This window comes from Hypanus sabinus, chromosome 1 (genome assembly GCF_030144855.1).
Source record: "Hypanus sabinus isolate sHypSab1 chromosome 1, sHypSab1.hap1, whole genome shotgun sequence".
In the NCBI taxonomy this organism is placed as follows: Eukaryota; Metazoa; Chordata; class Chondrichthyes; order Myliobatiformes; family Dasyatidae; genus Hypanus; species Hypanus sabinus.
Window position 1 is genome coordinate 139,920,800 of NC_082706.1, and position 67,990 is coordinate 139,988,789.

Here is a 67,990-nt window from a genome sequence, read left to right on the forward strand (position 1 = left end):
GTCCTGTGAGCAAGAAGAGTCACTGCTCTGTGCCCAGTGTCAATGAAGAGACCCCGGTGTGTGACTTAAATTCGAGTGGAGACCCGGCTGTGTGTCCTGTATCGAAGAAGAGACCCCGCGCTGTGTCCCGCATCCAATGAAGAGTCCAGGCTCTGTCTCCTGTTCCGAAGAATAGTCCTTGTTCGGTGTCCTGTGTCTAGGAAGATTCTTGTTTCTGTTCCCAGTGTCCAAAGAACAGACCCAGCTCAGTCTGCTGTCCCAAGAAGAATCCTGTCTCTGTGCCCTCTGTTCAGGAAGATTCTCGTTTCTGTGTCCAGTGTCCAACGAAGAAACCCGGCTCAGTCTTCTGTCCAACGAAGAGTCCCGGTGTAGTCTGGTGTCCCAAGAAGACTCCTGTCTCAGTGTTCTGTGTCCTGGAAGATTCCCGGCTCTATCTCCTGTTCCCATGAAGAGTCCTGGCTCTGACAGCTGTCACAAGAAGAGTCCCAGCTCTGTGTCCTGTGCCCAAGAAGAATCCGGGCTCTGTGTCCTGTGAACAAAAAGAGACACTGCTCTATTCGTAGTGTTAAGGAAGAGAACTGGGTCTGTGACTTACCTTCAAGTGGATTCCCAGTTGTGTGTCCTGTATCAAAGAACTGTCCAAGCTCTGTGTCCTGAGTCAAACCAAGAGCCCTGGGACTGACTGCGGTCCCAAGGAGAATCCTGTCTCTGTGGGCTATGTCCAGGAAGATTCCCGATTCTGTGTCCAGTGTCCAACGACGAGTCCCGGCTCAGTCTGCAGTCCCAAGAAGAGCCCTGTCTCTGTGTCCTGTGAGCAAGGAGAGTCCCTGCACAGTATGCAGTTTCAAAGAAGAGACGCGGGTCTGTGACTTACCTTCAAGTGCAGTCCCGGGTATGTGTCCTGTACCGAAGTAGAGTCCCAGCGCTGTGTCCCGTATCCAATGACGAGTCCAGGCTCTGTCTCCTGTTCCCAAGAACAGTCCTACTTCGGTGTCCTGGATCTAGCAAGATTCTTGTTTCTGTATGCAGTGACCAACGAAGAGACCCAGCGCAGTCTGCTGTCCGAAGAAGAGTCCAGTCTCTGTGCCCCCTGTTCAGGAAGACTCTCGTTTCTCTGTCCCATGTCCAATGAAGAGTCCCGGCTCTCTCTGCTGTCCAAAGAAGAGCCGTGTCTCTGTGTCCTCTGTTGGGGAAGATTCCCGGTTCTGTGTCCAGTTTCCAACGACGTGTCCCAGCTCAGTCTGCAGTCCCAAGAAGAACCCTGTCTCTGTGTCCTGTGAGCAAGAAGAGTCCCTGCTCAGTGCCCAGTGTCAATGAAGAGACCCCGGTGTGTGTCTTAAATTCGAGTGGAGACCCGGCTGTGTGTCCTGTATCCAAGAAGAGACCCAGCGCTGTGTCCCACATCCAATGAAGAGTCCAGGCTCTGTCTCCTGTTCCGAAGAATAGTCCTAGTTCGGTGTCCTGTGTCTAGGAAGATTCTTGTTTCTATTCCCAGTGTCCAAAGAACAGATCCAGCTCAGTCTGCTGTCCCAAGAAGAGTCCTGTCTATGTGCCCTCTGTTCAGGAAGATTCTCGTTTCTGTGTCCAGTGTCCAACGAAGAATCCTGGCTCAGTCTTCTGTCCAACGAAGAGTCCCGGTGCAGTCTGCTGTCCCAAGAAGACTCCTGTGTCAGTGTTCTGTGTCCTGGAAGATTCCCGGCTCTGTTTCCTGTTCCCATGAAAATTCCTGGTTCGGCGTCCTGTGTCCATCGAAGAGTCCTGGCTCTGACTGCTGTCACAAGAAGAGTCCTATCTCTGTGTCCTCTGTTCAGGAAGATTCCTGTTTCTTTGTCTGAAAAAGAGTCCCAGCTCTGTGTCCTGTGCCCAAGAAGAGTCCTGTCTCTGTGTCCTCTGTTCAGGAAGATTCTCGTTTCTGTGTCCAGAGTCCAACGAAGAATCCTGGCTCAGTCTTCTGTCCAACGAAGAGTCCCGGTGCAGTCTGCTGTCCCAAGAAGACTGTGTCGCAGTGTTCTGTGTCCGGGAAGATTCCCGGCTCTGTCTCCTGTTCCCATGAAGAGTCCTGGTTCGGTGTCCTGTGTCCATCGAAGAGTCCTGGCTCTGACTAACGTCCCAATAAGAGTCCTATCTCTGTGTCCTCTCTTCAGGAAGATTCTCGTTTCTCTGTCCCATGTCCAACGAAGAGTCCCGGCTCTCTAGCTGTCCAAAGAAGAGCCGTGTCTCTGTGTCCTCTGTTGGGGAAGATTTCCGGTTCTGTGTCCAGTTTCCAACGACGTGTCCCGGCTCAGTCTGCAGTCCGAAGAAGAGCCCTGTCTCTGTGTCCTGTGAGCAAGAAGAGTCCCTGCTCTGTGCCCACTGTCAAAGAAGAGACCCCGGTGTGTGACTTAAATTCGAGTGGAGACCCGGCTGTGTGTCCTGTATCGAAGAAGAGACCCCGCGCTGTGTCCCGCATCCAATGAAGAGTCCAGGCTCTGTCTCCTGTTCCCAAGAATAGTCCCAGCTCCGTGTCCTGTGTCTAGGAAGTTTCTTGTTTCTGTTCCCAGTGTCTAAAGAACAGATCCAGCTCAGTCTGCTGTCCCAAGAAGAGTCCTGTCTATGTGCCCTCTGTTCAGGAAGATTCTCGTTTATGTGTCCAGTGTCCGACGAAGAATCCCGGCTCAGTCTTCTGTCCAACGAAGAGTCCCGGTGCAGTCTGCTGTCCCAAGAAGACTCCTGTCTCAGTGTTCTGTGTCCTGGAAGATTCCCGGCTCTGTCTCCTGTTCCCATGAAGAGTCCTGGTTCGGTGTCCTGTGTCCATCGAAGAGTCCTGGCTCTGACTGCTGTCACAAGAAGAGTCCTATCTCTGTGTCCTCTGTTCAGGAAGATTCTCGTTTCTTTATCCAGTGTCCGACAAAGAGTCCCAGCTCTGTGTGCTGTGCCCAAGAAGAATCCAGGCTCTGTGTTCTGTGAACAAGAAGAGACCCTGCTCTGTTTGTAGTGTTAAGGAAGAGAACTGGGTCTGTGACTTACCTTCAAGTGGATTCCCAGTTGTGTGTCCTGTATCAAAGAACTGTCCAAGCTCTGTGTCCTGAGTCAAACCAAGAGCCCTGGGACTGACTGCAGTCCCAAGAAGAATCCTGTCTCTGTGGGCTGTGTACAAGAACAGTTTCGGCTCTGTGTCCTTGCCCAAGAAGAATCCAGGCTCTGGGTCCTGTGAACAAGAATAGTCACTGCTCTGTGCCCAGTTTCAAAGAAGAGACCCGGGTCTGTGAATTACCTTGAAATAGAGTCCGGGCTATGTTTCCTGTATCGAAGAAGATTCCAAGCTCAGTGTCCTGGGTCCAAGGAAGAGTCCAGGCTCCGACTCCTGTTCCCATGAAGAGTCCTGGTTCGGGATCCTGCGTCCAGGAAGATTCTCATATCTGTGTCCAGTGTCCAACGAAGAGACCCGGCTCAGGCTGCTGTCCCAAGTAGAGTCCTGTCTCTCTGTCCTGTGTCCAGGATGAGTCCCGGTTCTGTGTCCAGTGTCAAACGAAGATTACCGCATCTGTAAACTGTGTACAAGAACAGTCTCGGTTCCGTGACCAGTATGCGACGAAGAGTCGCAGCTCTGTGTCCTTGCCCAAGAAGATTCCAGGCTCTGTGCCCTGTGAACAAGAAGAGACCGTGCTCTGTGCCTAGTGTCAAGGAAGAGAACTGGGTCTGTGACCTCTGTCGAGTCCCAGCTGTGTGTCCTGCATCGAAAAACTGTCCAAGCTCTGTGTACTCAGTCAAACCAAGAGTCCTGGCACTGACTGCTGTCCCAAGAAGAGCCCTGTCTCTGTGTCCTGTGAACAAGAAGAGTCCCTGCTCTGTGCCCAGTGTCAAAGAAGAGAACCCGGTGTGTGACTTAAATTCGAGTGGAGACCCGGCTGTGTGTCCTGTATCGAAGAAGAGACACAGCGCTGTATCCCGCATCCAATGAAGAGTCCAGGTTCTGTCTCCTGTTCCCAAGAACAGTCCTAGTTTGGTGTCCTGTGTCTAGGAAGATTCTTGTTTCTGTACCCAGTGTCCAAAGAACAGACCCAGCTCAGTCTGCTGTCCCAAGATGAGTCCTGTCTCTGTGCCCTCTGTTCAGGAAGATTCTTGTTTCTGGGTCCAGTGTCCAACGAAGAATCCCGGCTCAGTCCTCTGTCCAACGAAGAGTCCCGGTGCAGTCTGCTGTCCCAAGAAGACTCCTGTCTCAGTGTTCTGTGTCCTGGAAGATTCCCGGCTCTGTCTCCTGTTCCCATGAAGAGTCCTGGTTCGGTGTCCTGTGTCCATCAAAGAGTCCTGGCTCTGACTGCTGTCACAAGAAGAGTCCTATCTCTGTGTCCTCTGTTCAGGAAGATTCTCGTTTCTTTATCCAGTGTCCGACAAAGAGTCCCAGCTCTGTGTCCTGTGCCCAAGAAGAATCCAGGCTCTGTGTCCTGTGAACAAGAAGAGACCCTGCTCTGTTCGTAGTGTTAAGGAAGAGAACTGGGTCTGTGACTTACCTTCAAGTGGATTCCCAGTTGTGTGTCCTGTATCAAAGAACTGTCCAAGCTCTGTGTCCTGAGTCAAACCAAGAGCCCTGGGACTGACTGCAGTCCCAAGAAGAATCCTGTCTCTGTGGGCTGTGTACAAGAACAGTTTCGGCTCTGTGTCCTTGCCCAAGAAGAATCCAGGCTCTGGGTCCTGTGAACAAGAATAGTCACTGCTCTGTGCCCAGTTTCAAAGAAGAGACCCGGGTCTGTGAATTACCTTGAAATAGAGTCCGGGCTATGTTTCCTGTATCGAAGAAGATTCCAAGCTCAGTGTCCTGGGTCCAAGGAAGAGTCCAGGCTCCGACTCCTGTTCCCATGAAGAGTCCTGGTTCGGGATCCTGCGTCCAGGAAGATTCTCATATCTGTGTCCAGTGTCCAACGAAGAGACCCGGCTCAGGCTGCTGTCCCAAGTAGAGTCCTGTCTCTCTGTCCTGTGTCCAGGATGAGTCCCGGTTCTGTGTCCAGTGTCAAACGAAGATTACCGCATCTGTAAACTGTGTACAAGAACAGTCTCGGTTCCGTGACCAGTATGCGACGAAGAGTCGCAGCTCTGTGTCCTTGCCCAAGAAGATTCCAGGCTCTGTGCCCTGTGAACAAGAAGAGACCGTGCTCTGTGCCTAGTGTCAAGGAAGAGAACTGGGTCTGTGACCTCTGTCGAGTCCCAGCTGTGTGTCCTGCATCGAAAAACTGTCCAAGCTCTGTGTACTCAGTCAAACCAAGAGTCCTGGCACTGACTGCTGTCCCAAGAAGAGCCCTGTCTCTGTGTCCTGTGAACAAGAAGAGTCCCTGCTCTGTGCCCAGTGTCAAAGAAGAGAACCCGGTGTGTGACTTAAATTCGAGTGGAGACCCGGCTGTGTGTCCTGTATCGAAGAAGAGACACAGCGCTGTATCCCGCATCCAATGAAGAGTCCAGGTTCTGTCTCCTGTTCCCAAGAACAGTCCTAGTTTGGTGTCCTGTGTCTAGGAAGATTCTTGTTTCTGTACCCAGTGTCCAAAGAACAGACCCAGCTCAGTCTGCTGTCCCAAGATGAGTCCTGTCTCTGTGCCCTCTGTTCAGGAAGATTCTTGTTTCTGGGTCCAGTGTCCAACGAAGAATCCCGGCTCAGTCCTCTGTCCAACGAAGAGTCCCGGTGCAGTCTGCTGTCCCAAGAAGACTCCTGTCTCAGTGTTCTGTGTCCTGGAAGATTCCCGGCTCTGTTTCCTGTTCCCATGAAGAGTCCTGGTTCGGTGTCCTGTGTCCATCAAAGAGTCCTGGCTCTGACTGCTGTCACAAGAAGAGTCCTATCTCTGTGTCCTCTGTTCAGGAAGATTCTCATTTCTTTATCAAGTGTCCGACAAAGAGTCCCAGCTCTGTGTCCTGTGCCCAAGAAGAATCCAGGCTCTGTGTCCTGTGAACAAAAAGAGACCCTGCTCTGTTCGTAGTGTTAAGGAAGAGAACTGGGTCTGTGACTTACCTTCAAGTGGATTCCCAGTTGTGTGTCCTGTATCAAAGAACTGTCCAAGCTCTGTGTCCTGAGTCAAACCAAGAGCCCTGGGACTGACTGCAGTCCCAAGAAGAATCCTGTCTCTGTGGGCTGTGTACAAGAACAGTTTCGGCTCTGTGTCCATGCCCAAGAAGATTCCAGGCTCTGTGCCCTGTGAACAAGAAGAGACCCTGCTCTGTGCCTAGTGTCAAGGAAGAGAACTGGGTCTGTGACCTCTGTCGAGTCCCAGCTGTGTGTCCTGCATCGAAAAACTGTCCAAGCTCTGTGTACTGAGTCAAACCAAGAGTCCTGGCACTGACTGCTGTCCCAAGAAGAGCCCTGTCTCTGTGTCCTGTGAACAAGAAGAGTCCCTGCTCTGTGCCCAGTGTCAAAGAAGTGACCCCGGTGTGTGACTTAAATTCGAGTGGAGACCCGGCTGTGTGTCCTGTATCGAAGAAGAGCCCCAACGCTTTGTCCCGCATACAATGAAGAGTCCAGGTTCTGTCTCCTGTTCCCAAGAACAGTCCTAGTTCGCTGTCCTGTGTCTAGGAAGATTCTTGTTTCTGTACCCAGTCTCCAAAGAACAGACCCAGCTCAGTCTGCTGCCCCAAGAAGAGTCCAGTCTCTGTGCCCTCTGTTCAGGAAGATTCTCGTTTCTCTGTCCCGTGTCCAACGAAGAGTCCCGGTCTCTCTGCTGTCCGAAGAGGAGCCCTGTCTCTGTGTCCTCTGTTGAGGAAGATTCCCGGTTCTGTGTCCTGTGTCCAACGACGAGTCCCGGCTCAGTCTGCTGTCCCAAGAAGAGCCCTGTCTCTGTGTCCTGTGAGCAAGAAGAGTCCCTGCTCTGTGCCCAGTGTCAATGAAGAGACCCCGGTGTGTGACTTAAATTCGAGTGGAGACCCAGCTGTGTGTCCTGTATCGAAGAAGAGACCCAGCGCTGTGTCCCGCATCCAATGAAGAGTCCAGGCTCTGTCTCATGTTCCGAAGAATAGTCCTAGTTAGGTGTCCTGTGTCTAGGAAGACTCTTGTTTCTGTGTCCAGTGTCCAACGAAGAAACCCGGCTCAGTCTTCTGTCCAACGAAGAGTCCCGGTGTAGTCTGGTGTCCCAAGAAGACTCCTGTCTCAGTGTTCTGTGTCCTGGAAGATTCCCGGCTCTATCTCCTGTTCCCATGAAGAGTCCTGGCTCTGACTGCTGTCACAAGAAGAGTCCTATCTCTGTGTCCTCTGTTCAGGAAGATTCTCGTTTCTTTATCCAGTGTCCGACAAAGAGTCCCAGCTCTGTGTCCTGTGCCCAAGAAGAATCCAGGCTCTGTGTCCTGTGAACAAGAAGAGACCCTGCTCTGTTCGTAGTGTTAAGGAAGAGAACTGGGTCTGTGACTTACCTTCAAGTGGATTCCCAGTTGTGTGTCCTGTATCAAAGAACTGTCCAAGCTCTGTGTCCTGAGTCAAACCAAGAGCCCTGGGACTGACTGCAGTCCCAAGAAGAATCCTGTCTCTGTGGGCTGTGTACAAGAACAGTTTCGGCTCTGTGTCCTTGCCCAAGAAGAATCCAGGCTCTGGGTCCTGTGAACAAGAATAGTCACTGCTCTGTGCCCAGTTTCAAAGAAGAGACCCGGGTCTGTGAATTATCTTGAAATAGAGTCCGGGCTATGTTTCCTGTATCGAAGAAGATTCCAAGCTCAGTGTCCTGGGTCCAAGGAAGAGTCCAGGCTCCGACTCCTGTTCCCATGAAGAGTCCTGGTTCGGGATCCTGCGTACGGGAAGATTCTCATATCAGTGTCCAGTGTCCAACGAAGAGACCCGGCTGAGGCTGCTGTCCCAAGTAGAGTCCTGTCTCTCTGTCCTGTGTCCAGGATGAGTCCCGGTTCTGTGTCCAGTGTCAAACGAAGATTACCGCATCTGTAAACTGTGTACAAGAACAGTCTCGGTTCTGTGACCAGTATGCGACGAAGAGTCGCAGCTCTGTGTCCTTGCCCAAGAAGATTCCAGGCTCTGTGCCCTCTGAACAAGAAGAGACCGTGCTCTGTGCCTAGTGTCAAGGAAGAGAACTGAGTCTGTGACCTCTGTCGAGTCCCAGCTGTGTGTCCTGCATCGAAAAACTGTCCAAGCTCTGTGTACTGAGTCAAACCAAGAGTCCTGGCACTGACTGCTGTCCCAAGAAGAGCCCTGTCTCTGTGTCCTGTGAACAAGAAGAGTCCCTGCTCTGTGCCCAGTGTCAAAGAAGTGACCCCGGTGTGTGACTTAAATTCGAGTGGAGACCCGGCTGTGTGTCCTGTATCGAAGAAGAGCCCCAGCGCTTTGTCCCGCATACAATGAAGAGTCCAGGTTCTGTCTCCTGTTCCCAAGAACAGTCCTAGTTCGCTGTCCTGTGTCTAGGAAGATTCTTGTTTCTGTACCCAGTCTCCAAAGAACAGACCCAGCTCAGTCTGCTGCCCCAAGAAGAGTCCAGTCTCTGTGCCCTCTGTTCAGGAAGATTCTCGTTTCTCTGTCCCGTGTCCAACGAAGAGTCCCGGTCTCTCTGCTGTCCGAAGAGGAGCCCTGTCTCTGTGTCCTCTGTTGAGGAAGATTCCTGGTTCTGTGTCCTGTGTCCAACGACGAGTCCCGGCTCAGTCTGCTGTCCCAAGAAGAGCCCTGTCTCTGTGTCCTGTGAGCAAGAAGAGTCCCTGCTCTGTGCCCAGTGTCAATGAAGAGACCCCGGTGTGTGACTTAAATTCGAGTGGAGACCAGGCTGTGTGTCTTGTATCGAAGAAGAGACCCAGCGCTGTGTCCCGCATCCAATGAAGAGTCCAGGCTCTGTCTCATGTTCCGAAGAATAGTCCTAGTTAGGTGTCCTGTGTCTAGGAAGACTCTTGTTTCTGTGTCCAGTGTCCAACGAAGAAACCCGGCTCAGTCTTCTGTCCAACGAACAGTCCCGGTGTAGTCTGGTGTCCCAAGAAGACTCCTGTCTCAGTGTTCTGTGTCCTGGAAGATTCCCGGCTCTATCTCCTGTTCCCATGAAGAGTCCTGGCTCTGACTGCTGTCACAAGAAGAGTCCTATCTCTGTGTCCTCTGTTCAGGAAGATTCTCGTTTCTTTATCCAGTGTCCGACAAAGAGTCCCAGCTCTGTGTCCTTGCCCAAGAAGAATCCAGGCTCTGGGTCCTGTGAACAAGAATAGTCACTGCTCTGTGCCCAGTTTCAAAGAAGAGACCCGGGTCTGTGAATTATCTTGAAATAGAGTCCGGGCTATGTTTCCTGTATCGAAGAAGATTCCAAGCTCAGTGTCCTGGGTCCAAGGAAGAGTCCAGGCTCCGACTCCTGTTCCCATGAAGAGTCCTGGTTCGGGATCCTGCGTACGGGAAGATTCTCATATCAGTGTCCAGTGTCCAACGAAGAGACCCGGCTCAGGCTGCTGTCCCAAGTAGAGTCCTGTCTCTCTGTCCTGTGTCCAGGATGAGTCCCGGTTCTGTGTCCAGTGTCAAACGAAGATTACCGCATCTGTAAACTGTGTACAAGAACAGTCTCGGTTCTGTGACCAGTATGCGACGAAGAGTCGCAGCTCTGTGTCCTTGCCCAAGAAGATTCCAGGCTCTGTGCCCTCTGAACAAGAAGAGACCGTGCTCTGTGCCTAGTGTCAAGGAAGAGAACTGAGTCTGTGACCTCTGTCGAGTCCCAGCTGTGTGTCCTGCATCGAAAAACTGTCCAAGCTCTGTGTACTGAGTCAAACCAAGAGTCCTGGCACTGACTGCTGTCCCAAGAAGAGCCCTGTCTCTGTGTCCTGTGAACAAGAAGAGTCCCTGCTCTGTGCCCAGTGTCAAAGAAGTGACCCCGGTGTGTGACTTAGATTCGAGTGGAGACCCGGCTGTGTGTCCTGTATCGAAGAAGAGACACAGCGCTGTGTCCCGCGTCCAATGAGGAGTCCAGGCTCTGTCTCCTGTTCCCAAGAATAGTCCTACTTCGGTGTCCTGGGTCTAGGAAGATTCTTGTTTCTGTATCCAGTGACCAACGAAGAGACCCAGCTCAATCTGCTGTCCCAAGAAGAGTCCAGTCTCTGTGCCCTCCGTTCAGGAAGATTCTCGTTTCTGTGTCCAGTGTCCAACGAAGAATCCCGGCTCAGTCCTCTGTCCAACGAAGAGTCCCGGTGCAGTATGCTGTCCCAAGAAAACTCCTGTCTCAGTGTTCTGTGTCCTGGAAGATTCCCGGCTCTGTTTCCTGTTCCCATGAAGAGTCCTGTCTCGGTGTCCTGTGTCCATCGAAGAGTCCTGGCTCTGACTGCTGTCACAAGAAGTGTCCTATCTCTGTGTCCTCTGTTCAGGAAGATTCTCGTTTCTTTATCCAGTGTCCGACAAAGAGTCCCAGCTCTGTGTCCTGTGCCCAAGAAGAATCCAGGCTCTGTGTCCTGTGAACAAGAAGAGACCCTGCTCTGTTCGTAGTGTTAAGGAAGAGAACTGGGTCTGTGACTTACCTTCAAGTGGATTCCCAGTTGTGTGTCCTGTATCAAAGAACTGTCCAAGCTCTGTGTCCTGAGTCAAACCAAGAGCCCTGGGACTGACTGCAGTCCCAAGAAGAATCCTGTCTCTGTGGGCTGTGTACAAGAACAGTTTCGGCTCTGTGTCCTTGCCCAAGAAGAATCCAGGCTCTGGGTCCTGTGAACAAGAATAGTCACTGCTCTGTGCCCAGTTTCAAAGAAGAGACCCGGGTCTGTGAATTACCTTGAAATAGAGTCCGGGCTATGTTTCCTGTATCGAAGAAGATTCCAAGCTCAGTGTCCTGGGTCCAAGGAAGAGTCCAGGCTCCGATTCCTGTTCCGATGAAGAGCCCTGGTTCGGGATCCTGCGTACAGGAAGATTCTCATATCTGTGTCCAGTGTCCAACGAAGAGACCCGGCTCAGGCTGCTGTCCCAAGTAGAGTCCTGTCTCTCTGTCCTGTGTCCAGGATGAGTCCCGGTTCTGTGTCCAGTGTCAAACGAAGATTACCGCATCTGTAAACTGTGTACAAGAACAGTCTCGGTTCTGTGACCAGTATGCGACGAAGAGTCGCAGCTCTGTGTCCTTGCCCAAGAAGATTCCAGGCTCTGTGCCCTGTGAACAAGAAGAGACCGTGCTCTGTGCCTAGTGTCAAGGAAGAGAACTGAGTCTGTGACCTCTGTCGAGTCCCAGCTGTGTGTCCTGCATCGAAAAACTGCCCAAGCTCTGTGTACTGAGTCAAACCAAGAGTCCTGGCACTGACTGCTGTCCCAAGAAGAGTCCTATCTCTGTGTCCTCTGTTCAGGAAGATTCTCGTTTCTTTATCCAGTGTCCGACAAAGTGTCCCAGCTCTGTGTCCTTGCCCAAGAAGAATCCAGGCTCTGGGTCCTGTGAACAAGAATAGTCACTGCTCTGTGCCCAGTTTCAAAGAAGAGACCCGGGTCTGTGAATTATCTTGAAATAGAGTCCGGGCTATGTTTCCTGTATCGAAGAAGATTCCAAGCTCAGTGTCCTGGGTCCAAGGAAGAGTCCAGGCTCCGACTCCTGTTCCCATGAAGAGTCCTGGTTCGGGATCCTGCGTACGGGAAGATTCTCATATCAGTGTCCAGTGTCCAACGAAGAGACCCGGCTCAGGCTGCTGTCCCAAGTAGAGTCCTGTCTCTCTGTCCTGTGTCCAGGATGAGTCCCGGTTCTGTGTCCAGTGTCAAACGAAGATTACCGCATCTGTAAACTGTGTACAAGAACAGTCTCGGTTCTGTGACCAGTATGCGACGAAGAGTCGCAGCTCTGTGTCCTTGCCCAAGAAGATTCCAGGCTCTGTGCCCTCTGAACAAGAAGAGACCGTGCTCTGTGCCTAGTGTCAAGGAAGAGAACTGAGTCTGTGACCTCTGTCGAGTCCCAGCTGTGTGTCCTGCATCGAAAAACTGTCCAAGCTCTGTGTACTGAGTCAAACCAAGAGTCCTGGCACTGACTGCTGTCCCAAGAAGAGCCCTGTCTCTGTGTCCTGTGAACAAGAAGAGTCCCTGCTCTGTGCCCAGTGTCAAAGAAGTGACCCCGGTGTGTGACTTAGATTCGAGTGGAGACCCGGCTGTGTGTCCTGTATCGAAGAAGAGACACAGCGCTGTGTCCCGCGTCCAATGAGGAGTCCAGGCTCTGTCTCCTGTTCCCAAGAATAGTCCTACTTCGGTGTCCTGGGTCTAGGAAGATTCTTGTTTCTGTATCCAGTGACCAACGAAGAGACCCAGCTCAATCTGCTGTCCCAAGAAGAGTCCAGTCTCTGTGCCCTCCGTTCAGGAAGATTCTCGTTTCTGTGTCCAGTGTCCACCGAAGAATCCCGGCTCAGTCCTCTGTCCAACGAAGAGTCCCGGTGCAGTATGCTGTCCCAAGAAAACTCCTGTCTCAGTGTTCTGTGTCCTGGAAGATTCCCGGCTCTGTTTCCTGTACCCATGAAGAGTCCTGTCTCGGTGTCCTGTGTCCATCGAAGAGTCCTGGCTCTGACTGCTGTCACAAGAAGTGTCCTATCTCTGTGTCCTCTGTTCAGGAAGATTCTCGTTTCTTTATCCAGTGTCCGACAAAGAGTCCCAGCTCTGTGTCCTGTGCCCAAGAAGAATCCAGGCTCTGTGTCCTGTGAACAAGAAGAGACCCTGCTCTGTTCGTAGTGTTAAGGAAGAGAACTGGGTCTGTGACTTACCTTCAAGTGGATTCCCAGTTGTGTGTCCTGTATCAAAGAACTGTCCAAGCTCTGTGTCCTGAGTCAAACCAAGAGCCCTGGGACTGACTGCAGTCCCAAGAAGAATCCTGTCTCTGTGGGCTGTGTACAAGAACAGTTTCGGCTCTGTGTCCTTGCCCAAGAAGAATCCAGGCTCTGGGTCCTGTGAACAAGAATAGTCACTGCTCTGTGCCCAGTTTCAAAGAAGAGACCCGGGTCTGTGAATTACCTTGAAATAGAGTCCGGGCTATGTTTCCTGTATCGAAGAAGATTCCAAGCTCAGTGTCCTGGGTCCAAGGAAGAGTCCAGGCTCCGATTCCTGTTCCGATGAAGAGCCCTGGTTCGGGATCCTGCGTACAGGAAGATTCTCATATCTGTGTCCAGTGTCCAACGAAGAGACCCGGCTCAGGCTGCTGTCCAACGAAGAGTCCCGGTGCAGTCTGCTGTCCCAAGAAGACTCCTGTCTCAGAGTTCTGTGTCCGGAAAGATTCCCGGCTCTGTCTACTGTTCCCATGAAGTGTCCTGGTTCGGTGTCCTGTGTCCATCGAAGAGTCCTGGCTCTGACTGCCGTCCCAATAAGAGTGCCGTCTCGGTGTCCTGTGTCCATCGAAGAGTCCTGGCTCTGACTGCTGTCACAAGAAGAGTCCTATATCTGTGTCCTCTGTTCAGGAAGATTCTCGATTCTTTGTCCAGAGTCCGACAAAGAGTCCCAGCTCTGTGTCCTGTGCCCAAGAAGAATCCAGGCTCTGTGTCCTGTGAACAAGAAGAGACCCTGCTCTGTTCCTAGTGTTAAGGAAGAGAACTGGGTCTGTCACTTACCTTCAAGTGGATTCCCAGTTGTGTGTCCTGTATCAAAGAACTGTTCAAGCTCTGTGTCCTGAGTCAAACCAAGAGCCCTGGGACAGATTGCGGTCCCAAAGAGAATCCTGTCTCTGTGGGCTATGTCCAGGAAGATTCCCGATTGTGTGTCCAGTGTCCAATGACGAGTCCCGGCTCAGTCTGCAGTCCCAAGAAGAGCCCTGTCTCTGTGTCCTGTGAGCAAGTAGAGTCCCTGCACAGAACGCAGTTTCAAAGAAGAGACGCGGGTCTGTGACTTACCTTCAAGTGCAGTCCGGGCTATGTGTCCTGTACCGAAGTAGAGTCCCAGCACTGTGTCCCGTATCCATTGAGGAGTCCAGGCTCTGTCTCCTGTTCCCAAGAACTGTCCAATTTCGGTGTCCCGGGTCTAGGAAGATTCTTCTTTCTTTATCCAGTGACCAACGAAGAGACCCAGTTCAGTCTGCTGTCCCAAGAAGAGTCCAGTCTCTGTGCCCTCTGTTCAGGAAGATTCTCGTTTCTCTGTCCAGTGTCCAACGAAGAGTCCTGGCTCTCTCTGCTGTCCCAAGAAGAGTCCTGTCTCTGTGCCCTCTGTTCAGGAAGATTCTTGTTTCTGTGTCCAGTGTCCAACGAAGAATCCCGGCTCAGTCTTCTGTCCAACGAAGAGTCCCGGTGCATTCTGCTGTCCCAAGAAGACTCCTGTCTCAGTGCTCTGTGTCCGGGAAGATTCCCGGCTCTGTCTCCTGTTCCCATGAAGAGTCCTGGTTCGGTGTCCTGTGTCCATCGAAGAGTCCTGGCACTGACTGCCGTCCCAATAAGAGTCCTGTCTCGGTGTCCTGTGTCCATCGAAGAGTCCTGGCTCTGACTGCTGTCACAAGAAGAGTCCTATCTCTGTGTCCTCTGTTCAGGAAGATTCTCATTTCTTTATCCAGTGTCTGACAAAGAGTCCCAGCTCTGTGTCCTGTGCCCAAGCAGAATCCAGGCTCTGTGTCCTGTGAACAAGAAGAGACCCTGCTCTGTTCGTAGTGTTAAGGAAGAGAACTGGGTCTGTGACTTACCTTCAAGTGGATTCCCAGTTGTGTGTCCTGTATCAACGAACTGTCCAAGCTCTGTGTCCTGAGTCAAACCAAGAGCCCTGGGACTGACTGCGGTCCCAAGGAGAATCCTGTCACTGTGGGCTATGTCCATGAAGATTCCGGATTCTGTGTACAGTGTCCAACGACGAGTCCCGGCTCAGTCTGCAGTCCCAAGAAGAGCCCTGTCTCTGTGTCCTGTGAGCAAGAGGAGTCCCTGCTCAGTACGCAGTTTCAAAGAAGTGACGCGGGTCTGTGACTTACCTTCAAGTGCAGTCCCGGCTCTGTGTCCTGTGAACAAGAAGAGACCCTGCTCTGTTCGTAGTGTTAAGGAAGAGAACTGGGTCTGTGACTTACCTTCAAGTGGATTCCCAGTTGTGTGTCCTGTATCAACGAACTGTCCAAGCTCTGTGTCCTGAGTCAAACCAAGAGCCCTGGGACTGACTGCGGTCCCAAGGAGAATCCTGTCTCTGTGGGCTATGGCCAGGAAGATTCCCGATTCTGTGTCCAGTGTCCAATGACGAGTCCCGGCTCAGTCTGCAGTCCCAAGAAGAGCCCTGTTTCTGTGTCCTGTGAGCAAGAAGAGTCCCTGCTCAGTACGCAGTTTCAAAGAAGAGACACGGGTCTGTGACTTGCCTTCAAGTGTAGTCCCGGCTATGTGTCCTGTACCGAAGTGGAGTCCCAGCGCTGTGTCCCGTATCCAATGAGGAGTCAAGGCTCTGTCTCCTGTTCCCAAGAACAGTCCTACTTCGGTGTCCTGGGTCTAGGAAGATTCTTGTTTCTGTATACAGTGACCAACGAAGAGACCCAGCTCAGTCTGCTGTCCCAAGAAGAGTCCAGTCTCTGTGCCCTCTGTTCAGGAATATTCTCGTTTCTCTGTCCAGTGTCCAACGAAGAGTCCCGGCTCTCTCTGCTGTCCAAAGAAGAGAACTGTCTCTGTGTCCTGTGAGCAAGAACAGTCCCTGCTCTGTGCCCAGTGTCAAAGAAGAGACCCCCGTGTGTGACTTAAATTCGAGTGGAGACCCGGCTGTGTGTCCTGTATCGAAGAAGAGACCCAGCGCTGTGTCCCGCATCGAATGAAGAGTCCAGGCTTTATCTCCTGTTCCGAAGAATAGTCCTAGTTCGGTGTCCTGTGTCCAGGAATATTCTTGTTTCCGTTCCCAGTGTCCAAAGAATAGACGCAGCTCAGTCTGCTGTCCCAAGAAGACTTTTGTCTTTGTGCCCTCTGATCAGGAAGATTCTCGTTTCTGTGTCCAGTGTCCAACGAAGAATCCGGACTCAGTCTTCTGTGCAACGAAGAGACCCGGTGCAGTCTGCTGTCCCAAGAAGACTCCTGTCTCAGTGTTCTGTGTCTTGGAATATTCCCGGCTCTGTCTCCTGTTCCCATGAAGAGTCCTGGTTCGGTGTCCTGTGTCCATCGAAGAGTCCTGGCTCTGACTGCCGTCCCAATAAGAGTCCTGTCTCGGTGTCCTGTGTCCATCGAAGAGTCCTGGCTCTGACTGCTGTCAAAAGAAGAGTCCTAACTCTGTGTCCTCTGTTCAGGAAGATTCTCGTTTTTTTGTCCAATGTCCGACAAAGGGTCCAAGCTCCGTGTCCTGTGCCCAAGAAGAATCCAGGCTCTGAGTCCTGTGAACAAGAAGAGACCCTGCTCTGTTCCTAGTGTTAAGGAAGAGAACTGTGTCTGCGACTTACCTTCAAGTGGATTCCCAGTTGTGTGTCCTGTATCAAAGAACTGTCCAAGCTCTGTGTCCTGAGTCGAACCAAGAGCCCTGGGATTGACTGCAGTCCCAAGGAGAATCCTGTCTCTGTGGGCTATGTCCAGGAAGATTCCCGATTCTGTGACCAGTGTCCAACGACGAGTCCCGGCTCAGTCTGCAGTCCCAAGAAGAGCCGTGTCTCTGTGTCCTGTGAGCAAGAAGAGTCCCTGCTCAGTACGCAGTTTCAAAGAAGAGACGCGGGTCTGTGACTTACCTTCAAGTGCAGTCCCGGCTATGTGTCCTGTACCGAAGTAGAGTCCCAGCGCTTCGTACCGTATCCAATGAGGAGTCCAGGCTCTGTCTCCTGTTCCAAAGAACAGTCCTACTTCGGTGTCCTGGGTCTAGGAAGGTTCTTGTTTCTGTATCGAGTGACCAACGAAGAGACCCAGCTCAGTCTGCTGTCCAAAGAAGAGTCCAGTCTCTGTGCCCTCTGTTCAGGAAGATTCTCGTTTCTCTGTCCAGTGTCCAACGAAGAGTCCCGGCTCTCTCTGCTGTCCAAAGAAGAGCCCTGTCTCTGAGGCCTCTGTTGAGGAAGATTCCCGATTCTGTGTCCAGTGTCCAACGACGAGTCCCGGCTCAGTCTGCTGTCCCAAGAAGAGCCCTGTCTCTGTGTCCTGTGAGCAAGAAGAGTCCCTGCGCTGTGCCCAGTGTCAAAGAAGAGACCCCGGTGTGTGACTTAAATTCGAGTGGAGATCCGGCTGTGTGTCCTGTATCAAAGAAGAGACGCAGCGTTGTGTCCCGCATCCAATGAAGAGTCCAGGCTCCGTCGCCTGTTCCGAAGAATAGTCCTAGTTCGGTGTCCTGTGTCTAGGAAGATTCTTGTTTCCGTTCCCAGTGTCCAAAGAACAGACCCAGCTCAGTCTGCTGTCCCAAGAAGAGTCCTGTCTCTGTGCCCTCTGTTCAGGAAGATTTTCGTTTCTGTGTCCAGTGTCCAACGAAGAATCCCGGCTCAGTCTTCTGTCCAACGAAGAGTCCCGGTGCAGTCTGCTGTCCGAAGAAGACTCCTGTCTCAGCGTTCTGTGGCCTGGAAGATTCCCGGCTCTGTCTCCTGTTCCCATGAAGAGTCCTGGTTCGTTGTCCTGTGTCCATTGAAGAGTCCTGGCTCTGACTGCCGTCCCAATAAGAGTCCTGTCTCGGTATCCTGTGTCCATCGAAGAGTCCTGGCTCTGACTGCTGCACAAAGAAGAGCCCTGTCTCTGAGTCCTCTGTTGAGGAAGATTCCCGATTCTGTGTCCAGTGTCCAACGACGAGTACCGGCTCAGTCTGCTGTCCCAAGAAGAGCCCTGTCGCTGTGTCCTGTGAGCAAGAAGAGTCCCTGCGCTGTGCCCAGTGTCAAAGAAGAGACCCCGGTGTGTGACTTAACTTCGAGTGGAGACCCGGCTGTGTGTCCTGTGTCGAAGAAGAGACCAAGCGCTGTGTCCCGCATCCAATGAAGAGACAAGGCTTTGTCTCCTGTTCCCAAGAATAGTCCTAGTTCGGTGTCCTGTGTCTAGGAAGATTCTTGTTTCCCAGTGTTCCCAGTGTCCAAAGAACAGACCCAGCTCAGTCTGCTGTCCCAAGAAGAGTCCTGTCTCTGTGCCCTCTGTTCAGGAAGATTCTCGTTTCTCTGTCCAGTGTCCAACGAAGAGTCCCGGCTCTCTCTGCTGTCCAAAAAAGAGCCCTGTCTCTGAGTCCTCTGTTGAGGAAGATTCCCGATTCTGTGTCCAGTGTCCAACGACGAGTCCCAGCTCAGTCTGCTGTCCCAAGAAGAGCCCTGTATCTGTGTCCTGTGAGCAAGAAGAGTCCCTGCGCTGTGCCCAGTGTCAAAGAAATAACCCCGGTGTGTGACTTAAATTCGAGTGGAGACCCGGCTGTGTGTCCTGTATCGAAGAAGAGACCCAGCGCTGTGTCCCGCATCCAATGAAGAGTCCAGGCTCAGTCGCCTGTTCCGAAGAATAGTCCTAGTTCTGTGTCCTGTGTCTAGGAAGATTCTTGTTTCCGTTCCCAGTGTCCAAAAAACAGACCCAGCTCAGTCTGCTGTCCCAAGAAGAGTCCTGTCTCTGTGTCCTCTGTTCAGGAAGATTCCTGTTTCTTTGTCCGAAAAAGAGTCCCAGCTCTGTGTCCTGTGCCCAAGAAGAATCCAGGCTCTGTGTCCTGTGAACAAGAAGAGATCCTGCTCTGATCCTAGTGTTAAGGAAGAGAACTGGGTCTGTGACTTACCTTCAAGTGGATTCCCAGTTGTGTGTCCTGTATCAAAGAACTGTCCAAGCTCTGTGTCCTGAGTCAAACCAAGAGCCCTGGGACTGACTGTGGTCCCAAGGAGAATCCTGTCTCTGTGGGCTATGTCCAGGAAGATTCCCGATTCTGTGTCCAGTGTCCAACGACGAGTCCCGGCTCAGTCTGCAGTCCCAAGAAGAGCCCTGTCTCTGTGTCCTGTGAGCAAGAAGAGTCCCTGCTCAGTACGCAGTTTCAAAGAAGAGACGCGGGTCTGTGACTTACCTTCAAGTGCAGTCCCGGCTATGTGTCCTGTACCGAAGTAGAGTCCCAGCGCTGTGTCCCGTATCCAATGACGAGTCCAGGCTCTGTCTCCTGTTCACAAGAACAGTCCTACGTCGGTGTCCTGGATCTAGCAAGATTCTTGTTTCTGTATCCAGTGACCAACGAAGAGACCCAGCTCAGTCTGCTGTCCAACGAAGAGTCCCGGTGCAGTCTGCTGTCCCAAGAAGACTCCTGTGTCAGTGTTCTGTGTCCTGGAAGATTCCCGGCTCTGTCTCCTGTTCCCATGAAGATTCCTGGTTCGGCGTCCTGTGTCCATCGAAGTGTCCTGGCTCTGACTGCTGTCACAAGAGGAGTCCTATCTCTGTGTCCTCTGTTCAGGAAGATTCTCGTTTCTTTGTCCAGTGTCCAACGACGAGTCCCGGCTCAGTCTTCTGTCCAACGAAGAGTCCCGGTGCAGTCTGCTGTCCCAAGAAGACTCCTGTGTCAGTGTTCTGTGTCCTGGAAGATTCCCGGCTCTGTCTCCTGTTCCCATGAAGATTCCTGGTTCGGCGTCCTGTGTCCATCGAAGTGTCCTGGCTCTGACTGCTGTCACAAGAGGAGTCCTATCTCTGTGTCCTCTGTTCAGGAAGATTCTCGTTTCTTTGTCCAGTGTCCAACGACGAGTCCCGGCTCAGTCTGCTGTTACAAGAAGAGCCCTGTCTCTGTGCCCTGTGAACAAGAAGAGTCCCTGCTCTGTGCCCAGTGTCAAAGAAGAGACCCCGGTGTGTGACTTAAATTCGAGTGGAGACGCCGTTGTGTCTCCTGTATCGAAGAAGAGACACAGCACTGTGTCCCGCATGCAATGAAGAGTCCAGGTTCTGTATGCTGTTCCGAAGAATAGTCCTAGTTCGGTGTCCTGTGTCTAGGAAGATTCTTGTTTCTGTTCCCCATGTCCAAAGAACAGACCCAGCTCAGTCTGCTGTCCCAGGAAGAGTCCTGTCTCTGTGTCCTCTGTTCAGGAAGATTCTCGTTTCTGTGTCCAGTGTCCAACGAAGAATCCCGGGTCTGTCTTCTGTCCAACGAAGAGTCCCGGTGCAGCCTGCTGTCCCAAGAAGACTCCTGTCTCAGTGTTCTGTGTCCTGGAAGATTCCCGGCTCTATCTCCTGTTCCCATGAAGAGTCCTGGTTCGGTGTCCTGTGTCCATCGAAGAGTCCTCGCTCTGACTGCCGTCCCATTAAGAGTCCTGTCTCGGTGTCCTGTGTCCATCGAAGAGTCCTGGCTCTGACTGCTGTCACAAGAAGAGTCCTATCTCTGTGTCCTCTGTTCAGGAAGATTCCTGTTTCTTTGTCCGAAAAAGAGTCCCAGCTCTGTGTCCTGTGCCCAAGAAGAATCCAGGCTCTGTGTCTTGTGAACAAGAAGAGATCCTGCTCTGATCCTAGTGTTAAGGAAGAGAACTGGCTCTGTGACTTACCTTCAAGTGGATTCCCAGTTGTGTGTCCTGTATCAAAGAACTGTCCACGCTCTGTGTCCTGAGTCAAACCAAGAGCCCTGGGACTGACTGCGGTCCCAAGGAGAATCCTGTCTCTGTGGGCTATGTCCAGGAAGATTCCCGATTCTGTGTCCAGTGTCCAACGACGAGTCCCGGCTCAGTCTGCAGTCCCAAAAGAGCCCTGTCTCTGTGTCCTGTGAACAAGAAGAGTCCCTGCTCAGTACGCAGTTTCAAAGAAGAGACGCGGGTCTGTGACTTACCTTCAAGTGCAGTCCCGGCTATGTGTCCTGTACCGAAATATAGTCCCAGCGCTGTGTCCCGTATCCAATGAGGAGTGCAGGCTCTGTCTCCTGTTCCAAAGAACAGTCCTACTTTGGTGTCCTGGGTCTAGGAAGATTCTTGTTTCTGTATCGAGTGACCAACGAAGAGACCCAGCTCAGTCTGCTGTCCCAAGAAGAGTCCAGTCTCTGTGCCCTCTGTTCAGGAAGATTCTCGTTTCTCTGTCCAGTGTCCAACGAAGAGTCCCGGCTCTCTCTGCTGTCCAAAAAAGAGCCCTGTCTCTGAGTCCTCTGTTGAGGAAGATTCCCGATACTGTGTCCAGTGTCCAACGACGAGTCCCGGCTCAGTCTGCTGTCCCAAGAAGAGCCCTGTATCTGTGTCCTGTGAGCAAGAAGAGTCCCTGCGCTGTGCCCAGTGTCAAAGAAATAACCCCGGTGTGTGACTTAAATTCGAGTGGAGACCCGGCTGTGTGTCCTGTATCGAAGAAGAGACCCAGCGTTGTGTCCCGCATCCAATGAAGAGTCCAGGATCTGTCGCCTGTTCCGAAGAATAGTCCTAGTTCGGTGTCCTGTGTCTAGGAAGATTCTTGTTTCCGTTCCCAGTGTCCAAAGAACAGACCCAGCTCAGTCTGCTGTCCCAAGAAGAGTCCTGTCTCTGTGCCCTCTGTTCAGGAAGATTCTCGTTTCTGTGTCCAGTGTCCAATGAAGAATCCCGGCTCAGTCTTCTGTCCAACGTAGAGTCCCGGTGCAGTCTATTGTCCCAAGAAGACTCTTGTCTCAGTGTTCTGCGTTCTGGAAGATTCCCGGCTCTGTCTCCTGTTCCCATGAAGATTCCTGGTTCGGCGTCCTGTGTCCATCGAAGAGTCCTGGCTCTGACTGCTGTCACAAGAAGAGTCCTATCTCTGTGTCCTCTGTTCAGGAAGATTCCTGTTTCTTTGTCCGAAAAAGAGTCCCAGCTCTGTGTCCTGTGCCCAAGAAGAATCCAGGCTCTGTGTCCTGTGAACAAGAAGAGATCCTGCTCTGATCCTAGTGTTAAGGAAGAGAACTGGGTCTGTGACTTACCTTCAAGTGGATTCCCAGTTGTGTGTCCTGTATCAAAGAACTGTCCAAGCTCTGTGTCCTGAGTCAAACCAAGAGCCCTGGGACTGACTGCGGTCCCAAGGAGAATCCTGTCTCTGTGGGCTATGTCCAGGAAGATTCCCGATTCTGTGTCCAGTGTCCAACGACGAGTCCTGGCTCAGTCTGCAGTCCCAAGAAGAGCCCTGTCTCTGTGTCCTGTGAGCAAGGAGAGTCCCTGCTCAGTACGCAGTTTCAAAGAAGAGACGCGGGTCTGTGACTTACCTTCAAGTGCAGTCCCGGCTATGTGTCCTGTACCGAAGTAGAGTCCCAGCGCTGTGGCCCGTATCCAATGACGAGTCCAGGCTCTGTCTCCTGTTCCCAAGAACAGTCCTACTTCGGTGTCCTGGGTCTAGGAAGATTCTTGTTTCTGTATCGAGTGACCAACGAAGAGACCCAGCTCAGTCTGCTGTCCCAAGAAGAGTCCAGTCTCTGTGCCCTCTGTTCAGGAAGATTCTCGTTTCTCTGTCCAGTGTCCAACGAAGAGTCCCGGCTCTCTCTGCTGTCCAAAAAAGAGCCCTGTTTCTGAGTCCTCTGTTGAGGAAGATTCCCGATTCTGTGTCCAGTGTCCAACGACGAGTCCCAGCTCAGTCTGCTGTCCCAAGAAGAGCCCTGTCTCTGTGTCCTGTGAGCAAGAAGAGTCCCTGCGCTGTGCCCAGTGTCAAAGAAATAACCCCGGTGTGTGACTTAAATTCGAGTGGAGACCCGGCTGTGTGTCCTGTATCGAAGAAGAGACCCAGCGCTGTGTCCCGCATCCAATGAAGAGTCCAGGCTCTGTCGCCTGTTCCGAAGAATAGTCCTAGTTCTGTGTCCTGTGTCTAGGAAGATTCTTGTTTCCGTTCCCAGTGTCCAAAAAACAGACCCAGCTCAGTCTGCTGTCCCAAGAAGAGTCCTGTCTCTGTGTCCTCTGTTCAGGAAGATTCCTGTTTCTTTGTCCGAAAAAGAGTCCCAGCTCTGTGTCCTGTGCCCAAGAAGAATCCAGGCTCTGTGTCCTGTGAACAAGAAGAGATCCTGCTCTGATCCTAGTGTTAAGGAAGAGAACTGGGTCTGTGACTTACCTTCAAGTGGATTCCCAGTTGTGTGTCCTGTATCAAAGAACTGTCCAAGCTCTGTGTCCTGAGTCAAACCAAGAGCCCTGGGACTGACTGCGGTCCCAAGGAGAATCCTGTCTCTGTGGGCTATGTCCAGGAAGATTCCCGATTCTGTGTCCAGTGTCCAACGACGAGTCCCGGCTCAGTCTGCAGTCCCAAGAAGAGCCCTGTCTCTGTGTCCTGTGAGCAAGAAGAGTCCCTGCTCAGTACGCAGTTTCAAAGAAGAGATGCGGGTCTGTGACTTACCTTCAAGTGCAGTCCCGGCTATGTGTCCTGTACCGAAGTAGAGTCCCAGCGCTGTGTCCCGTATCCAATGACGAGTCCAGGCTCTGTCTCCTGTTCACAAGAACAGTCCTACTTCGGTGTCCTGGATCTAGCAAGATTCTTGTTTCTGTATCCAGTGTCCAACGAAGAGACCCAGCTCAGTCTGCTGTCCAACGAAGAGTCCCGGTGCAGTCTGCTGTCCCAAGAAGACTCCTGTGTCAGTGTTCTGTGTCCTGGAAGATTCCCGGCTCTGTCTCCTGTTCCCATGAAGATTCCTGGTTCGGCGTCCTGTGTCCATCGAAGTGTCCTGGCTCTGACTGCTGTCACAAGAGGAGTCCTATCTCTGTGTCCTCTGTTCAGGAAGATTCTCGTTTCTTTGTCCAGTGTCCAACGACGAGTCCCGGCTCAGTCTGCTGTTACAAGAAGAGCCCTGTCTCTGTGCCCTGTGAACAAGAAGAGTCCCTGCTCTGTGCCCAGTGTCAAAGAAGAGACCCCGGTGTGTGACTTAAATTCGAGTGGAGACGCCGTTGTGTGTCCTGTATCGAAGAAGAGACACAGCACTGTGTCCCGCATGCAATGAAGAGTCCAGGTTCTGTATGCTGTTCCGAAGAATAGTCCTAGTTCGGTGTCCTGTGTCTAGGAAGATTCTTGTTTCTGTTCCCCATGTCCAAAGAACAGACCCAGCTCAGTCTGCTGTCCCAGGAAGAGTCCTGTCTCTGTGTCCTCTGTTCAGGAAGATTCTCGTTTCTGTGTCCAGTGTCCAACGAAGAATCCCGGGTCTGTCTTCTGTCCAACGAAGAGTCCCGGTGCAGCCTGCTGTCCCAAGAAGACTCCTGTCTCAGTGTTCTGTGTCCTGGAAGATTCCCGGCTCTGTCTCCTGTTCCCATGAAGAGTCCTGGTTCGGTGTCCTGTGTCCATCGAAGAGTCCTCGCTCTGACTGCCGTCCCATTAAGAGTCCTGTCTCGGTGTCCTGTGTCCATCGAAGAGTCCTGGCTCTGACTGCTGTCACAAGAAGAGTCCTATCTCTGTGTCCTCTGTTCAGGAAGATTCCTGTTTCTTTGTCCGAAAAAGAGTCCCAGCTCTGTGTCCTGTGCCCAAGAAGAATCCAGGCTCTGTGTCTTGTGAACAAGAAGAGATCCTGCTCTGATCCTAGTGTTAAGGAAGAGAACTGGGTCTGTGACTTACCTTCAAGTGGATTCCCAGTTGTGTGTCCTGTATCAAAGAACTGTCCACGCTCTGTGTCCTGAGTCAAACCAAGAGCCCTGGGACTGACTGCGGTCCCAAGGAGAATCCTGTCTCTGTGGGCTATGTCCAGGAAGATTCCCGATTCTGTGTCCAGTGTCCAACGACGAGTCCCGGCTCAGTCTGCAGTCCCAAAAGAGCCCTGTCTCTGTGTCCTGTGAACAAGAAGAGTCCCTGCTCAGTACGCAGTTTCAAAGAAGAGACGCGGGTCTGTGACTTACCTTCAAGTGCAGTCCCGGCTATGTGTCCTGTACCGAAATATAGTCCCAGCGCTGTGTCCCGTATCCAATGAGGAGTGCAGGCTCTGTCTCCTGTTCCAAAGAACAGTCCTACTTTGGTGTCCTGGGTCTAGGAAGATTCTTGTTTCTGTATCGAGTGACCAACGAAGAGACCCAGCTCAGTCTGCTGTCCCAAGAAGAGTCCAGTCTCTGTGCCCTCTGTTCAGGAAGATTCTCGTTTCTCTGTCCAGTGTCCAACGAAGAGTCCCGGCTCTCTCTGCTGTCCAAAAAAGAGCCCTGTCTCTGAGTCCTCTGTTGAGGAAGATTCCCGATACTGTGTCCAGTGTCCAACGACGAGTCCCGGCTCAGTCTGCTGTCCCAAGAAGAGCCCTGTATCTGTGTCCTGTGAGCAAGAAGAGTCCCTGCGCTGTGCCCAGTGTCAAAGAAATAACCCCGGTGTGTGACTTAAATTCGAGTGGAGACCCGGCTGTGTGTCCTGTATCGAAGAAGAGACCCAGCGTTGTGTCCCGCATCCAATGAAGAGTCCAGGATCTGTCGCCTGTTCCGAAGAATAGTCCTAGTTCTGTGTCCTGTGTCTAGGAAGATTCTTGTTTCCGTTCCCAGTGTCCAAAGAACAGACCCAGCTCAGTCTGCTGTCCCAAGAAGAGTCCTGTCTCTGTGCCCTCTGTTCAGGAAGATTCTCGTTTCTGTGTCCAGTGTCCAATGAAGAATCCCGGCTCAGTCTTCTGTCCAACGTAGAGTCCCGGTGCAGTCTATTGTCCCAAGAAGACTCTTGTCTCAGTGTTCTGCGTTCTGGAAGATTCCCGGCTCTGTCTCCTGTTCCCATGAAGATTCCTGGTTCGGCGTCCTGTGTCCATCGAAGAGTCCTGGCTCTGACTGCTGTCACAAGAAGAGTCCTATCTCTGTGTCCTCTGTTCAGGAAGATTCCTGTTTCTTTGTCCGAAAAAGAGTCCCAGCTCTGTGTCCTGTGCCCAAGAAGAATCCAGGCTCTGTGTCCTGTGAACAAGAAGAGATCCTGCTCTGATCCTAGTGTTAAGGAAGAGAACTGGGTCTGTGACTTACCTTCAAGTGGATTCCCAGTTGTGTGTCCTGTATCAAAGAACTGTCCAAGCTCTGTGTCCTGAGTCAAACCAAGAGCCCTGGGACTGACTGCGGTCCCAAGGAGAATCCTGTCTCTGTGGGCTATGTCCAGGAAGATTCCCGATTCTGTGTCCAGTGTCCAACGACGAGTCCTGGCTCAGTCTGCAGTCCCAAGAAGAGCCCTGTCTCTGTGTCCTGTGAGCAAGGAGAGTCCCTGCTCAGTACGCAGTTTCAAAGAAGAGACGCGGGTCTGTGACTTACCTTCAAGTGCAGTCCCGGCTATGTGTCCTGTACCGAAGTAGAGTCCCAGCGCTGTGTCCCGTATCCAATGACGAGTCCAGGCTCTGTCTCCTGTTCCCAAGAACAGTCCTATTTCGGTGTCCTGGATCTAGCAAGATTCTTGTTTCTGTATCCAGTGACCAACGAAGAGACCCAGCTCAGTCTGCTGTCCAACGAAGAGTCCCGGTGCAGTCTGCTGTCCCAAGAAGACTCCTGTGTCAGTGTTCTGTGTCCTGGAAGATTCCCGGCTCTGTCTCCTGTTCCCATGAAGATTCCTGGTTCGGCGTCCTGTGTCCATCGAAGTGTCCTGGCTCTGACTGCTGTCACAAGAGGAGTCCTATCTCTGTGTCCTCTGTTCAGGAAGATTCTCGTTTCTTTGTCCAGTGTCCAACGACGAGTCCCGGCTCAGTCTGCTGTTACAAGAAGAGCCCTGTCTCTGTGCCCTGTGAACAAGAAGAGTCCCTGCTCTGTGCCCAGTGTCAAAGAAGAGACCCCGGTGTGTGACTTAAATTCGAGTGGAGATCCGGCTGTGTGTCCTGTATCAAAGAAGAGACGCAGCGTTGTGTCCCGCATCCAATGAAGAGTCCAGGCTCTGTCGCCTGTTCCGAAGAATAGTCCTAGTTCTGTGTCCTGTGTCTAGGAAGATTCTTGTTTCCGTTCCCAGTGTCCAAAAAACAGACCCAGCTCAGTCTGCTGTCCCAAGAAGAGTCCTGTCTCTGTGTCCTCTGTTCAGGAAGATTCCTGTTTCTTTGTCCGACAAAGAGTCCCAGCTCTGTGTCCTGTGCCCAAGAAGAATCCAGGCTCTGTGTCCTGTGAACAAGAAGAGACCCTGCTCTGTTCCTAGTGTTAAGGAAGAGAACTGGGTCTGTGACTTACCTTCAAGTGGATTCCCAGTTGAGTGTCCTGTATCAAAGAACTGTCCAAGCTCTGTGTCCTGAGTCAAACTAAGAGCCCTGTGACTGACTGCGGTCCCAAGGAGAATCCTGTCTGTGTGGGCTATGTCCAGGAAGATTCCCGATTGTGTGTCCAGTGTCCAATGACGAGTCCCGGCTCAGTCTGCAGTCCCAAGAAGAGCCCTGTCTCTGTGACCTGTGAACAAGAAGAGTCCCTGCTCTGTGCCCAGTGTCAAAGAAGAGACCCCGGTGTGTGACTTAAATTCGAGTGGAGATCCGGCTGTGTGTCCTGTATCAAAGAAGAGACGCAGCGTTGTGTCCCGCATCCAATGAAGAGTCCAGGCTCTGTCGCCTGTTCCGAAGAATAGTCCTAGTTCTGTGTCCTGTGTCTAGGAAGATTCTTGTTTCCGTTCCCAGTGTCCAAAAAACAGACCCAGCTCAGTCTGCTGTCCCAAGAAGAGTCCTGTCTCTGTGTCCTCTGTTCAGGAAGATTCCTGTTTCTTTGTCCGACAAAGAGTCCCAGCTCTGTGTCCTGTGCCCAAGAAGAATCCAGGCTCTGTGTCCTGTGAACAAGAAGAGACCCTGCTCTGTTCCTAGTGTTAAGGAAGAGAACTGGGTCTGTGACTTACCTTCAAGTGGATTCCCAGTTGAGTGTCCTGTATCAAAGAACTGTCCAAGCTCTGTGTCCTGAGTCAAACTAAGAGCCCTGTGACTGACTGCGGTCCCAAGGAGAATCCTGTCTGTGTGGGCTATGTCCAGGAAGATTCCCGATTGTGTGTCCAGTGTCCAATGACGAGTCCCGGCTCAGTCTGCAGTCCCAAGAAGAGCCCTGTCTCTGTGACCTGTGAGCAAGAAGAGTCCCTGCTCAGTACGCAGTTTCAAAGAAGAGACGCGGGTCTGTGACTTACCTTCAAGTGCAGTCCGGGCTATGTGTCCTGTACCGAAGTAGAGTCCCAGCGCTGTGTCCCGTATCCATTGAGGAGTCCAGGCTCTGTCTCCTGTTCCCAAGAACCGTCCTACTTCGGTGTCCCGGGTCTAGGAAGATTCTTCTTTCTGTATCCAGTCAGCAACGAAGAGACCCAGCTCAGTCTGCTGTCCCAAGAAGAGTCCAGTCTCAGTGCCCTCTGTTCAGGAATATTCTCGTTTCTCTGTCCAGTGTCCAACGAAGAGTCCCGGCTCTCTCTGCTGTCCAAAGAAGAGAACTGTCTCTGTGTCCTGTGAGCAAGAACAGTCCCTGCTCTGTGCCCAGTGTCAAAGAAGAGACCCCCGTGTGTGACTTAAATTCGAGTGGAGACCCGGCTGTGTGTCCTGTATCGAAGAAGAGACCCAGCGCTGTGTCCCGCATCCAATGAAGAGACCAGGCTTTGTCTCCTGTTCCGAAGAATAGTCCTAGTTCGGTGTCCTGTGTCCAGGAATATTCTTGTTTCCGTTCCCAGTGTCCAAAGAATAGACGCAGCTCAGTCTGCTGTCCCAAGAAGACTTTTGTCTTTGTGCCCTCTGATCAGGAAGATTCTCGTTTCTGTGTCCAGTGTCCAACGAAGAATCCGGACTCAGTCTTCTGTGCAACGAAGAGACCCGGTGCAGTCTGCTGTCCCAAGAAGACTCCTGTCTCAGTGTTCTGTGTCTTGGAATATTCCCGGCTCTGTCTCTTGTTCCCATGAAGAGTCCTGGTTCGGTGTCCTGTGTCCATCGAAGAGTCCTGGCTCTGAATGCCGTCCCAATAAGAGTCCTGTCTCGGTGTCCTGTGTCCATCGAAGAGTCCTGGCTCTGACTGCTGTCAAAAGAAGAGTCCTATCTCTGTGTCCTCTGTTCAGGAAGATTCTCGTTTTTTTGTCCAATGTCCGACAAAGGGTCCAAGCTCCGTGTCCTGTGCCCCAGAAGAATCCAGGCTCTGAGTCCTGTGAACAAGAAGAGACCCTGCTCTGTTCCTAGTGTTAAGGAAGAGAACTGTGTCTGCGACTTACCTTCAAGTGGATTCCCAGTTGTGTGTCCTGTATCAAAGAACTGTCCAAGCTCTGTGTCCTGAGTCGAACCAAGAGCCCTGGGATTGACTGCAGTCCCAAGGAGAATCCTGTCTCTGTGGGCTATGTCCAGGAAGATTCCCGATTCTGTGACCAGTGTCCAACGACGAGTCCCGGCTCAGTCTGCAGTCCCAAGAAGAGCCGTGTCTCTGTGTCCTGTGAGCAAGAAGAGTCCCTGCTCAGTACGCAGTTTCAAAGAAGAGACGCGGGTCTGTGACTTACCTTCAAGTGCAGTCCCGGCTATGTGTCCTGTACCGAAGTAGAGTCCCAGCGCTTCGTACCGTATCCAATGAGGAGTCCAGGCTCTGTCTCCTGTTCCAAAGAACAGTCCTACTTCGGTGTCCTGGGTCTAGGAAGGTTCTTGTTTCTGTATCGAGTGACCAACGAAGAGACCCAGCTCAGTCTGCTGTCCAAAGAAGAGTCCAGTCTCTGTGCCCTCTGTTCAGGAAGATTCTCGTTTCTCTGTCCAGTGTCCAACGAAGAGTCCCGGCTCTCTCTGCTGTCCAAAGAAGAGCCCTGTCTCTGAGGCCTCTGTTGAGGAAGATTCCCGATTCTGTGTCCAGTGTCCAACGACGAGTCCCGGCTCAGTCTGCTGTCCCAAGAAGAGCCCTGTCTCTGTGTCCTGTGAGCAAGAAGAGTCCCTGCGCTGTGCCCAGTGTCAAAGAAGAGACCCCGGTGTGTGACTTAAATTCGAGTGGAGATCCGGCTGTGTGTCCTGTATCAAAGAAGAGACGCAGCGTTGTGTCCCGCATCCAATGAAGAGTCCAGGCTCCGTCGCCTGTTCCGAAGAATAGTCCTAGTTCGGTGTCCTGTGTCTAGGAAGATTCTTGTTTCCGTTCCCAGTGTCCAAAGAACAGACCCAGCTCAGTCTGCTGTCCCAAGAAGAGTCCTGTCTCTGTGCCCTCTGTTCAGGAAGATTTTCGTTTCTGTGTCCAGTGTCCAACGAAGAATCCTGGCTCAGTCTTCTGTCCAACGAAGAGTCCCGGTGCAGTCTGCTGTCCCAAGAAGACTCCTGTCTCAGCGTTCTGTGGCCTGGAAGATTCCCGGCTCTGTCTCCTGTTCCCATGAAGAGTCCTGGTTCGTTGTCCTGTGTCCATTGAAGAGTCCTGGCTCTGACTGCCGTCCCAATAAGAGTCCTGTCTCGGTGTCCTGTGTCCATCGAAGAGTCCTGGCTCTGACTGCTGCACAAAGAAGAGCCCTGTCTCTGAGTCCTCTGTTGAGGAAGATTCCCGATTCTGTGTCCAGTGTCCAACGACGAGTACCGGCTCAGTCTGCTGTCCCAAGAAGAGCACTGTCGCTGTGTCCTGTGAGCAAGAAGAGTCCCTGCGCTGTGCCCAGTGTCAAAGAAGAGACCCCGGTGTGTGACTTAACTTCGAGTGGAGACCCGGCTGTGTGTCCTGTGTCGAAGAAGAGACCAAGCGCTGTGTCCCGCATCCAATGAAGAGACAAGGCTTTGTCTCCTGTTCCCAAGAATAGTCCTAGTTCGGTGTCCTGTGTCTAGGAAGATTCTTGTTTCCCAGTGTTCCCAGTGTCCAAAGAACAGACCCAGCTCAGTCTGCTGTCCCAAGAAGAGTCCTGTCTCTGTGCCCTCTGTTCAGGAAGATTCCCGATTCTGTGTCCAGTGTCCAACGACGAGTCCCGGCTCAGTCTGCAGTCCCAAGAAGAGCCGTGTCTCTGTGTCCTGTGAGCAAGAAGAGTCCCTGCTCAGTACGCAGTTTCAAAGAAGAGACGCGGGTCTGTGACTTACCTTCAAGTGCAGTCCCGGCTATGTGTCCTGTACCGAAGTAGAGTCCCAGCGCTGTGTCCCGTATCCAATGACGAGTCCAGGCTCTGTCTCCTGTTCCAAAGAACAGTCCTACTTCGGTGTCCTGGGTCTAGGAAGATTCTTGTTTCTGTATCGAGTGACCAACGAAGAGACCCAGCTCAGTCTGCTGTCCCAAGAAGAGTCCAGTCTCTGTGCCCTCTGTTCAGGAAGATTCTCGTTTCTCTGTCCAGTGTCCAACGAAGAGTCCCGGCTCTCTCTGCTGTCCAAAAAAGAGCCCTGTCTCTGAGTCCTCTGTTGAGGAAGATTCCCGATTCTGTGTCCAGTGTCCAACGACAAGTCCCAGCTCAGTCTGCTGTCCCAAGAAGGGCCCTGTATCTGTGTCCTGTGAGCAAGAAGAGTCCCTGCGCTGTGCCCAGTGTCAAAGAAATAACCCCGGTGACTTAAATTCGAGTGGAGACCCGGCTGTGTGTCCTGTATCGAAGAAGAGACCCAGCGCTGTGTCCCGCATCCAATGAAGAGTCCAGGCTCTGTCGCCTGTTCCGAAGAATAGTCCTAGTTCTGTGTCCTGTGTCTAGGAAGATTCTTGTTTCCGTTCCCAGTGTCCAAAAAACAGACCCAGCTCAGTCTGCTGTCCCAAGAAGAGTCCTGTCTCTGTGTCCTCTGTTCAGGAAGATTCCTGTTTCTTTGTCCGAAAAAGAGTCCCAGCTCTGTGTCCTGTGCCCAAGAAGAATCCAGGCTCTGTGTCCTGTGAACAAGAAGAGATCCTGCTCTGATCCTAGTGTTAAGGAAGAGAACTGGGTCTGTGACTTACCTTCAAGTGGATTCCCAGTTGTGTGTCCTGTATCAAAGAACTGTCCAAGCTCTGTGTCCTGAGTCAAACCAAGAGCCCTGGGACTGACTGCGGTCCCAAGGAGAATCCTGTCTCTGTGGGCTATGTCCAGGAAGATTCCCGATTCTGTGTCCAGTGTCCAACGACGAGTCCCGGCTCAGTCTGCAGTCCCAAGAAGAGCCCTGTCTCTGTGTCCTGTGAGCAAGGAGAGTCCCTGCTCAGTACGCAGTTTCAAAGAAGAGACGCGGGTCTGTGACTTACCTTCAAGTGCAGTCCCGGCTATGTGTCCTGTACCGAAGTAGAGTCCCAGCGCTGTGTCCCGTATCCAATGACGAGTCCAGGCTCTGTCTCCTGTTCCCAAGAACAGTCCTACTTCGGTGTCCTGGATCTAGCAAGATTCTTGTTTCTGTATCCAGTGACCAACGAAGAGACCCAGCTCAGTCTGCTGTCCAACGAAGAGTCCCGGTGCAGTCTGCTGTCCGAAGAAGACTCCTGTGTCAGTGTTCTGTGTCCTGGAAGATTCCCGGCTCTGTCTCCTGTTCCCATGAAGATTCCTGGTTCGGCGTCCTGTGTCCATCGAAGTGTCCTGGCTCTGACTGCTGTCACAAGAGGAGTCCTATCTCTGTGTCCTCTGTTCAGGAAGATTCTCGTTTCTTTGTCCAGTGTCCAACGACGAGTCCCGGCTCAGTCTGCTGTTACAAGAAGAGCCCTGTCTCTGTGCCCTGTGAACAAGAAGAGTCCCTGCTCTGTGCCCAGTGTCAAAGAAGAGACCCCGGTGTGTGACTTAAATTCGAGTGGAGACGCCGTTGTGTGTCCTGTATCGAAGAAGAGACACAGCACTGTGTCCCGCATGCAATGAAGAGTCCAGGTTCTGTATGCTGTTCCGAAGAATAGTCCTAGTTCGGTGTCCTGTGTCTAGGAAGATTCTTGTTTCTGTTCCCCATGTCCAAAGAACAGACCCAGCTCAGTCTGCTGTCCCAGGAAGAGTCCTGTCTCTGTGTCCTCTGTTCAGGAAGATTCTCGTTTCTGTGTCCAGTGTCCAACGAAGAATCCCGGGTCTGTCTTCTGTCCAACGAAGAGTCCCGGTGCAGCCTGCTGTCCCAAGAAGACTCCTGTCTCAGTGTTCTGTGTCCTGGAAGATTCCCGGCTCTGTCTCCTGTTCCCATGAAGAGTCCTGGTTCGGTGTCCTGTGTCCATCGAAGAGTCCTGGCTCTGACTGCCGTCCCATTAAGAGTCCTGTCTCGGTGTCCTGTGTCCATCGAAGAGTCCTGGCTCTGACTGCTGTCACAAGAAGAGTCCTATCTCTGTGTCCTCTGTTCAGGAAGATTCCTGTTTCTTTGTCCGAAAAAGAGTCCCAGCTCTGTGTCCTGTGCCCAAGAAGAATCCAGGCTCTGTGTCTTGTGAACAAGAAGAGATCCTGCTCTGATCCTAGTGTTAAGGAAGAGAACTGGGTCTGTGACTTACCTTCAAGTGGATTCCCAGTTGTGTGTCCTGTATCAAAGAACTGTCCACGCTCTGTGTCCTGAGTCAAACCAAGAGCCCTGGGACTGACTGCGGTCCCAAGGAGAATCCTGTCTCTGTGGGCTATGTCCAGGAAGATTCCCGATTCTGTGTCCAGTGTCCAACGACGAGTCCCGGCTCAGTCTGCAGTCCCAAAAGAGCCCTGTCTCTGTGTCCTGTGAGCAAGAAGAGTCCCTGCTCAGTACGCAGTTTCAAAGAAGAGACGCGGGTCTGTGACTTACCTTCAAGTGCAGTCCCGGCTATGTGTCCTGTACCGAAATATAGTCCCAGCGCTGTGTCCCGTATCCAATGAGGAGTGCAGGCTCTGTCTCCTGTTCCAAAGAACAGTCCTACTTCGGTGTCCTGGGTCTAGGAAGATTCTTGTTTCTGTATCAAGTGACCAACGAAGAGACCCAGCTCAGTCTGCTGTCCCAAGAAGAGCCCTGTCTCTGAGTCCTCTGTTGAGGAAGATTCCCGATACTGTGTCCAGTGTCCAACGACGAGTCCCGGCTCAGTCTGCTGTCCCAAGAAGAGCCCTGTATCTGTGTCCTGTGAGCAAGAAGAGTCCCTGCGCTATGCCCAGTGTCAAAGAAATAACCCCGGTGTGTGACTTAAATTCGAGTGGAGACCCGGCTGTGTGTCCTGTATCGAAGAAGAGACCCAGCGCTGTGTCCCGCATCCAATGAAGAGTCCAGGATCTGTCGCCTGTTCCGAAGAATAGTCCTAGTTCGGTGTCCTGTGTCTAGGAAGATTCTTGTTTCCGTTCCCAGTGTCCAAAGAACAGACCCAGCTCAGTCTGCTGTCCGAAGAAGAGTCCTGTCTCTGTGCCCTCTGTTCAGGAAGATTCTCGTTTCTGTGTCCAGTGTCCAATGAAGAATCCCGGCTCAGTCTTCTGTCCAACGTAGAGTCCCGGTGCAGTCTATTGTCCCAAGAAGACTCTTGTCTCAGTGTTCTGCGTTCTGGAAGATTCCCGGCTCTGTCTCCTGTTCCCATGAAGATTCCTGGTTCGGCGTCCTGTGTCCATCGAAGAGTCCTGGCTCTGACTGCTGTCACAAGAAGAGTCCTATCTCTGTGTCCTCTGTTCAGGAAGATTCCTGTTTCTTTGTCCGAAAAAGAGTCCCAGCTCTGTGTCCTGTGCCCAAGAAGAATCCAGGCTCTGTGTCCTGTGAACAAGAAGAGATCCTGCTCTGATCCTAGTGTTAAGGAAGAGAACTGGGTCTGTGACTTACCTTCAAGTGGATTCCCAGTTGTGTGTCCTGTATCAAAGAACTGTCCAAGCTCTGTGTCCTGAGTCAAACCAAGAGCCCTGGGACTGACTGCGGTCCCAAGGAGAATCCTGTCTCTGTGGGCTATGTCCAGGAAGATTCCCGATTCTGTGTCCAGTGTCCAACGACGAGTCCTGGCTCAGTCTGCAGTCCCAAGAAGAGCCCTGTCTCTGTGTCCTGTGAGCAAGGAGAGTCCCTGCTCAGTACGCAGTTTCAAAGAAGAGACGCGGGTCTGTGACTTACCTTCAAGTGCAGTCCCGGCTATGTGTCCTGTACCGAAGTAGAGTCCCAGCGCTGTGTCCCGTATCCAATGACGAGTCCAGGCTCTGTCTCCTGTTCCCAAGAACAGTCCTATTTCGGTGTCCTGGATCTAGCAAGATTCTTGTTTCTGTATCCAGTGACCAACGAAGAATCCCGGCTCAGTCTGCTGTTACAAGAAGAGCCCTGTCTCTGTGCCCTGTGAACAAGAAGAGTCCCTGCTCTGTGCCCAGTGTCAAAGAAGAGACCCCGGTGTGTGACTTAAATTCGAGTGGAGACGCCGTTGTGTGTCCTGTATCGAAGAAGAGACACAGCACTGTGTCCCGCATGCAATGAAGAGTCCAGGTTCTGTATGCTGTTCCGAAGAATAGTCCTAGTTCGGTGTCCTGTGTCTAGGAAGATTCTTGTTTCTGTTCCCCGTGTCCAAAGAACAGACCCAGCTCAGTCTGCTGTCCCAGGAAGAGTCCTGTCTCTGTGTCCTCTGTTCAGGAAGATTCTCGTTTCTGTGTCCAGTGCCAACGAAGAATCCCGGGTCTGTCTTCTGTCCAACGAAGAGTCCCGGTGCAGCCTGCTGTCCCAAGAAGACTCCTGTCTCAGTGTTCTGTGCCCTGGAAGATTCCCGGCTCTGTCTCCTGTTCCCATGAAGAGACCTGGTTCGGTGTCCTGTGTCCATCGAAGAGTCCTGGCTCTGACTGCCGTCCTAATAGGAGTCCTGTCTCGCTGTACTGTGTCCATCGAAGAGTCCTGGCTCTGACTGCCGTCCCAATAAGAGTCCTGTCTCGGTGTCCTGTGTCCATCGAAGAGTCCTGGCTCTGACTGCTGTCACAAGAAGAGTCCTATCTCTGTGTCCTCTGTTCAGGAAGATTCCTGTTTCTTTGTCCGAAAAAGAGTCCCAGCTCTGTGTCCTGTGCCCAAGAAGAATCCAGGCTCTGTGTCCTGTGAACAAGAAGAGATCCTGCTCTGATCCTAGTGTTAAGGAAGAGAACTGGGTCTGTGACTTACCTTCAAGTGGATTCCCAGTTGTGTGTCCTGTATCAAAGAACTGTCCAAGCTCTGTGTCCTGAGTCAAACCAAGAGCCCTGGGACTGACTGCGGTCCCAAGGAGAATCCTGTCTCTGTGGGCTATGTCCAGGAAGATTCCCGATTCTGTGTCCAGTTTCCAACGACGTGTCCCGGCTCAGTCTGCAGTCCCAAGAAGAGCCCTGTCTCTGTGTCCTGTGAGCAAGAAGAGTCCCTGCTCTGTGCCCAGTGTCAAAGAAGAGACCCTGGTGTGTGTCTTAAATTCGAGTGGAGACCCGGCTGTGTGTCCTGTATCCAAGAGGAGACCCAGCGATGTGTCCCACATCCAATGAAGAGTCCAGGCTCTGTCTCCTGTTCCGAAGAATAGTCCTAGTTCGGTGTCCTGTGTCTAGGAAGATTCTTGTTTCTGTTCCCAGTGTCCAAAGAACAGATCCAGCTCAGTCTGCTGTCCCAAGAAGAGTCCTGTCTATGTGCCCTCTGTTCAGGAAGATTCTCGTTTCTGTGTCCAGTGTCCAACGAAGAATCCTGGCTCAGTCTACTGTCCAACGACGAGTCCCGGTGCAGTCTGCTGTCCCAAGAAGACTCCTGTGTCAGTGTTCTGTGTCCTGGAAGATTCCCGGCTCTGTCTCCTGTTCCCATGAAGATTCCTGGTTCGGCGTCCTGTGTCCATCGAAGAGTCCTGGCTCTGACTGCTGTCACAAGAAGAGTCCTATCTCTGTGTCCTCTGTTCAGGAAGATTCCAGTTTCTTCGTCCGAAAAAGAGTCCCAGCTCTGTGTCCTGTGCCCAAGAAGAATCCAGGCTCTGTGTCCTGTGAACAAGAAGAGATCCTGCTCTGATCCTAGTGTTAAGGAAGAGAACTGGGTCTGTGACTTACCTTCAAGTGGATTCCCAGTTGTGTGTCCTGTATCAAAGAACTGTCCAAGCTCTGTGTCCTGAGTCAAACCAAGAGCCCTGGGACTGACTGCGGTCCCAAGGAGAATCCTGTCTCTGTGGGCTATGTCCAGGAAGATTCCCGATTCTGTGTCCAGTGTCCAACGACGAGTCCCGGCTCAGTCTGCAGTCCCAAGAAGACCCTGTCTCTGTGTCCTGTGAGCAAGGAGAGTCCCTGCACAGTACGCAGTTTCAAAGAAGAGACGCGGGTCTGTGACTTACCTTCAAGTGCAGTCCCGGCTATGTGTCCTGTACCGAAGTAGAGTCCCAGCGCTGTGTCCCGTATCCAATGACGAGTCCAGGCTCTGTCTCCTGTTCCAAGAACAGTCCTTCTTCGGTGTCCTGGATCTAGCAAGATTCTTGTTTCTGTATCCAGTGACCAACGAAGAGACCCAGCGCAGTCTGCTGTCCCAAGAAGAGTCCAGTCTCTGTGCCCCCTGTTCAGGAAGATTCTCGTTTCTCTGTCCCATGTCCAACGAAGAGTCACGGCTCTCTCTGCTGTCCAAAGAAGAGCCGTGTCTCTGTGTCCTCTGTTGGGGAAGATTCCCGGTTCTGTGTCCAGTTTCCAACGACGTGTCCCGGCTCAGTCTGCAGTCCCAAGAAGAGCCCTGTCTCTGTGTCCTGTGAGCAAGAAGAGTCCCTGCTCTGTGCCCAGTGTCAAAGAAGAGACCCTGGTGTGTGTCTTAAATTCGAGTGGAGATCCGGCTGTGTGTCCTGTATCCAAGAAGAGATCCAGCGCTGTGTCCCACATCCAATGAAGAGTCCAGGCTCTGTCTCCTGTTCCGAAGAATAGTCCTAGTTCGGTGTCCTGTGTCTAGGAAGATTCTTGTTTCTGTTCCCAGTGTCCAAAGAACAGATCCAGCTCAGTCTGCTGTCCCAAGAAGAGTCCTGTCTATGTGCCCTCTGTTCAGGAAGATTCTCGTTTCTGTGTCCAGTGTCCAACGAAGAATCCTGGCTCAGTCTTCTGTCCAACGAAGAGTCCCGGTGCAGTCTGCTGTCCCAAGAAGACTCCTGTGTCAGTGTTCTGTGTCCTGGAAGATTCCCGGCTCTTTCTCCTGTTCCCATGAAGATTTCTGGTTCGGCGTCCTGTGTCCATCGAAGAGTCCTGGCTCTGACTGCTGTCACACGAAGAGTCCTATCTCTGTGTCCTCTTTTCAGGAAGATTCTCGTTTCTTTGTGCAGTGTCCGACAAAGAGTCCCAGCTCTGTGTCCTGTGCCCAAGAAGAATCCAGGCTCTGTGTCCTGTGAACAAGAAGAGATCCTGCTCTGTTCGTAGTTTTAAGGAAGAGAACTGGGTCTGTGACTTACCTTCAAGTGGATTCCCAGTTGTGTGTCCTGTATCAAAGAACTGTCCAAGCTCTGTGTCCTGAGTCAAACCAAGAGCCCTGGGACTGACTGCGGTCCCAAGGAGAATCCTGTCTCTGTGGGCTATGTCCAGGAAGATTCCCGATTCTGTGTCCAGTGTCCAACGACGAGTCCCGGCTCAGTCTGCAGTCCCAAAAGAGCCCTGTCTCTGTGTCCTGTGAACAAGAAGAGTCCCTGCTCAGTACGCAGTTTCAAAGAAGAGACGCGGGTCTGTGACTTACCTTCAAGTGCAGTCCCGGCTATGTGTCCTGTACCGAAATATAGTCCCAGCGCTGTGTCCCGTATCCAATGAGGAGTGCAGGCTCTGTCTCCTGTTCCAAAGAACAGTCCTACTTCGGTGTCCTGGGTCTAGGAAGATTCTTGTTTCTGTATCGAGTGACCAACGAAGAGACCCAGCTCAGTCTGCTGTCCCAAGAAGAGTCCAGTCTCTGTGCCCTCTGTTCAGGAAGATTCTCGTTTCTCTGTCCAGTGTCCAACGAAGAGTCCCGGCTCTCTCTGCTGTCCAAAAAAGAGCCCTGTCTCTGAGTCCTCTGTTGAGGAAGATTCCCGATACTGTGTCCAGTGTCCAACGACGAGTCCCGGCTCAGTCTTCTGTCCAACGAAGAGTCCCGGTGAAGTCTGCTGTCCCAAGAAGACTCCTGTCTCAGTGTTCTGTGTCCTGGAAGATTCCCGGCTCTGTCTCCTGTTCCCATGAAGAGTCCTGGTTCGGTGTCCTGTGTCCATCGAAGAGTCCTGGCTCTGACTGCCGTCCCAATAAGAGTCCTGTCTCGGTGTCCTGTGTCCTTCGAAGAGTCCTGGCTCTGACTGCTGTCACAAGAAGAGTCCTATCTCTGTGTCCTCTGTTCAGGAAGATTCCTGTTTCTTTGTCCGAAAAATAGTCCCAGCTCTGTGTCCTGTGCCTAGTGTCAAGGAAGAGAACTGGGTCTGTGACCTCTGTCGAGTACCAGCTGTGTGTCCTGCATCGAAAAACTGTCCAAGCTCTGTGTACTGAGTCAAACCAAGAGTCCCGGCTCTGTCTGCTGTCCGAAGAAGAGCCCTGTCTCTGTGTCCTGTGAACAAGAACAGTCCCTGCTTTGTGACCAGTGTCAAAGAAGTGACCCCGGTGTGTGACTTAAATTCGAGTGGAGACCCGGCTGTGTGTCCTGTATCGAAGAAGAGCCCCAGTGCTGTGTCCCGCATACAATGAAGAGTCCAGGTTCTGTCTCCTGTTCCCAAGACCAGTCCTAGTTCGCTGTCCTGTGTCTAGGAAGATTCTTGTTTCTGTACCCAGTCTCCAAAGAACAGACCCAGCTCAGTCGGCTGTCCCAAGAAGAGTCCAGTCTCTGTGCCCTCTGTTCAGGAAGATTCTCGTTTCTCTGTCCCGTGTCCAACGAAGAGTCCCGGCTCTCTCTGCTGTCCGAAGAGGGGCCCTGTCTCTGTGTCCTCTGTTGAGGAATATTCCCGGTTCTGTGTCCTGTGTCCAACGACGAGTCCCGGCTCAGTCTGCTGTCCCAAAAAGAGCCCTGTCTCTGTGTCCTGTGAGCAAGAAGAGTCCCTGCTCTGAGCCCAGTGTCAAAGAAGAGACCCCGGTGTGTGACTTAAATTCGAGTGGAGACCCGGCTGTGTGTCCTGTATCGAAGAAGAGACCCAGCGCTGTGTCCCGCATCCAATGAAGAGTCCAGGCTCTGTCTCCTGTTCCGAAGAATAGTCCTAGTTCGGTGTCCTGTGTCTAGGAAGATTCGTGATTCTGTTCCCAGTGTCCAAAGAACAGACCCAGCTCAGTCTGCTGTCCCAAGAAGAATCCTGTCTCTCTGCCCTCTGTTCAGGAAGATTCTCGTTTCTGTGTCCAGTGTCCAACGAAGAAACCCGGCTCAGTCTTCTGTCCAACGAAGAGTCCCGGTGTAGTCTGGTGTCCCAAGAAGACTCCTGTCTCAGTGTTCTGTGTCCTGGAAGATTCCCGGCTCTATCTCTTGTTCCCATGAAGAGTCCTGGCTCTGACTGCTGTCACAAGAAGAGTCCCAGCTCTGTGTCCTGTGCCCAAGAAGAATCCGGGCTCTGTGTCCTGTGAACAAAAAGAGACCCTGCTCTGTTCGTAGTGTTAAGGAAGAGAACTGGGTCTGTGACTTACCTTCAAGTGGATTCCCAGTTGTGTGTCCTGTATCAAAGAACTGTCCAAGCTCTGTGTCCTGAGTCAAACCAAGAGCCCTGGGACTGACTGCGGTCCCAAGGAGAATCCTGTCTCTGTGGGCTATGTCCAGGAAGATTACCGATTCTGTGTCCAGTGTCCAACGACGAGTCCCGGCTCAGTCTGCAGTCCCAAGAAGAGCCCTGTCTCTGTGTCCTGTGAGCAAGGAGAGTCCCTGCACAGTACGCAGTTTCAAAGAAGAGACGCGGGTCTGTGACTTACCTTCAAGTGCAGTCCGGGCTATGTGTCCTGTACCGAAGTAGAGTCCCAGCGCTGTGTCCTGTATCCAATGACGAGTCCAGGCTCTGTCTCCTGTTCCCAAGAACAGTCCTACTTCGGTGTCCTGGATCTAGCAAGATTCTTGTTTCTGTATCCAGTGACCAACGAAGAGACCCAGCGCAGTCTGCTGTCCCAAGAAGAGTCCAGTCTCTGTGCCCCCTGTTCAGGAAGATTCTCGTTTCTCTGTCCCATGTCCAACGAAGAGTCCCGGCTCTCTCTGCTGTCCAAAGAAGAGCCGTGTCTCTGTGTCCTCTGTTGGGGAAGATTGCCGGTTCTGTGTCCAGTTTCCAACGACGTGTCCCAGCTCAGTCTGCAGTCCCAAGAAGAGCCCTGTCTCTGTGTCCTGCGAGCAAGAAGAGTCCCTGCCCTGTGCCCAGTGTCAAAGAAGAGACCCCGGTGTGTGTCTTAAATTCGAGTGGAGACCCGGCTGTGTGTCCTGTATCCAAGAAGAGACCCAGCGCTGTGTCCCACATCCAATGAAGAGTCCAGGCTCTGTCTCCTGTTCCGAAGAATAGTCCTAGTTCGGTGTCCTGTGTCTAGGAAGATTCTTGTTTCTATTCCCAGTGTCCAAAGAACAGATCCAGCTCAGTCTGCTGTCCCAAGAAGAGTCCTGTCTATGTGCCCTCTGTTCAGGAAGATTCTCGTTTCTGTGTCCAGTGTCCAACGAAGAATCCTGGCTCAGTCTTCTGTCCAACGAAGAGTCCCGGTGCAGTCTGCTGTCCCAAGAAGACTCCTGTGTCAGTGTTCTGTGTCCTGGAAGATTATCGGCTCTGTCTCCTGTTCCCATGAAGATACCTGGATCGGCGTCCTGTGTCCATCGAAGAGTCCTGGCTCTGACTGCTGTCACAAGAAGAGTCCTATCTCTGTGTCCTCTGTTCAGGAAGATTCTCATTCCCTTGTCCAGTGTCCGACAAAGAGTCCCAGCTCTGTGTCCTGTGCCCAGGAAGAATCCGGGCTCTGTGTCCTGTGAACAAAAAGAGACCCTGCTCTGTTCGTAGTGTTAAGGAAGAGAATTGGGTCTGTGACTTACCTTCAAGTGGATTCCCAGTTGTGTGTCCTGTATCAAAGAACTGTCCAAGCTCTGTGTCCTGAGTCAAACCAAGAGCCCTGGGACTGACTGCGGTCCCAAGGAGAATCCTGTCTCTGTGGGCTATGTCCAGGAAGATTCCCGATTCTGTGTCCAGTTTCCAACGACGTGTCCCGGCTCAGTCTGCAGTCCCAAGAAGAGCCCTGTCTCTGTGTCCTGTGAGCAAGAAGAGTCCCTGCTCTGTGCCCAGTGTCAAAGAAGAGACCCTGGTGTGTGTCTTAAATTCGAGTGGAGACCCGGCTGTGTGTCCTGTATCCAAGAGGAGACCCAGCGATGTGTCCCACATCCAATGAAGAGTCCAGGCTCTGTCTCCTGTTCCGAAGAATAGTCCTAGTTCGGTGTCCTGTGTCTAGGAAGATTCTTGTTTCTGTTCCCAGTGTCCAAAGAACAGATCCAGCTCAGTCTGCTGTCCCAAGAAGAGTCCTGTCTATGTGCCCTCTGTTCAGGAAGATTCTCGTTTCTGTGTCCAGTGTCCAACGAAGAATCCTGGCTCAGTCTACTGTCCAACGACGAGTCCCGGTGCAGTCTGCTGTCCCAAGAAGACTCCTGTGTCAGTGTTCTGTGTCCTGGAAGATTCCCGGCTCTGTCTCCTGTTCCCATGAAGATTCCTGGTTCGGCGTCCTGTGTCCATCGAAGAGTCCTGGCTCTGACTGCTGTCACAAGAAGAGTCCTATCTCTGTGTCCTCTGTTCAGGAAGATTCCAGTTTCTTCGTCCGAAAAAGAGTCCCAGCTCTGTGTCCTGTGCCCAAGAAGAATCCAGGCTCTGTGTCCTGTGAACAAGAAGAGATCCTGCTCTGATCCTAGTGTTAAGGAAGAGAACTGGGTCTGTGACTTACCTTCAAGTGGATTCCCAGTTGTGTGTCCTGTATCAAAGAACTGTCCAAGCTCTGTGTCCTGAGTCAAACCAAGAGCCCTGGGACTGACTGCGGTCCCAAGGAGAATCCTGTCTCTGTGGGCTATGTCCAGGAAGATTCCCGATTCTGTGTCCAGTGTCCAACGACGAGTCCCGGCTCAGTCTGCAGTCCCAAGAAGAGCCCTGTCTCTGTGTCCTGTGAGCAAGGAGAGTCCCTGCACAGTACGCAGTTTCAAAGAAGAGACGCGGGTCTGTGACTTACCTTCAAGTGCAGTCCCGGCTATGTGTCCTGTACCGAAGTAGAGTCCCAGCGCTGTGTCCCGTATCCAATGACGAGTCCAGGCTCTGTCTCCTGTTCCAAGAACAGTCCTTCTTCGGTGTCCTGGATCTAGCAAGATTCTTGTTTCTGTATCCAGTGACCAACGAAGAGACCCAGCGCAGTCTGCTGTCCCAAGAAGAGTCCAGTCTCTGTGCCCCCTGTTCAGGAAGATTCTCGTTTCTCTGTCCCATGTCCAACGAAGAGTCACGGCTCTCTCTGCTGTCCAAAGAAGAGCCGTGTCTCTGTGTCCTCTGTTGGGGAAGATTCCCGGTTCTGTGTCCAGTTTCCAACGACGTGTCCCGGCTCAGTCTGCAGTCCCAAGAAGAGCCCTGTCTCTGTGTCCTGTGAGCAAGAAGAGTCCCTGCTCTGTGCCCAGTGTCAAAGAAGAGACCCTGGTGTGTGTCTTAAATTCGAGTGGAGATCCGGCTGTGTGTCCTGTATCCAAGAAGAGACCCAGCGCTGTGTCCCACATCCAATGAAGAGTCCAGGCTCTGTCTCCTGTTCCGAAGAATAGTCCTAGTTCGGTGTCCTGTGTCTAGGAAGATTCTTGTTTCTGTTCCCAGTGTCCAAAGAACAGATCCAGCTCAGTCTGCTGTCCCAAGAAGAGTCCTGTCTATGTGCCCTCTGTTCAGGAAGATTCTCGTTTCTGTGTCCAGTGTCCAACGAAGAATCCTGGCTCAGTCTTCTGTCCAACGAAGAGTCCCGGTGCAGTCTGCTGTCCCAAGAAGACTCCTGTGTCAGTGTTCTGTGTCCTGGAAGATTCCCGGCTCTTTCTCCTGTTCCCATGAAGATTTCTGGTTCGGCGTCCTGTGTCCATCGAAGAGTCCTGGCTCTGACTGCTGTCACAAGAAGAGTCCTATCTCTGTGTCCTCTTTTCAGGAAGATTCTCGTTTCTTTGTGCAGTGTCCGACAAAGAGTCCCAGCTCTGTGTCCTGTGCCCAAGAAGAATCCAGGCTCTGTGTCCTGTGAACAAGAAGAGATCCTGCTCTGTTCCTAGTTTTAAGGAAGAGAACTGGGTCTGTGACTTACCTTCAAGTGGATTCCCAGTTGTGTGTCCTGTATCAAAGAACTGTCCAAGCTCTGTGTCCTGAGTCAAACCAAGAGCCCTGGGACTGACTGCGGTCCCAAGGAGAATCCTGTCTCTGTGGGCTATGTCCAGGAAGATTCCCGATTCTGTGTCCAGTGTCCAACGACGAGTCCCGGCTCAGTCTGCAGTCCCAAAAGAGCCCTGTCTCTGTGTCCTGTGAACAAGAAGAGTCCCTGCTCAGTACGCAGTTTCAAAGAAGAGACGCGGGTCTGTGACTTACCTTCAAGTGCAGTCCCGGCTATGTGTCCTGTACCGAAATATAGTCCCAGCGCTGTGTCCCGTATCCAATGAGGAGTGCAGGCTCTGTCTCCTGTTCCAAAGAACAGTCCTACTTCGGTGTCCTGGGTCTAGGAAGATTCTTGTTTCTGTATCGAGTGACCAACGAAGAGACCCAGCTCAGTCTGCTGTCCCAAGAAGAGTCCAGTCTCTGTGCCCTCTGTTCAGGAAGATTCTCGTTTCTCTGTCCAGTGTCCAACGAAGAGTCCCGGCTCTCTCTGCTGTCCAAAAAAGAGCCCTGTCTCTGAGTCCTCTGTTGAGGAAGATTCCCGATACTGTGTCCAGTGTCCAACGACGAGTCCCGGCTCAGTCTTCTGTCCAACGAAGAGTCCCGGTGAAGTCTGCTGTCCCAAGAAGACTCCTGTCTCAGTGTTCTGTGTCCTGGAAGATTCCCGGCTCTGTCTCCTGTTCCCATGAAGAGTCCTGGTTCGGTGTCCTGTGTCCATCGAAGAGTCCTGGCTCTGACTGCCGTCCCAATAAGAGTCCTGTCTCGGTGTCCTGTGTCCTTCGAAGAGTCCTGGCTCTGACTGCTGTCACAAGAAGAGTCCTATCTCTGTGTCCTCTGTTCAGGAAGATTCCTGTTTCTTTGTCCGAAAAATAGTCCCAGCTCTGTGTCCTGTGCCTAGTGTCAAGGAAGAGAACTGGGTCTGTGACCTCTGTCGAGTACCAGCTGTGTGTCCTGCATCGAAAAACTGTCCAAGCTCTGTGTACTGAGTCAAACCAAGAGTCCCGGCTCTGTCTGCTGTCCGAAGAAGAGCCCTGTCTCTGTGTCCTGTGAACAAGAACAGTCCCTGCTTTGTGACCAGTGTCAAAGAAGTGACCCCGGTGTGTGACTTAAATTCGAGTGGAGACCCGGCTGTGTGTCCTGTATCGAAGAAGAGCCCCAGTGCTGTGTCCCGCATACAATGAAGAGTCCAGGTTCTGTCTCCTGTTCCCAAGACCAGTCCTAGTTCGCTGTCCTGTGTCTAGGAAGATTCTTGTTTCTGTACCCAGTCTCCAAAGAACAGACCCAGCTCAGTCGGCTGTCCCAAGAAGAGTCCAGTCTCTGTGCCCTCTGTTCAGGAAGATTCTCGTTTCTCTGTCCCGTGTCCAACGAACAGTCCCGGCTCTCTCTGCTGTCCGAAGAGGGGCCCTGTCTCTGTGTCCTCTGTTGAGGAATATTCCCGGTTCTGTGTCCTGTGTCCAACGACGAGTCCCGGCTCAGTCTGCTGTCCCAAAAAGAGCCCTGTCTCTGTGTCCTGTGAGCAAGAAGAGTCCCTGCTCTGAGCCCAGTGTCAAAGAAGAGACCCCGGTGTGTGACTTAAATTCGAGTGGAGACCCGGCTGTGTGTCCTGTATCGAAGAAGAGACCCAGCGCTGTGTCCCGCATCCAATGAAGAGTCCAGGCTCTGTCTCCTGTTCCGAAGAATAGTCCTAGTTCGGTGTCCTGTGTCTAGGAAGATTCGTGATTCTGTTCCCAGTGTCCAAAGAACAGACCCAGCTCAGTCTGCTGTCCCAAGAAGAATCCTGTCTCTGTGCCCTCTGTTCAGGAAGATTCTCGTTTCTGTGTCCAGTGTCCAACGAAGAAACCCGGCTCAGTCTTCTGTCCAACGAAGAGTCCCGGTGTAGTCTGGTGTCCCAAGAAGACTCCTGTCTCAGTGTTCTGTGTCCTGGAAGATTCCCGGCTCTATCTCTTGTTCCCATGAAGAGTCCTGGCTCTGACTGCTGTCACAAGAAGAGTCCCAGCTCTGTGTCCTGTGCCCAAGAAGAATCCGGGCTCTGTGTCCTGTGAACAAAAAGAGACCCTGCTCTGTTCGTAGTGTTAAGGAAGAGAACTGGGTCTGTGACTTACCTTCAAGTGGATTCCCAGTTGTGTGTCCTGTATCAAAGAACTGTCCAAGCTCTGTGTCCTGAGTCAAACCAAGAGCCCTGGGACTGACTGCGGTCCCAAGGAGAATCCTGTCTCTGTGGGCTATGTCCAGGAAGATTACCGATTCTGTGTCCAGTGTCCAACGACGAGTCCCGGCTCAGTCTGCAGTCCCAAGAAGAGCCCTGTGTCTGTGTCCTGTGAGCAAGGAGAGTCCCTGCACAGTACGCAGTTTCAAAGAAGAGACGCGGGTCTGTGACTTACCTTCAAGTGCAGTCCGGGCTATGTGTCCTGTACCGAAGTAGAGTCCCAGCGCTGTGTCCTGTATCCAATGACGAGCCCAGGCTCTGTCTCCTGTTCCCAAGAACAGTCCTACTTCGGTGTCCTGGATCTAGCAAGATTCTTGTTTCTGTATCCAGTGACCAACGAAGAGACCCAGCGCAGTCTGCTGTCCCAAGAAGAGTCCAGTCTCTGTGCCCCCTGTTCAGGAAGATTCTCGTTTCTCTGTCCCATGTCCAACGAAGAGTCCCGGCTCTCTCTGCTGTCCAAAGAAGAGCCGTGTCTCTGTGTCCTCTGTTGGGGAAGATTGCCGGTTCTGTGTCCAGTTTCCAACGACGTGTCCCAGCTCAGTCTGCAGTCCCAAGAAGAGCCCTGTCTCTGTGTCCTGCGAGCAAGAAGAGTCCCTGCCCTGTGCCCAGTGTCAAAGAAGAGACCCCGGTGTGTGTCTTAAATTCGAGTGGAGACCCGGCTGTGTGTCCTGTATCCAAGAAGAGACCCAGCGCTGTGTCCCACATCCAATGAAGAGTCCAGGCTCTGTCTCCTGTTCCGAAGAATAGTCCTAGTTCGGTGTCCTGTGTCTAGGAAGATTCTTGTTTCTATTCCCAGTGTCCAAAGAACAGATCCAGCTCAGTCTGCTGTCCCAAGAAGAGTCCTGTCTATGTGCCCTCTGTTCAGGAAGATTCTCGTTTCTGTGTCCAGTGTCCAACGAAGAATCCTGGCTCAGTCTTCTGTCCAACGAAGAGTCCCGGTGCAGTCTGCTGTCCCAAGAAGACTCCTGTGTCAGTGTTCTGTGTCCTGGAAGATTATCGGCTCTGTCTCCTGTTCCCATGAAGATACCTGGATCGGCGTCCTGTGTCCATCGAAGAGTCCTGGCTCTGACTGCTGTCACAAGAAGAGTCCTATCTCTGTGTCCTCTGTTCAGGAAGATTCTCATTCCCTTGTCCAGTGTCCGACAAAGAGTCCCAGCTCTGTGTCCTGTGCCCAGGAAGAATCCGGGCTCTGTGTCCTGTGAACAAAAAGAGACCCTGCTCTGTTCGTAGTGTTAAGGAAGAGAATTGGGTCTGTGACTTACCTTCAAGTGGATTCCCAGTTGTGTGTCCTGTATCAAAGAACTGTCCAAGCTCTGTGTCCTGAGTCAAACCAAGAGCCCTGGGACTGACTGCGGTCCCAAGGAGAATCCTGTCTCTGTGGGCTATGTCCAGGAAGATTCCCGATTCTGTGTCCAGTTTCCAACGACGTGTCCCGGCTCAGTCTGCAGTCCCAAGAAGAGCCCTGTCTCTGTGTCCTGTGAGCAAGAAGAGTCCCTGCTCTGTGCCCAGTGTCAAAGAAGAGACCCTGGTGTGTGTCTTAAATTCGAGTGGAGACCCGGCTGTGTGTCCTGTATCCAAGAGGAGACCCAGCGATGTGTCCCACATCCAATGAAGAGTCCAGGCTCTGTCTCCTGTTCCGAAGAATAGTCCTAGTTCGGTGTCCTGTGTCTAGGAAGATTCTTGTTTCTGTTCCCAGTGTCCAAAGAACAGATCCAGCTCAGTCTGCTGTCCCAAGAAGAGTCCTGTCTATGTGCCCTCTGTTCAGGAAGATTCTCGTTTCTGTGTCCAGTGTCCAACGAAGAATCCTGGCTCAGTCTACTGTCCAACGACGAGTCCCGGTGCAGTCTGCTGTCCCAAGAAGACTCCTGTGTCAGTGTTCTGTGTCCTGGAAGATTCCCGGCTCTGTCTCCTGTTCCCATGAAGATTCCTGGTTCGGCGTCCTGTGTCCATCGAAGAGTCCTGGCTCTGACTGCTGTCACAAGAAGAGTCCTATTTCTGTGTCCTCTGTTCAGGAAGATTCCAGTTTCTTCGTCCGAAAAAGAGTCCCAGCTCTGTGTCCTGTGCCCAAGAAGAATCCAGGCTCTGTGTCCTGTGAACAAGAAGAGATCCTGCTCTGATCCTAGTGTTAAGGAAGAGAACTGGGTCTGTGACTTACCTTCAAGTGGATTCCCAGTTGTGTGTCCTGTATCAAAGAACTGTCCAAGGTCTGTGTCCTGAGTCAAACCAAGAGCCCTGGGACTGACTGCGGTCCCAAGGAGAATCCTGTCTCTGTGGGCTATGTCCAGGAAGATTCCCGATTCTGTGTCCAGTGTCCAACGACGAGTCCCGGCTCAGTCTGCAGTCCCAAGAAGAGCCCTGTCTCTGTGTCCTGTGAGCAAGGAGAGTCCCTGCACAGTACGCAGTTTCAAAGAAGAGACGCGGGTCTGTGACTTACCTTCAAGTGCAGTCCCGGCTATGTGTCCTGTACCGAAGTAGAGTCCCAGCGCTGTGTCCCGTATCCAATGACGAGTCCAGGCTCTGTCTCCTGTTCCAAGAACAGTCCTTCTTCGGTGTCCTGGATCTAGCAAGATTCTTGTTTCTGTATCCAGTGACCAACGAAGAGACCCAGCGCAGTCTGCTGTCCCAAGAAGAGTCCAGTCTCTGTGCCCCCTGTTCAGGAAGATTCTCGTTTCTCTGTCCCATGTCCAACGAAGAGTCACGGCTCTCTCTGCTGTCCAAAGAAGAGCCGTGTCTCTGTGTCCTCTGTTGGGGAAGATTCCCGGTTCTGTGTCCAGTTTCCAACGACGTGTCCCGGCTCAGTCTGCAGTCCCAAGAAGAGCCCTGTCTCTGTGTCCTGTGAGCAAGAAGAGTCCCTGCTCTGTGCCCAGTGTCAAAGAAGAGACCCTGGTGTGTGTCTTAAATTCGAGTGGAGATCCGGCTGTGTGTCCTGTATCCAAGAAGAGACCCAGCGCTGTGTCCCACATCCAATGAAGAGTCCAGGCTCTGTCTCCTGTTCCGAAGAATAGTCCTAGTTCGGTGTCCTGTGTCTAGGAAGATTCTTGTTTCTGTTCCCAGTGTCCAAAGAACAGATCCAGCTCAGTCTGCTGTCCCAAGAAGAGTCCTGTCTATGTGCCCTCTGTTCAGGAAGATTCTCGTTTCTGTGTCCAGTGTCCAACGAAGAATCCTGGCTCAGTCTTCTGTCCAACGAAGAGTCCCGGTGCAGTCTGCTGTCCCAAGAAGACTCCTGTGTCAGTGTTCTGTGTCCTGGAAGATTCCCGGCTCTTTCTCCTGTTCCCATGAAGATTTCTGGTTCGGCGTCCTGTGTCCATCGAAGAGTCCTGGCTCTGACTGCTGTCACAAGAAGAGTCCTATCTCTGTGTCCTCTTTTCAGGAAGATTCTCGTTTCTTTGTGCAGTGTCCGACAAAGAGTCCCAGCTCTGTGTCCTGTGCCCAAGAAGAATCCAGGCTCTGTGTCCTGTGAACAAGAAGAGATCCTGCTCTGTTCCTAGTTTTAAGGAAGAGAACTGGGTCTGTGACTTACCTTCAAGTGGATTCCCAGTTGTGTGTCCTGTATCAAAGAACTGTCCAAGCTCTGTGTCCTGAGTCAAACCAAGAGCCCTGGGACTGACTGCGGTCCCAAGGAGAATCCTGTCTCTGTGGGCTATGTCCAGGAAGATTCCCGATTCTGTGTCCAGTGTCCAACGACGAGTCCCGGCTCAGTCTGCAGTCCCAAAAGAGCCCTGTCTCTGTGTCCTGTGAACAAGAAGAGTCCCTGCTCAGTACGCAGTTTCAAAGAAGAGACGCGGGTCTGTGACTTACCTTCAAGTGCAGTCCCGGCTATGTGTCCTGTACCGAAATATAGTCCCAGCGCTGTGTCCCGTATCCAATGAGGAGTGCAGGCTCTGTCTCCTGTTCCAAAGAACAGTCCTACTTCGGTGTCCTGGGTCTAGGAAGATTCTTGTTTCTGTATCGAGTGACCAACGAAGAGACCCAGCTCAGTCTGCTGTCCCAAGAAGAGTCCAGTCTCTGTGCCCTCTGTTCAGGAAGATTCTCGTTTCTCTGTCCAGTGTTTCAACGAAGAGTCCCGGCTCTCTCTGCTGTCCAAAAAAGAGCCCTGTCTCTGAGTCCTCTGTTGAGGAAGATTCCCGATACTGTGTCCAGTGTCCAACGACGAGTCCCGGCTCAGTCTTCTGTCCAACGAAGAGTCCCGGTGAAGTCTGCTGTCCCAAGAAGACTCCTGTCTCAGTGTTCTGTGTCCTGGAAGATTCCCGGCTCTGTCTCCTGTTCCCATGAAGAGTCCTGGTTCGGTGTCCTGTGTCCATCGAAGAGTCCTGGCTCTGACTGCCGTCCCAATAAGAGTCCTGTCTCGGTGTCCTGTGTCCTTCGAAGAGTCCTGGCTCTGACTGCTGTCACAAGAAGAGTCCTATCTCTGTGTCCTCTGTTCAGGAAGATTCCTGTTTCTTTGTCCGAAAAATAGTCCCAGCTCTGTGTCCTGTGCCTAGTGTCAAGGAAGAGAACTGGGTCTGTGACCTCTGTCGAGTACCAGCTGTGTGTCCTGCATCGAAAAACTGTCCAAGCTCTGTGTACTGAGTCAAACCAAGAGTCCCGGCTCTGTCTGCTGTCCGAAGAAGAGCCCTGTCTCTGTGTCCTGTGAACAAGAACAGTCCCTGCTTTGTGACCAGTGTCAAAGAAGTGACCCCGGTGTGTGACTTAAATTCGAGTGGAGACCCGGCTGTGTGTCCTGTATCGAAGAAGAGCCCCAGTGCTGTGTCCCGCATACAATGAAGAGTCCAGGTTCTGTCTCCTGTTCCCAAGACCAGTCCTAGTTCGCTGTCCTGTGTCTAGGAAGATTCTTGTTTCTGTACCCAGTCTCCAAAGAACAGACCCAGCTCAGTCGGCTGTCCCAAGAAGAGTCCAGTCTCTGTGCCCTCTGTTCAGGAAGATTCTCGTTTCTCTGTCCCGTGTCCAACGAACAGTCCCGGCTCTCTCTGCTGTCCGAAGAGGGGCCCTGTCTCTGTGTCCTCTGTTGAGGAATATTCCCGGTTCTGTGTCCTGTGTCCAACGACGAGTCCCGGCTCAGTCTGCTGTCCCAAAAAGAGCCCTGTCTCTGTGTCCTGTGAGCAAGAAGAGTCCCTGCTCTGAGCCCAGTGTCAAAGAAGAGACCCCGGTGTGTGACTTAAATTCGAGTGGAGACCCGGCTGTGTGTCCTGTATCGAAGAAGAGACCCAGCGCTGTGTCCCGCATCCAATGAAGAGTCCAGGCTCTGTCTCCTGTTCCGAAGAATAGTCCTAGTTCGGTGTCCTGTGTCTAGGAAGATTCGTGATTCTGTTCCCAGTGTCCAAAGAACAGACCCAGCTCAGTCTGCTGTCCCAAGAAGAATCCTGTCTCTCTGCCCTCTGTTCAGGAAGATTCTCGTTTCTGTGTCCAGTGTCCAACGAAGAAACCCGGCTCAGTCTTCTGTCCAACGAAGAGTCCCGGTGTAGTCTGGTGTCCCAAGAAGACTCCTGTCTCAGTGTTCTGTGTCCTGGAAGATTCCCGGCTCTATCTCTTGTTCCCATGAAGAGTCCTGGCTCTGACTGCTGTCACAAGAAGAGTCCCAGCTCTGTGTCCTGTGCCCAAGAAGAATCCGGGCTCTGTGTCCTGTGAACAAAAAGAGACCCTGCTCTGTTCGTAGTGTTAAGGAAGAGAACTGGGTCTGTGACTTACCTTCAAGTGGATTCCCAGTTGTGTGTCCTGTATCAAAGAACTGTCCAAGCTCTGTGTCCTGAGTCAAACCAAGAGCCCTGGGACTGACTGCGGTCCCAAGGAGAATCCTGTCTCTGTGGGCTATGTCCAGGAAGATTACCGATTCTGTGTCCAGTGTCCAACGACGAGTCCCGGCTCAGTCTGCAGTCCCAAGAAGAGCCCTGTCTCTGTGTCCTGTGAGCAAGGAGAGTCCCTGCACAGTACGCAGTTTCAAAGAAGAGACGCGGGTCTGTGACTTACCTTCAAGTGCAGTCCGGGCTATGTGTCCTGTATCGAAGTAGAGTCCCAGCGCTGTGTCCTGTATCCAATGACGAGTCCAGGCTCTGTCTCCTGTTCCCAAGAACAGTCCTACTTCGGTGTCCTGGATCTAGCAAGATTCTTGTTTCTGTATCGAGTGACCAACGAAGAGACCCAGCGCAGTCTGCTGTCCCAAGAAGAGTCCAGTCTCTGTGCCCCCTGTTCAGGAAGATTCTCGTTTCTCTGTCCCATGTCCAACGAAGAGTCCCGGCTCTCTCTGCTGTCCAAAGAAGAGCCGTGTCTCTGTGTCCTCTGTTGGGGAAGATTCCCGGTTCTGTGTCCAGTTTCCAACGACGTGTCCCAGCTCAGTCTGCAGTCCCAAGAAGAGCCCTGTCTCTGTGTCCTGCGAGCAAGAAGAGTCCCTGCCCTGTGCCCAGTGTCAAAGAAGAGACCCCGGTGTGTGTCTTAAATTCGAGTGGAGACCCGGCTGTGTGTCCTGTATCCAAGAAGAGACCCAGCGCTGTGTCCCACATCCAATGAAGAGTCCAGGCTCTGTCTCCTGTTCCGAAGAATAGTCCTAGTTCGGTGTCCTGTGTCTAGGAAGATTCTTGTTTCTATTCCCAGTGTCCAAAGAACAGATCCAGCTCAGTCTGCTGTCCCAAGAAGAGTCCTGTCTATGTGCCCTCTGTTCAGGAAGATTCTCGTTTCTGTGTCCAGTGTCCAACGAAGAATCCTGGCTCAGTCTTCTGTCCAACGAAGAGTCCCGGTGCAGTCTGCTGTCCCAAGAAGACTCCTGTGTCAGTGTTCTGTGTCCTGGAAGATTATCGGCTCTGTCTCCTGTTCCCATGAAGATACCTGGTTCGGCGTCCTGTGTCCATCGAAGAGTCCTGGCTCTGACTGCTGTCACAAGAAGAGTCCTATCTCTGTGTCCTCTGTTCAGGAAGATTCTCATTCCCTTGTCCAGTGTCCGACAAAGAGTCCCAGCTCTGTGTCCTGTGCCCAGGAAGAATCCGGGCTCTGTGTCCTGTGAACAAAAAGAGACCCTGCTCTGTTCGTAGTGTTAAGGAAGAGAATTGGGTCTGTGACTTACCTTCAAGTGGATTCCCAGTTGTGTGTCCTGTATCAAAGAACTGTCCAAGCTCTGTGTCCTGAGTCAAACCAAGAGCCCTGGGACTGACTGCAGTCCCAAGAAGAATCCTGTCTCTGTGGGCTGTGTACAAGAACAGTTTCGGCTCTGTGTCCATGCCCAAGAAGATTCCAGGCTCTGTGCCCTGTGAACAAGAAGAGACCCTGCTCTGTGCCTAGTGTCAAGGAAGAGAACTGGGTCTGTGACCTCTGTCGAGTCCCAGCTGTGTGTCCTGCATCGAAAAACTGTCCAAGCTCTGTGTACTGAGTCAAACCAAGAGTCCTGGCACTGACTGCTGTCCCAAGAAGAGCCCTGTCTCTGTGTCCTGTGAACAAGAAGAGTCCCTGCTCTGTGCCCAGTGTCAAAGAAGTGACCCCGGTGTGTGACTTAGATTCGAGTGGAGACCCGGCTGTGTGTCCTGTATCGAAGAAGAGACACAGCGCTGTGTCCCGCATCCAATGAAGAGTCCAGGTTCTGTCTCCTGTTCCCAAGAACAGTCCTAGTTCGGTGTCCTGTGTCTAGGAAGATTCTTGTTTCTGTACCCAGTGTCCAAAGAACAGATCCAGCTCAGTCTGCTGTCCCAAGAAGAGTCCTGTCTATGTGCCCTCTGTTCAGGAAGATTCTCGTTTCTCTGTCCAGTGTCCAACGAAGAGTCCCGGCTCTCTCTGCTGTCCAAAGAAGAGCCCTGTCTCTGTGTCCTGTGAGCAAATAGAGACCCTGCTCAGTACGCAGTTTCAAAGAAGAGACGCGGGTCTGTGACTTACCTTCAAGTGCAGTCCCGGCTATGTGTCCTGTACCGAAGTAGAGTCCCAGCACTGTGTCCCGTATCCAATGAGGAGTCCAGGCTCTGTCTCCTGTTCCCAAGAACAGTCCTACTTCGGTGTCCTGTGTCTAGGAAAATTCTTGTTTCTGTATCCAGTGACCAACGAAGAATCCCGGCTCGGTCTTCTGTCCAACGAAGAGTCCCGGTGCAGTCTGCTGTCCCAAGAAGACTCCTGTCTCAGTGTTCTGTGTCCTGGAAGATTCCCGGCTCTGTCTCCTGTTCCCATGAAGAGTCCTGGTTCGGTGTCCTGTGTCCATCGAAGAGTCCTGGCTCTGACTGCCGTCCCAATAAGAGTCCTGTCTCGGTGTCCTGTATCCATCGAAGAGTCCTGGCTCTGACTGCTGTCACAAGAAGAGTCCTATCTGTGTGTCCTCTGTTCAGGAAGATTTTCGTTTCTTTGTCCAGTGTCCGACAAAGAGTCCCAGCTTTGTGTCCTGTTCCCAAGAAGAATCCAGGCTCTGTGTCCTGTGAACAAGAAGATACCCTGCTCTGTTCCTAGTGTTAAGGAAGAGAACTGGGTCTGTGACTTACCTTCAAGTGGATTCCCAGTTGTGAGTCCTGTATCAAAGAACTGTCCAAGCTCTGTGTCCTGAGTCAAACCAAGAGCCCTGGGACCGACAGCGGTCCCAAGGAGAATCCTGTCTCTGTGGGCTATGTCCAGGAAGATTCCCGATTCTGTGTCCAGTGTCCAACGACGAGTCCCGGCTCAGTCTGCAGTCCCAAGAAGAGCCCTGTCTCTGTGTCCTGTGAGCAAGAAGAGTCCCTGCTCAGTACGCAGTTTCAAAGAAGAGACGCGGGTCTGTGACTTACCTTCAAGTGCAGTCCCGGCTATGTGTCCTGTACCAAAGTAGAGTCCCACACTGTGTCCCGTATCCAATGAGGAGTCCAGGCTCTGTCTCCTGTTCCCAGGAACAGTCCTACTTCAGTGTCCTGTGTCTAGGAAGATTCTTGTTTCTGTATCCAGTGACCAATGAAGAGACCCAGCTCAGTCTGCTGTCCCAAGAAGAGTCCAGTCTCTGTGCCCTCTGTTCAGGAAGATTCTCGTTTCTCTGTCCAGTGTCCAACGAAGAGTCCCAGCTCTCTCTGCTGTCCAAAGATGAGCCCTGTCTCTATGTCCTGTGAGCAAATAGAGTCCCTGCTCAGTATGCAGTTTCAAAGAAGAGACGCGGGTCTGTGACTTACCTTCAAGTGCAGTCCCGGCTATGTGTCCTGTACCGAAGTTGATTCCCAGTGCTGTGTCCCGCATCCAATGAGGAGTCCAGGCTCTGTCTCCTGTTCACAAGAACATTCCTACTTCGGTGTCCTGGGTCTAGGAAGATTCTTGTTTGTGTATCCAGTGACCAACGAAGAGACCCAGCTCAGTCTGCTGTCCCAAGAAGAGTCCAGTCTCTGTGCCCTCTGTTCAGGAAGATTCTCGTTTCTCTGTCCAGTGTCCAACGAAGAGTCCCGGCTCTCTCTGCTGTCCAAAGAAGAGCCCTGTCTCTGTGTCCTCTGTTGAGGAAGATTCCCAGTTCTGTGTCCAGTGTCCAACGACGAGTCCCGGCTCAGTCTGCTGTCCCAAGAAGAGTCCTTTCTCCGTGTCCTCTGTTCAGGAAGATTCTTGTTACAGTGTCGAGTGAGATACGAAGAGTCCCAACTCTGTCTGCTGTCCCAGGAAGAGCCCTGTCTCTGTGTCCTCTGTGCAAGAAGAGCACGGTTCTCTGTCCGGTGTCCAACAAAGATACTCGGCTCAGTCTGCTGTCACAAGAAGAGTGCTGGCTCTGTGTCCTGTGTCCAAGAAGATTCCTGGTTCTGTGTCCATTGTCCAACAATGATTCCCGGCTCCGTGTGCTGCGTCCAAGGAGATTCATGGCTCTGTGACCTGTGTGCAATTAAAGACTTGGATCTGTGTCCACTATCCGATGAAGAGTTCCAGCTCTGTGTCCTGTACCCAAGAAGAGTCCCGGCTCTGTCTCCTGTTCACAAGAAGAGTCCGATTTAGGTGTTCTGTGTCCAGGAAGATTCTGGCTCTTCGTCCTGAATCCAACGAAGAGTCCTGTCTCTGACAGCTATCACAAGAAAAGCTCTTTCTCTATGTCCTCTGTTCAGGAAGATTCTCGTTTCTGTGTCCAGTGTCCAACGAAGAGTCCCGGCTCTCTCTGCTGTCCAACGAAGAGCCCTGTCTCTGTGTCCTCTGTTCAGGACTATTCCCGGTTCTGTGTCCAGTGTCCAGCAAAGATCCCCGGCTGCGACCAAGACGATTCCCAGCTCTGTAACCTGTGTACAAGAACAGTTTCGGCTCTGTGTCCTCGCCCAAGAAGAATCCAGGCTCTGGGTCCTGTGAACAAGAAGAGTCCCCGCTCTGTGCCCAGTGTGAAAGAAGAGTCCTGGGTCTGTGAATTACCTTGAAATAGAGTCCGGGCTGTGTTTCCTGTATCGAAGAAGATTCCCAGCTCAGTGTCCTGGGTCCAAGGAAGAATCCAGGCTCCGACTCCTGTTCCCATGAAGAATCCTGGTTCGGGGTCCTGCGGCCAGGAAGATTCTGGCTCTGTGTCCAGTGTCCAACGAAGAGACGTGGCTCAGTCTGCTGTCCCAAGAAGATTCCTGTCTCTGTGTCCTGTGTCCAGGAAGATTCCTGGTTCTGTGTCCAATGTCCAACGAAGATGTCCCACTAGCTGTGCTGCGTCCAAGACAATTCCCGGCTCTGTAACCTGTGTACAAGGACAGTCTCGGCTCTGCGTCCAGTATCCGACGAAGCGTTCCAGCACTGTGTCCTTGCCCATGAAGATTCCAGTCACTGTGACCTGTGTACAAAACAGTCTCGGCTCTGTGTCCTGTACCCAAGAAGAATCCAGGCTCTGTGCCTTGTGAGCAAGAAGAGCCCCTGCTCTGTGCCCAGTGTGAAAGCAAAGACCTGGGTCTGTGCCTTACCTTCAGTTGGAGTCCCGGCTCAGTGTCCTGTATCGAATAACTGTCCAAGCTCTGTGTCCTAAGTCCAATGAAGAGTCGGGCTCTGACTGCTGTCCCAAGAAGAGTGCTGGCTCTGTCTCCTGTGTCCAAGAAGATTCCTAGTTCTGTGTCCATTGTCCAACAAAGATTCCCGGCTCCGTGTGCTGCGTCCAAGGAGATTCATGGCTCTGTGACCTGTGAACAAGAAGAGACCCTGCTGTGTTCCTAGTGTTAAGGAAGAGAACTGGGTCTGTGACTTACCTTCAAGTGGATTCCCAGTTGTGTATCCTGTATCAGAGAACTGTCCAAGCTTTGTGTCCTGAGTCAAACCAAGAGTCCTGGCACTGACTGCTGTCCCAAGGAGAATCCTGTCTCTGTGGGCTATGTCCAGGAAGATTCCCGATTCTGTGTCCAGTGTCCAACGACGAGTCCTGGCTCAGTCTGCAGTCCCAAGAAGAGCCCTGTCGCTGTGTCCTGTGAGCAAGAAGAGTCCCTGCTCAGTACGCAGTGTCAAAGAAGAGACGCGGGTCTGTGACTTACCTTCAAGTGCAGTCCCGGCTATGTGTCCTGTACCAAAGTAGAGTCCCACACTGTGTCCCGTATCCAATGAGGAGTCCAGGCTCTGTCTCCTGTTCCCAGGAACAGTCCTACTTCAGTGTCCTGTGTCTAGGAAGATTCTTGTTTCTGTATCCAGTGACCAATGAAGAGACCCAGCTCAGTCTGCTGTCCCAAGAAGAGTCCAGTCTCTGTGCCCTCTGTTCAGGAAGATTCTCGTTTCTCTGTCCAGTGTCCAACGAAGAGTCCCAGCTCTCTCTGCTGTCCAAAGATGAGCCCTGTCTCTATGTCCTGTGAGCAAATAGAGTCCCTGCTCAGTATGCAGTTTCAAAGAAGAGACGCGGGTCTGTGACTTACCTTCAAGTGCAGTCCCGGCTATGTGTCCTGTACCGAAGTTGATTCCCAGTGCTGTGTCCCGCATCCAATGAGGAGTCCAGGCTCTGTCTCCTGTTCACAAGAACATTCCTACTTCGGTGTCCTGGGTCTAGGAAGATTCTTGTTTGTGTATCCAGTGACCAACGAAGAGACCCAGCTCAGTCTGCTGTCCCAAGAAGAGTCCAGTCTCTGTGCCCTCTGTTCAGGAAGATTCTCGTTTCTCTGTCCAGTGTCCAACGAAGAGTCCCGGCTCTCTCTGCTGTCCAAAGAAGAGCCCTGTCTCTGTGTCCTCTGTTGAGGAAGATTCCCAGTTCTGTGTCCAGTGTCCAACGACGAGTCCCGGCTCAGTCTGCTGTCCCAAGAAGAGTCCTTTCTCCGTGTCCTCTGTTCAGGAAGATTCTTGTTACAGTGTCGAGTGAGATACGAAGAGTCCCAACTCTGTCTGCTGTCCCAGGAAGAGCCCTGTCTCTGTGTCCTCTGTGCAAGAAGAGCAAGGTTCTCTGTCCGGTGTCCAACAAAGATACTCGGCTCAGTCTGCTGTCACAAGAAGAGTGCTGGCTCTGTGTCCTGTGTCCAAGAAGATTCCTGGTTCTGTGTCCATTGTCCAACAATGATTCCCGGCTCCGTGTGCTGCGTCCAAGGAGATTCATGGCTCTGTGACCTGTGTGCAATTAAAGACTTGGATCTGTGTCCACTATCCGATGAAGAGTTCCAGCTCTGTGTCCTGTACCCAAGAAGAGTCCCGGCTCTGTCTCCTGTTCACAAGAAGAGTCCGATTTAGGTGTTCTGTGTCCAGGAAGATTCTGGCTCTTCGTCCTGAATCCAACGAAGAGTCCTGTCTCTGTGTCCTCTGTTGAGGAAGATTCCCGGTTCTGTGTCCAGTGTCCAACGATGAGTCCCGGCTCAGTCTGCAGTCCCAAGAAGAGCCCTCTCTCTGTGTCCTGTGAGCAAGAAGAGTCCCTGCACAGTACGCAGTTTCAAAGAAGAGACGCGGGTCTGTGACTTACCTTCAAGTGCAGTCCCGGCTATGTGTCCTGTACTGAAGTAGAGTCCCAGCGCTGTGTCCCATATCCATTGAGGAGTCCAGGCTCTGTCTCCTGTTCCCAAGAACAGTCCTACTTCGGTGTCCTGGGTCTAGGAAGATTCTTCTTTCTGTATCCAGTGACCAACGAAGAGACCCAGCTCAGTCTGCTGTCCAAAGAAGAGTCCAGTCTCTGTGCCCTCTGTTCAGGAAGATTCTCGTTTCTCTGTCCAGTGTCCAACGAAGAGTCCCGGCTCTCTCTGCAGTCCCAAGAAGAGCCCTGTCTCTGTGTCCTCTGTTGAGGAAGATTCCCGGTTCTGTGTCCAGTGTCCAACGATGAGTCCCGGCTCAGTCTGCTGTCCCAAGAAGAGCCCTGTCTCTGTGTCCTGTGAGCAAGGAGAGTCCCTGCTCTGTGCCCAGTGTCAAAGAAGAGACGCCTGTGTGTGACTTAAATTCGAGTGGAGACCCGGCTGTGTGTCCTGTATCCAAGAAGAGACCCAGCGCTGTGTCCCGCATCCAATGAAGAGTCCAGGCTCTGTCTCCTGTTCCCAAGAACAGTCCTACTTCGGTGTCCCGGGTCTAGGAAGATTCTTCTTTCTGTATCCAGTGACCAACGAAGAGACCCAGCTCAGTCTGCTGTCCCAAGAAGAGTCCAGTCTCTGTGCCCTCTGTTCAGGAAGATTCTCGTTTCTCTGTCCAGTGTCCAACGAAGAGTCCTGGCTCTCTCTGCTGTCCAAAGAAGAGCCCTGTCTCTGTGTCCTCTGTTGAGGAAGATTCCCGGTTCTGTGTCCAGTGTCCAACGATGAGTCCCGGCTCAGTCTGCTGTCCCAAGAAGAGCCCTGTCTCTGTGTCCTGTGAGCAAGGAGAGTCCCTGCTCTGTGCCCAGTGTCAAAGAAGAGACCCCGGTGTGTGACTTAAATTCGAGTGGAGACCCGGCTGTGTGTCCTGTATCGAAGAAGAGACCCAGCGCTGTGTCCCGCATCCAATGAAGAGTCCAGGCTCTGTCTCCTGTTCCCAAGAACAGTCCTAGTTCTGTGTTCTGTGTCTAGGACGATTCTTGTTTCTGTACCCAGTGTCCAAAGAACAGACCCAGCTCAGTCGGCCATCCCAAGAAGAGTCCTGTCTCTGTGCCCTCTGTTCAGGAAGATTCTCGTATCTGTGTCAAGTATCCAACGAAGAATCCCGGCTCAGTTTTCTGTCCAACGAAGAGTCCCGGTGCAGTCTGCTGTCCCAAGAAGAGTCCAGTCTCTGTGCCCTCTGTTCAGGAAGATTCTCGTTACTCTGTTCCGTGTCCAACGAAGAGTCCCGGCTCTCTCTGCTGTCCAAAGAAGAGCCGTGTCTCTGTGTCCTCTGTTGGGGAAGATTCCCGGTTCTGTGTCCAGTTTCCAACGACGTGTCCCGGCTCAGTCTGCAGTCCCAAGAAGTGCCCTGTCTCTGTGTCCTGTGAGCAAGAAGAGTCCCTGCTCTGTGCACAGTGTCAAAGAAGAGACCCCGGTGTGTGACTTAAATTCGTGTGGAGACCCGGCTGTGTGTCCTGTATCCAAGAAGAGCCCCAGCGCTATGTCCCGCATCCAATGAAGAGTCCAGGCTCTGTCTCCTGTTCCCAAGAACAGTCCTAGTTCTGTGTTCTGTGTCTAGGACGATTCTTGTTTCTGTACCCAGTGTCCAAAGAACAGACCCAGCTCAGTCGGCCGTCCCAAGAAGAGTCCTGTCTCTGTGCCCTCTGTTCAGGAAGATTCTCGTTTCTGTGTCAAGTGTCAAACGAAGAATCCCGGCTCAGTCTTCTGTCCAACGAAGAGTCCCGGTGCAGTCTACTGTCCCAAGAAGACTCCTGTCTCAGTGTTCTGTGTCCTGGAAGATTTCCGGCTCTGTCTCCTGTTCCCATGAAGAGTCCTGGTTCGGTGTCCTGTGTCCATCGAAGAGTCCTGGCTCTGAATGCCATCCCAATAAGAGTCCGGTCTCGGTGTCCTGTGTCCATCGAAGAGTCCTGGCTCTGACTGCTGTCACAAGAAGAGTCCTATCTCTGTATCCTCTGTTCAGGAAGATTCTCATTCCTTTGACCAGTGTCCCACAAAGAGTCCCAGCTCTGTGCCCTGTGCCCACGAAGAATCCGGGCCCTGTGTCCTGTGAACAAGAAGAGACTATGCTCTGTTCCTAGTGTTAAGGAAGAGAACTGGGTCTGTGACTTACCTTCAAGTGGATTCCCAGTTGTGTGTCCTGTATCAAAGAACTGTCCAAGCTCTGTGTCATGAGTCAAACCAAGAGCCCTGGGACTGACTGCGGTCCCAAGGAGAATCCTGTCTCTGTGGGCAATGTCCAGGAAGATTCCCCATTCTGAGTCCAGTGTCGAATGACGAGTCCCGGCTCAGTCTGCAGTCCCAAGAAGAGCCCTGTCTCTGTGTCCTGTGAGCAAGAAGAGTCCCTGCTCAGTACGCAGATTCAAAGAAGAGACGCGGGTCTGTGACTTACCTTCAAGTGCAGTCCCGGCTATGTGTCCTGTACCGAAGTAGAGTCCCAGCACTGTGTCCCGTATCCAATGAGGAGTCCAGGCTCTGTCTCCTGTTCCCAAGAACAGTCCTAGTTCTGTGTTCTGTGTCTAGGACGATTCTAGTTTCTGTACCCAGTGTCCAAAGAACAGACCCAGCTCAGTCGGCCGTCTCAAGAAGAGTCCTGTCTCTGTGCCCTCTGTTCAGGAAGATTCTCGTATCTGTGTCAAGTGTCCAACGAAGAATCCCGGCTCAGTCTTCTGTCCAACGAAGAGTCCCGGTGCAGTCTGCTGTCCCAAGAAGACTCCTGTCTCAGTGTTCTGTGTCCTGGAAGATTTCCGGCTCTGTCTCCTGTTCCCATGAAGAGTCCTGGTTCGGTGTCCTGTGTCCATGGAAGAGTCCTGGCTCTGACTGCCGTCCCAATAAGAGTCCTGTCTCGGTGTCCTGTGTCCATCGAAGAGTCCTGGCTCTGACTGCTGTCACAAGCAGAGTCCTATCTCTGTATCCTCTGTTCAGGAAGATTCTCATTCCTTTGACCAGTGTCCGACAAAGAGTCCCAGCTCTGTGCCCTGTGCCCAAGAAGAATCCGGGCCCTGTGTCCTGTGAACAAGAAGAGACTATGCTCTGTTCCTAGTGTCAAGGAAGAGAACTGGGTCTGTGACCTCTGTCGAGTCCCAGCTGTGTGTCCTGCATCGAAAAACTGTCCAAGCTCTGTGTCCTGAGTCAAACCAAGAGTCCTGGCTCTGACTGCCGTCCCAATAAGAGTCCGGTCTCGGTGTCCTGTGTCCATCGAAGAGTCCTGGCTCTGACTGCTGTCACAAGAAGAGTCCTATCTCTGTGTCCTCTCTTCAGGAAGATTCTCGATTCTATGTCCAGAGTCCGACAAAGAGTCCCAGCTCTGTGTCCTGTGCCCAAGAAGAATCCAGGCTCTGTGTCCTGTGAACTAGAAGAGACCCTGCTCTGTTCCTAGTGTTAAGGAAGAGAACTGGGTCTGTGACTTACCTTCAAGTGGATTCCCAGTTGTGTGTCCTGTATCAAAGAACTGTCCAAGCTCTGTGTACTGAGTCAAACCAAGAGCCCTGGGACAGACTGCGGTCCCAAAGAGAATCCTGTCTCTGTGAGCTATGTCCAGGAAGATTCCCGATTCTGTGTCCAGTGTCCAATGACGAGTCCCGGCTCAGTCTGCAGTCCCAAGAAGAGCCCTCTCTCTGTGTCCTGTGAGCAAGAAGAGTCCCTGCACAGTACGCAGTTTCAAAGAAGAGACGCGGGTCTGTGACTTACCTTCAAGTGCAGTCCCGGCTATGTGTCCTGTACTGAAGTAGAGTCCCAGCGCTGTGTCCCATATCCATTGAGGAGTCCAGGCTCTGTCTCCTGTTCCCAAGAACAGTCCTACTTCGGTGTCCTGGGTCTAGGAAGATTCTTCTTTCTGTATCCAGTGACCAACGAAGAGACCCAGCTCAGTCTGCTGTCCAAAGAAGAGTCCAGTCTCTGTGCCCTCTGTTCAGGAAGATTCTCGTTTCTCTGTCCAGTGTCCAACGAAGAGTCCCGGCTCTCTCTGCAGTCCCAAGAAGAGCCCTGTTTCTGTGTCCTGTGAGCAAGGAGAGTCCCTGCTCTGTGCACAGTGTCAAAGAAGAGACGCCTGTGTGTGACTTAAATTTGAGTGGAGACCCGGCTGTGTGTCCTGTATCCAAGAAGAGACCCAGCGCTGTGTCCCGCATCCAATGAAGAGTCCAGGCTCTGTCTCCTGTTCCCAAGAACAGTCCTACTTCGGTGTCCCGGGTCTAGGAAGATTCTTCTTTCTGTATCCAGTGACCAACGAAGAGACCCAGCTCAGTCTGCTGTCCCAAGAAGAGTCCAGTCTCTGTGCCCTCTGTTCAGGAAGATTCTCGTTTCTCTGTCCAGTGTCCAACGAAGAGTCCTGGCTCTCTCTGCTGTCCAAAGAAGAGCCCTGTCTCTGTGTCCTCTGTTGAGGAAGATTCCCGGTTCTGTGTCCAGTGTCCAACGATGAGTCCCGGCTCAGTCTGCTGTCCCAAGAAGAGCCCTGTCTCTGTGTCCTGTGAGCAAGGAGAGTCCCTGCTCTGTGCCCAGTGTCAAAGAAGAGACCCCGGTGTGTGACTTAAATTCGAGTGGAGACCCGGCTGTGTGTCCTGTATCGAAGAAGAGACCCAGCGCTGTGTCCCGCATCCAATGAAGAGTCCAGGCTCTGTCTCCTGTTCCCAAGAACAGTCCTAGTTCTGTGTTCTGTGTCTAGGACGATTCTTGTTTCTGTACCCAGTGTCCAAAGAACAGACCCAGCTCAGTCGGCCATCCCAAGAAGAGTCCTGTCTCTGTGCCCTCTGTTCAGGAAGATTCTCGTATCTGTGTCAAGTATCCAACGAAGAATCCCGGCTCAGTTTTCTGTCCAACGAAGAGTCCCGGTGCAGTCTGCTGTCCCAAGAAGAGTCCAGTCTCTGTGCCCTCTGTTCAGGAAGATTCTCGTTACTCTGTTCCGTGTCCAACGAAGAGTCCCGGCTCTCTCTGCTGTCCAAAGAAGAGCCGTGTCTCTGTGTCCTCTGTTGGGGAAGATTCCCGGTTCTGTGTCCAGTTTCCAACGACGTGTCCCGGCTCAGTCTGCAGTCCCAAGAAGTGCCCTGTCTCTGTGTCCTGTGAGCAAGAAGAGTCCCTGCTCTGTGCACAGTGTCAAAGAAGAGACCCCGGTGTGTGACTTAAATTCGTGTGGAGACCCGGCTGTGTGTCCTGTATCCAAGAAGAGCCCCAGCGCTATGTCCCGCATCCAATGAAGAGTCCAGGCTCTGTCTCCTGTTCCCAAGAACAGTCCTAGTTCTGTGTTCTGTGTCTAGGACGATTCTTGTTTCTGTACCCAGTGTCCAAAGAACAGACCCAGCTCAGTCGGCCGTCCCAAGAAGAGTCCTGTCTCTGTGCCCTCTGTTCAGGAAGATTCTCGTTTCTGTGTCAAGTGTCAAACGAAGAATCCCGGCTCAGTCTTCTGTCCAACGAAGAGTCCCGGTGCAGTCTACTGTCCCAAGAAGACTCCTGTCTCAGTGTTCTGTGTCCTGGAAGATTTCCGGCTCTGTCTCCTGTTCCCATGAAGAGTCCTGGTTCGGTGTCCTGTGTCCATCGAAGAGTCCTGGCTCTGAATGCCATCCCAATAAGAGTCCGGTCTCGGTGTCCTGTGTCCATCGAAGAGTCCTGGCTCTGACTGCTGTCACAAGAAGAGTCCTATCTCTGTATCCTCTGTTCAGGAAGATTCTCATTCCTTTGACCAGTGTCCCACAAAGAGTCCCAGCTCTGTGCCCTGTGCCCACGAAGAATCCGGGCCCTGTGTCCTGTGAACAAGAAGAGACTATGCTCTGTTCCTAGTGTTAAGGAAGAGAACTGGGTCTGTGACTTACCTTCAAGTGGATTCCCAGTTGTGTGTCCTGTATCAAAGAACTGTCCAAGCTCTGTGTCATGAGTCAAACCAAGAGCCCTGGGACTGACTGCGGTCCCAAGGAGAATCCTGTCTCTGTGGGCAATGTCCAGGAAGATTCCCCATTCTGAGTCCAGTGTCGAATGACGAGTCCCGGCTCAGTCTGCAGTCCCAAGAAGAGCCCTGTCTCTGTGTCCTGTGAGCAAGAAGAGTCCCTGCTCAGTACGCAGATTCAAAGAAGAGACGCGGGTCTGTGACTTACCTTCAAGTGCAGTCCCGGCTATGTGTCCTGTACCGAAGTAGAGTCCCAGCACTGTGTCCCGTATCCAATGAGGAGTCCAGGCTCTGTCTCCTGTTCCCAAGAACAGTCCTAGTTCTGTGTTCTGTGTCTAGGACGATTCTAGTTTCTGTACCCAGTGTCCAAAGAACAGACCCAGCTCAGTCGGCCGTCTCAAGAAGAGTCCTGTCTCTGTGCCCTCTGTTCAGGAAGATTCTCGTATCTGTGTCAAGTGTCCAACGAAGAATCCCGGCTCAGTCTTCTGTCCAACGAAGAGTCCCGGTGCAGTCTGCTGTCCCAAGAAGACTCCTGTCTCAGTGTTCTGTGTCCTGGAAGATTTCCGGCTCTGTCTCCTGTTCCCATGAAGAGTCCTGGTTCGGTGTCCTGTGTCCATGGAAGAGTCCTGGCTCTGACTGCCGTCCCAATAAGAGTCCTGTCTCGGTGTCCTGTGTCCATCGAAGAGTCCTGGCTCTGACTGCTGTCACAAGCAGAGTCCTATCTCTGTATCCTCTGTTCAGGAAGATTCTCATTCCTTTGACCAGTGTCCGACAAAGAGTCCCAGCTCTGTGCCCTGTGCCCAAGAAGAATCCGGGCCCTGTGTCCTGTGAACAAGAAGAGACTATGCTCTGTTCCTAGTGTCAAGGAAGAGAACTGGGTCTGTGACCTCTGTCGAGTCCCAGCTGTGTGTCCTGCATCGAAAAACTGTCCAAGCTCTGTGTCCTGAGTCAAACCAAGAGTCCTGGCTCTGACTGCCGTCCCAATAAGAGTCCGGTCTCGGTGTCCTGTGTCCATCGAAGAGTCCTGGCTCTGACTGCTGTCACAAGAAGAGTCCTATCTCTGTGTCCTCTCTTCAGGAAGATTCTCGATTCTATGTCCAGAGTCCGACAAAGAGTCCCAGCTCTGTGTCCTGTGCCCAAGAAGAATCCAGGCTCTGTGTCCTGTGAACTAGAAGAGACCCTGCTCTGTTCCTAGTGTTAAGGAAGAGAACTGGGTCTGTGACTTACCTTCAAGTGGATTCCCAGTTGTGTGTCCTGTATCAAAGAACTGTCCAAGCTCTGTGTACTGAGTCAAACCAAGAGCCCTGGGACAGACTGCGGTCCCAAAGAGAATCCTGTCTCTGTGAGCTATGTCCAGGAAGATTCCCGATTCTGTGTCCAGTGTCCAATGACGAGTCCCGGCTCAGTCTGCAGTCCCAAGAAGAGCCCTCTCTCTGTGTCCTGTGAGCAAGAAGAGTCCCTGCACAGTACGCAGTTTCAAAGAAGAGACGCGGGTCTGTGACTTACCTTCAAGTGCAGTCCCGGCTATGTGTCCTGTACTGAAGTAGAGTCCCAGCGCTGTGTCCCATATCCATTGAGGAGTCCAGGCTCTGTCTCCTGTTCCCAAGAACAGTCCTACTTCGGTGTCCTGGGTCTAGGAAGATTCTTCTTTCTGTATCCAGTGACCAACGAAGAGACCCAGCTCAGTCTGCTGTCCAAAGAAGAGTCCAGTCTCTGTGCCCTCTGTTCAGGAAGATTCTCGTTTCTCTGTCCAGTGTCCAACGAAGAGTCCCGGCTCTCTCTGCAGTCCCAAGAAGAGCCCTGTTTCTGTGTCCTGTGAGCAAGGAGAGTCCCTGCTCTGTGCACAGTGTCAAAGAAGAGACGCCTGTGTGTGACTTAAATTTGAGTGGAGACCCGGCTGTGTGTCCTGTATCCAAGAAGAGACCCAGCGCTGTGTCCCGCATCCAATGAAGAGTCCAGGCTCTGTCTCCTGTTCCCAAGAACAGTCCTACTTCGGTGTCCCGGGTCTAGGAAGATTCTTCTTTCTGTATCCAGTGACCAACGAAGAGACCCAGCTCAGTCTGCTGTCCCAAGAAGAGTCCAGTCTCTGTGCCCTCTGTTCAGGAAGATTCTCGTTACTCTGTTCCGTGTCCAACGAAGAGTCCCGGCTCTCTCTGCTGTCCAAAGAAGAGCCGTGTCTCTGTGTCCTCTGTTGGGGAAGATTCCCGGTTCTGTGTCCAGTTTCCAACGACGTGTCCCGGCTCAGTCTGCAGTCCCAAGAAGTGCCCTGTCTCTGTGTCCTGTGAGCAAGAAGAGTCCCTGCTCTGTGCACAGTGTCAAAGAAGAGACCCCGGTGTGTGACTTAAATTCGTGTGGAGACCCGGCTGTGTGTCCTGTATCCAAGAAGAGCCCCAGCGCTATGTCCCGCATCCAATGAAGAGTCCAGGCTCTGTCTCCTGTTCCCAAGAACAGTCCTAGTTCTGTGTTCTGTGTCTAGGACGATTCTTGTTTCTGTACCCAGTGTCCAAAGAACAGACCCAGCTCAGTCGGCCGTCCCAAGAAGAGTCCTGTCTCTGTGCCCTCTGTTCAGGAAGATTCTCGTATCTGTGTCAAGTGTCAAACGAAGAATCCCGGCTCAGTCTTCTGTCCAACGAAGAGTCCCGGTGCAGTCTACTGTCCCAAGAAGACTCCTGTCTCAGTGTTCTGTGTCCTGGAAGATTTCCGGCTCTGTCTCCTGTTCCCATGAAGAGTCCTGGTTCGGTGTCCTGTGTCCATCGAAGAGTCCTGGCTCTGAATGCCATCCCAATAAGAGTCCTGTCTCGGTGTCCTGTGTCCATCGAAGAGTCCTGGCTCTGACTGCTGTCACAAGAAGAGTCCTATCTCTGTATCCTCTGTTCAGGAAGATTCTCATTCCTTTGACCAGTGTCCCACAAAGAGTCCCAGCTCTGTGCCCTGTGCCCACGAAGAATCCGGGCCCTGTGTCCTGTGAACAAGAAGAGACTATGCTCTGTTCCTAGTGTTAAGGAAGAGAACTGGGTCTGTGACTTACCTTCAAGTGGATTCCCAGTTGTGTGTCCTGTATGAAAGAACTGTCCAAGCTCTGCGTCATGAGTGAAACCAAGAGCCCTGGGACTGACTGCGGTCCCAAGGAGAATCCTGTCTCTGTGGGCAATGTCCAGGAAGATTCCCCATTCTGAGTCCAGTGTCGAATGACGAGTCCCGGCTCAGTCTGCAGTCCCAAGAAGAGCCCTGTCTCTGTGTCCTGTGAGCAAGAAGAGTCCCTGCTCAGTACGCAGATTCAAAGAAGAGACGCGGGTCTGTGACTTACCTTCAAGTGCAGTCCCGGCTATGTGTCCTGTACCGAAGAAGAGTCCCAGCTCTGTGTCCCGTATCCAATGAGGAGTCCAGGCTCTGTCTCCTGTTCCCAAGAACAGTCCTACTTCGGTGTCCTGGGTCTAGGAAGATTCTTGTTTCTGTGTCCAGTGTCCAACGAAGAATCCCGGCTCAGTCTTCTGTCCAACGAAGAGTCCCGGTGCAGTCTGCTGTCCCAAGAAGACTCCTGTCTCAGTGTTCTGTGTCCGGGAAGATTCCCGGCTCTGTCTCCTGTTCCCAT